Genomic DNA, 72,089 nt, shown 5'->3' on the forward strand with positions numbered 1-72,089 from the left:
CGAATGTGACATTGACCTACGAACAAGGTCAGTACATGAACAGTTGATCTTGCCTTTACATGTCAAATACATATGGCAAGTTATTTTAAATTGCCTCTGAACATAAAAAAATACCACCCATACTTGACAACCTACACTGTTATGTCCTTATATTCAGAATTCCCTTGTGAATAAACACTATGTGTATCTTTCACCTTAGAGGTAGGGACATGGGTCTTGCACAAGACACATCGTCTTTGTATGTGGAACACATGTAGCAAGTGATTTTAAAATCTGTCCATACAAGGGAAAGTAACAGCCCTGACACGACAACCTAAACTCTATGTCCTTATATGCAGCACTCCATTGTGAATGAACACTAAGTGTGACCTTGACCTTTGAGGTAGGGACACGGGTCTTGCACGCGACACGTCGTCATGGTATGTGGAAAACATGTGGCAAGTTATTTTAAAATCTGTCCATACAAGGGAAAGTTACAGCCTGAACACGACAACCTATACTCTATGTCCTTATATGCAGCACTCCATTGTAATAAACACTATGTGTGACCTTGACCTTTGAGGTAGGGACACGGGTCTTGCACGCGACACGTTGTCTTGGTATGTGGAACACATGTGGCAAGTTAATTTAAAATCTGTCCATACAAGGGAAAGTTACAGCCCGGACACAACAACCTATACTCTATGTCCTTATATGCAGCACTCCATTGTGAATAAACACTAAGTGTGACCTTGACCTTTGAGGTAGGGACACGGGTCTTGCACGCGACACGTTGTCTTGGTATGTGGAAAACATGTGGCAAGTTATTTTAAAATCTGTCCATACAAGGGAAAGTTACAGCCCTGACACGACAACCTAAACTCTATGTCCTTATATGCAGCACTCCATTGTAATAAACACTATGTGTGACCTTGACCTTTGAGGTAGGGACACGGGTCTTGCACGCGACACGTTGTCTTGGTATGTGGAACACATGTGGCAAGTTATTTTAAAATCTGTCCATACAAGAGAAAGTTACAGCCCGGACACGACAACCTATACTCTATGTCCTTATATGCAGCACTCCATTGTGAATAAACACTAAGTGTGACCTTGACCTTTGAGGTAGGGACACGGGTCTTGCACGCGACACGTTGTCTTGGTATGTTGAACACATGTGGCAAGTTATTTTAAAATCTGTCCATACAAGGGAAAGTTACAGCCCGGACACAACAACCTATACTCTATGTCCTTATATGCAGCACTCCATTGTGAATAAACACTAAGTGTGACCTTGACCTTTGAGGTAGGGACACGGGTCTTGCACGCGACACGTTGTCTTGGTATGTGGAACACATGTGGCAAGTTATTTTAAAATCTGTCCATACAAGAGAAAGTTACAGCCCGGACACGACAACCTATACTCTATATCCTTATATGCAGCACTCCATTGTGAATAAACACTAAGTGTGACCTTGACCTTTGAGGTAGGGACACAGGTCTTGCAAGCGACATGTTGTCTTGGTATGTGGAACACATGTGGCAAGTTATTTTAAAATCTGTCCATACAAGAGAAAGTTACAGCCCGGACACGACAACCTATACTCTATGTCCTTATATGCAGCACTCCATTGTGAATAAACACTAAGTGTGACCTTGACCTTTGAGGTAGGGACACGGGTCTTGCACGCGACACGTCCTCTTGGTATGTGGAACACATGTGGCAAGTTATTTTAAAATCTGTCCATACAAGGGAAAGTTACAGCCCGGACACGACAACCTTTACTCTATGTCCTTATATGCAGCACTCCATTGTAAATAAACACTAAGTGTGACCTTGACCTTTGAGGTAGGGACACGGGTCTTGCACGCGACACGTCGTCTTGGTATGTGGAACACATGTGGCAAGTTATTTTAAAATCTGTACATACAAGGGAAAGTTACAGCCCGGACACGACAACCTATACTCTATGTCCTTATATGCAGCACTCCATTGTGAATAAACACTAAGTGTGACCTTGACCTTTGTGGTAGGGACACGAGTCTTGCACGCCACACGTCGTCTTGGTATGTGGAACACATGTGGCAAGTTATTTTAAAATCTGTCCATACAAGGGAAAGTTATAGAGCCGGACGGATGGACGGACGGACGGACGGTGCGATTTTAATATGCCCACCTTCGGGGGCATAAAAAGGAGAAACGTCCGTCTCTGCTTGTCAGGGAAAGACCATTTTTACTAGAATATGGTGTAAAACATTAAGCTAAGTTTTAAGTTGCATAATGAAGTAATGTTTAAATACTGAACCATATTGATTTTTGTTCAAATGTGCCCTGTGTCATAATGGTCACCGTACAACTGTGTGGCAATTCTGAAGAGCCAGTCATAAAGGTCTGTTATTCTCTCAGTCTGTAAGTCAGTCATCTTCTCCAAGGTAATGTAGTTATCCCAGAGCTGCGGAGCAGAAATCGGTCAACCCTGCCATAATTGCCCTCTGAAATAGTACAACCATACCATTAAACATTTGTATATGCAGGGCCTTCCCAATTTAGGCACTTTAGCACCGGGGCGTCACATTTTCAAAATCTGTATCGCCAGAGCGCTTAAAATTCGTACTGCATTATGATCAGGAGGACAGGGCGCTTGTATTTTTGTTTAAGGTAGCGAGAAATAGGTCCACTTTGATCTGGATCTCGGGCCGATTGCATTTTCTTGATCAATTACCGCTTGCTAAACATGGGTTGATAACGTCATTGTCAATGACAGGGTGCTGTTTTAACAGCTTATTGATATCAGAGTCATGACTCTCTTTATGAAATATTCCAATCATTAATTGGATTAAGTCAGTGTTTTTGATGCAGGGTTATTATTTTGGATGATCAGTTGTTTTAGATAACTATTTTCAGCAATTCCACTTTGCAAAATTTGTAATTGAATTAGGGTTAATTTCTTTTTTAATTTTTACTTTGGTGATATGGGTATCTGAAATGAATATCGGAATTCCGGACAGTTGGGGTAGAAAAAAAATTGGCTTATTTCAGACCTGTCGGCAATTTTGGAAAACTAAAAATGGATCAGATCAACATGTACATTTCGACACGGACCTATAAACCATGGACTGGCAACTGCCCCATAGCGGTGAAACGATAAGAAATAATAATTTACCCACAATCCTTAGCGCGCGCTCGGCAAGTATAGGAAAATTCCGCCGAATCTCCGATAGGTGATTAACAGCGATCTTCAGTTAGTTCCGCCGACTCAGCTTATAATGCCTTGTTCTTTATAGATTTAATTATAATTAATAACTGTGATTTTAATCAGATTCAAATGGACTATTTTCAACTGAAATGAAAGTACCGCGCATTATTCGGCCGATGTTGGACGTCTCGAAAATGACCACACGGTAAGATCTCGGAATGAAATCCCGCTGCACGCGTGAGTTTGAGATTATCGCATTCACACAGATGAGAGTTGCCAACCCATGGTTTATAGTAGCTAAAGAACTTCAGCGAACACGTTATATATTACCTTTTTGGATGTGTTCGCTGAAGAGAACGCCGTATCCATACCCTACCAGAATTCGTGACATTTTTATGTCACGCTGTTATTTCACTTGTATGCATTGTACAGACAAAATAGCTGTATCCTTAGGTTAATGAAGTAAAATGTAGTTCACAAACTCATTTTCAAAACCAAAAAACGCTTAAAAGATAGTTGATTTAGCATTTTAATAAATCCTATTACAAGCATTCCTTATCTAGGTCATAGTTGTGTTCAAATTTAATCACGTGACACCAAGATTTTCAGAAAATACCCATGTGACCTACGTTTGACCTCACAAATGTAGTGTTTATTTTGCTGTTATTTTCTCTATTTCGAATAATTAGTAAATAACTAATAACAAGTTTGGAATAAATAAATTGTTTATACTTATCAAAAGGTATTTTCAGCCTTACTGCAATTGGATTCAACTAAATGAACAATGTGAATCCGATGCTATAAATAGAATCCATCGACGTCATCATGGTCATGTGATTGCATTGCATCATCACACTCAATTGATTCTGGTTGACTTTACTATGGGGGTTACGCCATAACTTTAATGTGTTGTAAACATCAAAAAAAAAAATATCAACATTAAAGTTATGGAAGCCAGAACTAGGTTTATAGGTCCATGAACAAACATTAGAAGAGAACATTCCAAATCAAAGCAATCAAACTCAATGTTGTATACATGCAGTTTTATTTTTCAAAACACCAATTCATATTTAAATACAGTTACTAAATACAAGTTTCTATTTTGAAACCTGGCTTTTTAAGTTTTACAAAATCTTCAAAAGTCGCGGAAATATGTGACACAAACTTATAAATTCAACCAAATATTAACATTCCCATCCAAGCACATTGCAAATACTAGATAAATACTAAAAACAACAAATGCAAACCAATTCTGACAACACTCACTGGCTAAACTGCTAAAAAGACTTAAAAAAAATCTAAAGTGGTGGGCACTCGTGTATTTACGGGGATTTTCGGTATTTACGGGGATTTTCGGATTTTCGGTAATTCCACCGACCGGGCACTCGTCATGTTACTGAAAAGAAGAGGCAGTCAACAGTTTTGAATATAATAGTGTGTCAAAAGTTGCTTCCCTTCTTATAAAATATCAAAAGGGAAATGTACTAAAATAAAATTGAACAAAAACATTGTCGGACAACAAATGTCCGTATAAGTACAGTTCCAGTAAAAATTAGGTTGGCATAATTCATGTAGCTAGCCTACGGCCAAAAGGATGGACTTTCATTCTTTCATGCCTTATATTCCACCCGTCTGTTAGCTTTATATGCACCCCAAAACAGTTTTTCCCACCTATTTGGGGAGTGGACCGACGGCCTTTCTTTCTTTTTTTAAAAAAAGCGTCATTTTATCAAAATTGGAAATATCAATATTCGCCTGGAAAAGAACAATAATGCTTCAAAAACTAGACAGAAAATATAAAAGAATGTTTCTATAACAATAACCCAATTCCTCCAAACCAAAACTGTTTTGGAATGAGAATGGGGCTGAATTTGGGTCCAAGTTGGTCAGAATAAAAGACTGTAATACTAAGGTACTTTGCTGTTCTTTAATGGTGTCATGTCAGCCGTATAGGGCACATTCTAGAGCATTGCTGTTGAGTTGGCTATTAAAGCAATGCGGCTGTGGTGTCGAATGCTGGTGGAACGATACGGGGTTCAAATTTGGTCATACATGTACAATTTTTATTTTACTTTAACAGTTGAAAACCTTATATCGTTATATATATATATTGGAAGTACATGTAAAGACTTTTAAAAGGCCCAAGTATACCCAAGTACGTAAACCTTATATGTGTTCTTAAACAGGAAAAATACATTTACAAGAACTTAAATCTAGTCTATATACAAGTAGTAAAAATATAGAGATATTTTGATATTGTTGATCATAAAATTACAAATCCGCGTTCCTCCTTTAAAGACGCATATCTATAACTAAAATACGTTGGTACGCTTATTTAGACTAAGTGTCTATACAGCGACATATTATTCAGTGGGGTAGTAAAAGGTTAACATAAGAGTTGCTAAAATAATTTCAAATCTATTTATACCTTTTTTATTGACATTTATTTTATTTTATTTAAATCGTTGCATTTTCATAAGGTCTTATTAGTGAACACTACGAACAAAGTGATTGATTAGCAACTTAATTTAGTTACTCGTGCGGATTAGACATATATTCAGGTTGTTTATATTTAAGAACTAAGATGTTCTGGCTTCTTGCTCCAATGACGGCTGGTAGTGGCTCAAGTACCGGTTTCTAGCTCTCAGGAAGGCTGCTAGGGGATAAAACACCGGCTTCTAGTCTAGTGTCAAGGACGCATGTAAGAGGCCCAAACACTGGCTTCACGTGCCATGGACGGTTGTTAGGGGCTAAAATACCGGCTTTTAGCCCTCAGGGGGGCTGCTTTGGGCAACACTAGCGGCTTCTAGCTTCAAGGACGTCTATTAGGGTAAAACACCGGCTTTTAGTGCCAAGGACGCTTGTAAGGGGTTCAAGCATTGGCTTCTGGTACCATGGACAGCTGTTAGGGGCTACAAGGCCATGTTAAATTTCACTGACCGTTCCAAGGCGGTATGCCTATAGTTTATTGGCAAAGCAGACTGTACTTACTGTGTTTAAACAAATAATAAGCACATTTCGTAAAAATATTGTATCGTGTTGTAATTCTTACCGGATATCACCTAAGTATGTATTCTACTTAGAAATAGATTAAAAAAGTTCGGATGTAACTGTTTTGTAAATAATGTTGGGAAATGGCATTGCTTTGTATATATATATATATGGTATTATGCTTATCACAAGAGCAGATGAAAAAGGAAGGTCGTTTTTGCTTTTTTTACTGGCAAAAGCATGTGATGAAAAGCATCTGTCGTCATCATATAACAGACAATCGCCAAAGGCTCGCGTATTTACATTTTCCCTGAACTCGTTCAACAAAACTATATAATATATGAAGACTCGTCACAGAAACTATATTTATTAGTATTCATTTGTTATTTGTGAAATTGAAGACATTATACGTAATGATAGGTGTAAGGTGAACTTACATTATTCTTGATACCATGTATCGGTTGCCATTAAAAACTCGCCATAATCATTTTGAAAAAATGCAGAACTATGATTTTCAACACGAACGGATTGAATAATTTATGCATACATTATTAAATGATACAGATGTATGCTTATATAGAATTAAGTGACAATGTCCTTTAAATGTTATAACCAGAACATATCATTTCTAAAAGATATATCTTAATCGCTTAATATATCAACTAGGATGGTTCTAATAAGTATGATACCGCGGTCATTGTTAAAAAGTCTTAAACATTTTTGTCGTCAACATTATTTGTACGCTAAGTCTTGATATATATACCATGATTTACCGGTACCAAGCATTCAATAGGCACATTATGTTAACAGGCAGATTGCCTCTTCTTATTTTCATTATATGAACAGAAATTCATTTTAATGAAATTACATTCACTAAAATTCTATACAATATTGTTTTTATTGGTTCTATATATCTTGAAATCTCTTACCAAAGAAGTGTTCCCTCGAAACATTTTACCTGAGACATAACGCATGACAACATGTCTTACGGTTATGTGTACACGTGTACTTTTGTGGAGAAACTTTGCCCTGAGATAATTCTTTGAATAATTCAGTTAATGTATATGCAACCAATTTAAAACAAAACAAAACAATAATGCATAAACTATTGAGTTTGGAGGAGTCTTTGAAAAAATGCATTATACTCTCTTTGTAAGCATTTATTCCCAAAATGTAAGTACTGAAAAATGATAAGTAAACAAAGCATCTGTGTTATAAATATTGCCAGCGTCATGTTTTATATCGCCAGTATTGTTGAGCTTGTTCTGCTTCTTCTGTAACAATTCTTCCGTATAACGAAAATAATAATACTGTGTATGGTTATTAAGTTATATTTGCGTTCCCTTATCGTTTAACATACATACTATATCGAAGACGTAGTATATTTCATTATGCCCAATTTATGTGATGTTTAGGTTCAACCTTTTGCCTAAAATGCACGACAAGGTAAAGTGAATTGTCTCAGTTATAGTGCCTCAATACCATCCCGTTATTGCAAAGTTAATCGATATGTATGTAAAACATCACCATTTTGTTAACAACATTTGGACCCCGAGATGTCTAATAAATCCTTACAAATTTGCACATTCGCAATTGTATACAGTTCTATTTATCCAAGGACTCTATATATGTGGACGTGAGAGTTCAATTTTGTAATGTCATTTGAGTAATGTGTCAATAATTTTAGCGTAACGTAGCAAGTACAATATCCATTTGATAGTTTAATGGAAACTACAGGGACAAACCCAGAAGCCAAATTTTTACGCAGGCCTAATATTCTTAACGAGAGACATACAACGTACACATGCATCAAAAGCCATATTTTCGAGATCATGTACATCCTAATCGAAGAAGCAGAGACAATTCCAGCAGCCTCAAACTGAACCATAAACCTGTTTAAGGTCACGAGGATGATTTGACCCCACACATTTCCTAATATGTACTTATAAATAATAAAGACAGAACAAACACTAGAATGCATTGAGTACCAAAGGAAACATAACTTACCCCAATTGTTCTCAATATTAAAATTGTAACTGGTATAATAGTTCATGTAGCCAAATCGGTTGCTTTAACTTGGTTTTATAGATAATAACATAGTAAATCATGATCATCTTTAAAATAGTTTCCTTTGAAAGTATAAAATTATTTGGCGAAATTTCTTTCTCCCGTTCTCTCTGTTATTACTAGGGATGTAAACGAATATTCGAATATTCGATTGAACGTTTTGTATTCGAATGTCAAAATCGGAATTCGAATATTCGATGTTTTTTTAAAACCTTTTGCCTACAACTGTGTTATTGAATATGTTCACTTGTCTTGTTTTTACAACGATTGATCCCTATTTTCAGAGGCGTGAACGTGATGACACAATACACGTCATGTTTATTGGGGTCATTTCGTCGGGACTATAAACCGTCGGGATCGTAATATAAGAAAATTGGCTATTAGACAAGTGACATCAAACAAGTTTCAATTATTTTCGGTAAATTTTAATGACCATGCCACTAAAGGATAAACTTAATCAGCCACCAAAGTGGTGTCGTTGTTGCCAATTACGGTGTGAAATATTGCTCAAAACGCCCTAATAATGTGCACTTAACTATTTTTCATGTTTAAATTAAACGTCCGTGCTTTGAAATGTAACTGGTTTGGAAAGCGTTTAAGGACATTGTTGTACAATAGAACGAAGCTGCGCGTCCTACAGAACAACCATCCGTTTGTACATCACGACATTCAACCGGGAGTTTACGATCATTTACTACATTTCTTAAATATTCATTAGGGTTATCGAATATTCGATTGAAATAACGTCCCGAATGTTCAAATATCAATTTTGCCATTCGTTTGCATCCCTAGTTTTTTACACTCGTAAAGGTTGCCTTGGTGTGGTAAGGAACTCGCCAATTACCCTCCACTTATAACGTTCCACCCTTAAAATATCGTACACTCGTTAATAGCATTCTCAAGGTAAGCGACTGGTTCTGTTGCTTTGTAGAGTGAAGGATCAGTTTTTCGCCTCATTAAAAGCATTAGCAAATTCGCCCCGTGCTCAAACCATTTCCGCCTGGTTTTCACTAGAATAATGCGGGTGGAGTACAATCCAGTAAGCGTGGTAAGAAAAACGAGCACCTTCCATCACATATTAATTACCACTCTCGTTTAAAGCATTCGCACAATTTGCCCTAAACTCGAACCAAACCCGATTTCCAGTTGGTTCACTACTGGTATTCACTGGTCTGAATTTGGCAGAGTACAGCTAATACGTGTGGACTGGAGCATGCACATATTTCACCCGTTTTCTGACGTTGGTGATCCATATATGGTGGCCGGAAGGTGTGTCCTCTAACGCATATAATGGAAAGAAGGCCACAAACTTCACTCAAGTCTGGTAATCGGGCTTAGTGTTAAAAAACGAGTTGAAAAGTTTATTGCGGGTAGTGACCGATATTCAGTGGGATGTGACAGGCTCATGATCATGATTTAGTGGGGTATGGCAGGATGATGACAAATATTAAGTTAATATTGCCGGGTGGTGAAGGCAGCAGCGTGATGACCAATATTTAGTGGGAGGTTGCAGCGTGTTGACCAATATTAATTGGGAGGTTGCAGAGTGGTGACCAAAATTAAGTGGGTGGTGGCAGGGTAATGACCAATATAAAGTGGAAGGTGGCAGGGGGTGACTAATATTAAGTGATAAGTGGCACGTCGGTGACCAAAATTAACAGGGAGAATGCAGGGTGGTGTCAAAAATACAGCGGGAGTTGGCAGGGTGGTGATCAATATTAAGTGATAAGTGGCAGGTCGGTGACCAATATAAAGTGGGAGAATGCAGGGCGATGACAAAAAAATAGCGGGAGGTGGCAGGGTGGTGATCAATATGTAGTAGAAAGTGGCAGCATGATGACCAATATTAAGTTGGAGGTTGCGGTGCAGGGTGGTGACAAATATTAAGTGGGAGGTGGCAGGGTGGTGGCCAATAATTAGTGGGTGGTTGCGTTGCAGGGTGGCGACCAATATTAAGTGGGAGAAGGCAGGGTGGTGACAAATATTAAGTAGGAGAAGGCAGGGTGGTGACAAATATGAAATGGGAGGTGGCAGGGTGGTGACCAATATTAAGTGGGAGGTGGCAGGGTGATGATCAATATTAAGTAGGAGTTGGCGGGGTGATGACAAATATGAAGTGGGAGGTTGCAGCGTGATGACCAATATTAAGTGGAAGGTGGCAGGGTGGTGACCAATATTAAGTGGGAGGTGGCAGAGTGGTGACCAATATTAAGTGTGGGGGGTGGCAGTGTGGTGACCAATATGAAGTGGGGATAGGTGGCAGAGTGGTGACCAATATTAAGTGGGAGGTGGAAGGGTGGTGACCAATATTAAGTGGTAGGTGGCAGGGTGGTGACCAATATGAAGTGGGAGGTGGCAGAGTGGTGACCAATATTAAGTGGGGGTGGCAGGGTGGTGACCAATATAAAGTGGTAGGTGGCAGGGTGGTGACCAATATTAAGTGGGAGGAGGCAGGGTGGTGACCAATATTAAATGGGAGGTGGCAGGGTGGTGACCAATATTAAGTGGGAGGTGGAAGGGTGGTGACCAATATTAAGTGGGGTGGCAGGGTGGTGACGAATATGAAGTGGGTGTTGGCAGGGTGGCGACCAATAGGAAGTGGGAGGTGACCAATATGAAGTTCGGGGTGGCAGGATGGTGACCAATATTGAGTGGGAGGTGGTAGGGTGGTGACCAATATGAAGTGGGAGGTGGCAGGGTGGTGACCAATATTAAGTGGTAGGTGTCAGGGTGGTGACCAATATTAAGTGGGAGGTGGCAGGGTGGTGACCAATATTAAGTAGTAGGTGGCAGGGTGATGACCAATATTAATTTTCAGGTGGTTGGGTGGTGACCAATATTAAGTAGTAGGTGGCAGTGTGATAACCAATATTCAGTGGGAGGTGGCAGGGTGGTGACCAATATTAAGAGGGAGGTGGCAGTGATGACAAATATTAAGTGGGAGGTGGCAGGATGGTGACAGATTTTATGTGGGAGGAGGCAGGGTGGTGAAAAATATTAATTGGGAGGTGGCAGAGTGGTGACAAATATTAAGTGGGAGGTGGCAGGGTGATGACAAATATTAAGTGGGAGGTGGCAGGGTGGTGAAAAATATTAAGCGGGAGGTGGCAGGAAGATGACCAATATGAAATGGGAGGAGGCAGGGTGGAGACCAATATTAAGTGGGAGGGAGGTAGCAGTGTGATGACCTATATTATGTGGGAAGAGGCAGGGTGATGACAAACATTAAGTGAGATGTGGCAGGGTGGTGACCAATATTAAATGGGAAATGGCAGTGTCATGACCATTATTAAGTGTAAGGTGGCCGGTTTGTCAACGTGGAAGGTGACAGCGTGATGACCAAAATCAATTAGAAGGTGGCAGGTTGATGCCCAATATTAAGTGGGAGATGGCAGGTTGTTGACCAATATTAAGTGGGAGATGGCAGGTTGTTTACCAGTATTAAGTGGGAGATGGCAGCGTGCTGACCAATATCAAGTGGAAGGTGACAGCTTTATATAGGACTGATATGAAGTGGGGGGTTGCTGGTTGTTGACCAATATTAGGTGAGAGGTGGCAGTGTGATGACTAAAATGAAGTGGGAGGTGGCAGGTTGATGACTAATATAAAGTAAGAGGTGAACGTGTATTGACCAATATTAAGTTGAAGGTGGCATGGTCGGTGACCAATAATTAGTGGGAGGTGGCAGTTTGGTGACTTGTATTGAATAGGAGGTGAAAGTGTGGTGACCAATATTAGGTGTGAGATGGCATGGTGGTGACCAATATTTAGTTGGAGATGCCGGTTTGGTGACCAATATTAACTCGGAGATGGCAGTGACCAATATTTAGTGAGAGGTGGCAGTGACCAATATTGTTGTGGGTTAGCTCTGGCCCTACGTATAATACAGTTCTGGGGCGGACTTTAGACTGGCATACGGGTGATAAGCCACAAACGATAATAACCGTTAAAACATTTATTCAGTTAACTAAGTAAACATCAACATGAACACAGGCATGGTAAAATCGTAGTTTTGAGCAATGTTAAAATGATGTAATTGGTTGTGAATAAAGCAGTTCTACTTCACCCGTTAACAAAATACTAAAACAGTAAGCCATCAACAGCCTTAAATAGATAAAATATTAATAAAACGGTAGCAAAATCTGACAAATTACTAAAACGTTGTAAAACAGTTCCGCCACGAAAGAAAACTGGAAAAACTCATGAGCAAAAATCTACGCTCCTAATATATATATGCCTGATGCAGGCTACTGCGTCGACTCGTAGATCGACACCAAATAAGCGCATCGACTACAGCTGATCGATCTAGGAAAATGCGATCGATCGCCTAAAATTGAGTCGACTAGTAAACTTTGATCGGTCTAAAGATAGAACCGCTGAAAATATGGCGATTAGAATAGTTATGCTAGAATATACATTTTCGCCTTAAGTTTTCAGGGCTAAATCAAAACAAAATTACGATTCAAGGTACAAATTAACAACCTCTAGAGTTTAAACTTCGCGGTTATATCAACTTTGGCAAAAAGGATGTGACGTAAATGTCAAAAATCAATGAAACGATATGGCTGACTGACTGTGATATTGCAATAAGTTGCTATGAAACAGACAAAATTACGTGAAATTCCTCATGTTCAAGTAAGAAGCTTATGAAACAAAGTTATATCAGTCTGTTACACAATATAGCTTAGTTGCTTGCATGCTCTAAATCGGAATATACGTTGGATTAGCTGGAAACAGTAAATGAAATGCCGGGTGGGGTAATTCTACGAAGTAAACACGTGTCTATAATTGGGTTTAGAATTTAGTTACCCCATCGCGGACAACAACAAATTTGACATGACAACTGTGAGTACTTTGATAATAACACTTTCACTTAATATGTATGTACAGTCAGAGTCACAACCCCGGGGCACATCAATATTTAGTTGGATATGGCAGTGACTAATTTTAAGTGAGAGGTTGCAGTGCCAAATATTTAGTGAGAAGTGACAGTGATCAATATTTAGTGAGAGGTAGCAGTGACCAACATTTAGAAAGAGGTGGCTGTGACCAATATTTAGTGAGAGGTGGCAGTGATAAATATTTAGTGGGAGGTGGAAATAACCAATATTTAGTGAGAGGTTGCAGTGTGGTGACCAATATTTAGTGACAGTGACCAATATTTATGGGAGGTGGCAATGACCAATATTTAGTGGGAGGTTGCAGTGTGGTGCCAATATTGAGTGTGAGGTGGCAGGGTGGTGACCAATATTGAGTGTAAGGTGGCAGGGTGGTGACCAATATTTAATGAGATGTTGCAGGGTGGTGACCAATATTAAGTGGGGTTAGGTGGCAGGATGATGACCAATATGAAGTGGGGATAGGTGGCAGGGTGGTGATCAATATTTAATTGGAGGTTTTAGGGTTGTGACCATTATTCAGTGGGTAATAGGTGGCTAAGTGGTAACCAATATTAAGTAGGGGTAGCTGGCAGGATTGTGACCAATATTAAGTGGGGGGGGGTAGGAGAAGGTGGCAGGGTGGTGACCAATATTAAGTAGGGGTATGTGGCAGGGTGGTGACCAATATTAAGTGGGAGGTGGCAGGGTGGTGACCAATATTAAGTAGGGGTAGGTGGCAGGATTGTGACCAATATTAAGTGGGGATCGGGTGGCAGGGTGGTGACCAATATCAAGTGGGTGATAGGTGGCAGGGTAGTGACCAATATTAAGCGGGGGTATGTGGCAGAATGATGACCAATATTAAATGAGAGGTGACCGTGTCCCTTTCCGGACCTACTCTTTGGACCAACGCATCATTCAATCTTGTGTGTATCCGAACCAGCCAGAAATCACGTTTGATATGGTTTCTGATCATATCTTTCGAGTGAGTTGGTGTTGACCTACAGGCGATAGTAGTGATGATAATTGGGCTTGTCCTCATTCGTCCTTCATTTGGTGTTTCTTCGCATAACTCTATTTAGTACCAGAATTAGCAACAATTCGGGTTAAGTAGCGTACGTTCCGAAACAGATAAAATAAAAAATGAGTCAAATGCCTGACCAAATAATATAAAGTGTGTTCTTCTGTCCGGCCATGCCAACTTCACGCACCTCTTGATCACCTTGCATTTTGTATTATGAACGCAACCGCCTTTATATCCCATATGTTCTTCCCAATAGAGTTTAAATAAAATATACTTTGCAGGGATCAATTTTAAGTGGGAGTTGGCAGTGTGATTACCAACATATAGTGGGAGGTGGCAGGGTGGTGACCAATATTCAGTAGGAGGTGGGAGCGTGGTGACCAATAATAAGTGGGAGATGGTGTGGTGGTGATCAATATTAAGTGGGAGGTGGCAGTGGGGTGACCAATATTTAGTAGGAGGTGGCTGCGTGGTGACCAATAATAATTGGAAGGTGGTGTGGTGGTGACCAATATTAAGTAGGAGGTGACAGGGTGGTGACCAATATTAAGTAGGAGTTGGCATGGTGGTGATCAATATTAAGTGGGAGGTGGCAGGGTAGTGGTCAATATTAAGTGGGATCTGACAGGGTGGTGATCAATTTAAATGTGTAGGGAGCAGGGTGGTGTTCAATATTAAGTTGTAGGTGGCAGAGTGGTGATCAATTTTAATTCGGAGGTGACAGGATGGTGATCAATTTCAAGTTGTAGGTGGAAGGGTGGTGATCAATATTAAGTTGTAGGTGACAGGGTGTTGCTCAATTTTAAGTTGGATGTGACAGGATGGTGATCAATATTAAGGGGGATCTGACAGGGTGGTGATCCATTTAAATTTTAAGGTGGAAGGGTGGTGATCAATATTAAGTAGGAGGTGGCAGAGTGGAGACCAATATTTAGTGGGGGTAGGTGGCAGGATGGTGATCAATATTTAGTGGGACGTGGCAGGGCGGTGACCAATATTTAATGGGAGGTGGCAGAGTGGAGATCAATATTAAGTGCGTGGTGGCAGGGTTGTGACCAATCTTTTGTGGAAGTTGGTTATGTGGTGACCGATATTTGATGGTAGGTGACCTTGTGCCTACCCACATTTACTTTGTGGGCCAACGCATGTTTCAATCTTGTGTGCATTAGAACCAGCAAGAAATCACCGTTTATATGGTTTTGGGGTCATACTTTTCGAGTGAGTTGGTGTTGATCTTCATGTGATGATAGTTTAGCATGTTCACAATTGTCCATTGGCCCGTTTCCCATTAGGTGTTTCTTCGTATAACTCATTCTACTTAGTACCAAAATTAGCCACAAATCGAGTTAAGTATTGTTCCGAAACAGATTAAATCGATAAATGTGTCAAATGCCTGACCAAAGTATATAAAATTGTGTTCTTCTGTCCGGCAAGGCCAATTTCACGTTCCTCTTGAACACCTTGTTTTTTGGTATAATGAACGCAACCACTTTTATATCCCATATGTTCTTCCCAATAGAGTTTATATAAAATATACTTTGATACAAGAACGGTGCATTCAATAGTTTTATATTCAAATTAAGCGCCTTTATTGCGCCATCTACACCTAGTGAGAATCCGCTTACGTATTTCCGCCCTGTCAACCTTCAGAAAAGCAATGACATTGTGAACGGGACTGGAGAACCAAAAGGAGGATTCAGGTTTGCATTATTTTTGTCATTATAATTATTATTATTATTATTACTATTATTATTACTATTATTATTTGTATTATTACTATTATTATTTGTATTATTATTTGTATTATAATCACTTTTAATATTTGTTTTATTTGTATTATGTTGTTTTCTTATTATTGTTTTTATTATTATATAAGTAACATTTGTATAATTAGTCAATGCCGACACGGAATAAATCAAAAGTGTTCATTGACAGTAGTCAAAAGTAGTTCAGATTTGCTTATTTCATTTCGATTATACTCTATTATAACATGTTTCGTTTCATTCATCTTACATATAGGCATTACAAACTGTAATGGTTCTTTTATATACCTATATATATAAAAGTCAGTACTTAATTTTGGGTGAGTTGAACTGATATATATTTTTAGGAATATTTGTTTCATTTTTTCTTTTTGTTATGACAACGTGAAAATATATACAGCCGTTGCAAACAAGCACGAAACATTATCTCTGCCTTCGCGGCTTCTTTGTCAGTGCATATGAAAACGAATAAAGCTCATGAAAGGCCGTTTATTCACAGATCTGAGATCATATTTCCATGCATTGATTTCTATTGGAATGATTATTTGAATTTGTCGGGCTGTGTTTAAATTTGAATCTCACTACAATTTATCCTAAACTATCACGCGATAGATATATGATTGAATGTTAAATTGGTAGCGACTTAACTTATTTATTGGATTGTGGGTGTATAAAATAAGTTCTGGTCATATTTAAGAAATCAATACCTAATTTGTTTAAATTTATCTGATGTATTTTAAGAAAACAAAAGTAAAAAAGCCTTCCAGTCTTTGTCTTATTTCTAGTATATATTATCATATGCATGTGTAAATGTACAAACTACGTTATATATATCAATTTGGTCAACTTTTAAAAGTAGGTGTCGACATATTTACTTATCATTACCTCTTTACGTTGATACCTCGATACTTCAGTAAGCATAAAGCTTAATGCTGTTCAGTAAGCTTCCCGGGTTATCTTCATCCTGTGTTATCAGTGCCCTTAAATCAAGTTCTAACGTCCTAGTAATAGTAGTAGTAGTAGTAGAGGCAGTAGAACTAGTAGTAGAGGAAGTAGTAGAAGCAGCAGAAGCAACAGTAGCAGCAGTAGCAAAGGCAGTAGAACTAGTGGCAGTAGTAGCAGTAGCAGCAGCAGCAGTAGTAGAAGTAGTATTATCAGTAGCAGCAAGACAAGCAGTAGTAGTAGTGGTGGTGCTGGTGGTGGTGGTGGTGATGGTGATGGTGGAAGTGGTAGTAGTAGTAGTAGTAGTAGTAGTAGTAGTAGTAGTAGTAGTAGTAGTAGTGGTAGTAGACAATCGAAAATCAGAGTCAATTTCTACACGGAAAATTCAAATGTTGATTATAGTCAAAACTAGTTTAATATTGCGTATTTCTTTAATTTTCTACTCTATTATAATGTATTGGTTTCATTTCACCTAACATATTTATATAAAATTATATCATACACATAGGAGCCAGCACTTATGATAAGTTGAATTTACTTCATAGGTTTTGAATAATTATTTGTTTTGTGCTTTCTTTTTATTATGACAACGTGACAAAATATATACAGCCTTTGCAAATAAGCACGAAACATGATATCTACGCCTCTGCGGCTTCTTTGTCACTGCATAGGAGAACGAAAAATGCTCATAAAAGGCCGTTTATTTACCGATCTGAGATCATATTGCATTAAATTCTATTGAAATGATAATTTGAAATCGTCGGGATTATGCTTTAATTTGAATATGAATTTATTTTAAAGTAGTTCACGCGTAAGGTATATTATGGTTAAATGTTTCATTGAAAGCTTCTTATATAAAAATGGACGGTGGATACATTTCACAATTTCTGGTCAAAATATAGAAATTAATACCCTTTTTATTTAAATTCATATGATTTATTTTAATAGAACAAAAGTAAAATAGCCATACACTCTTTCCTGTATCAATTATCATATGCTGGTATTTAGTTTACACACAACGTTATATAAAGGATAAGTCAGCATATTGGCTTCTTAAGACTTTATTATGTTGATACCTCGATACTAATTTAAGCATAAAGCTAAGGTTCTTGGGCTAATTTCCTTCTGTGTTATCATTGCCCCAAAAATAAGTTATAGCGTCCTACTTGTCATATCATGTCAGTTATTTGTTTATACTTAAAGTTACGTAGCAGGTTGAATATTCATTTGTACCAGATTAAGGGGAACTACAGGGACAGTCCCATTAGCCAAAACTTTAACAACGAACATATAAAAAACGAATGCTTTACAGACACTAACCGTGAGGCATACTAAAGTACACACACAAAACATGCAACAAAGACGGTTTTCAAAAATATTAATTTCATAATGAAAGTATCAGCGAAAGTTCACAAGGATCAAAGACTAACGAGAGACCGAACGAGAGACACATGGTGTAACATTAACAGACATCGAACGAGAAACACCTGGCGTTACATAAACAGACAACAAACAAGAGACACATGGCGTTACAATAACAAACAACAAACGAGAGACACGTGACGTAACAATAACAGACACAGAACTAGAAACACATGGCGTTACATTAAAAGACATCAAACGAGAGACACGTGACGCCACAATAACAGACACAGAACTAGAAACACATGGCGTAACATTAAAAGACACCGAACAAGAAAAACATGGTGTCACAATAACAGACACAGAACGAGAGACAACTGACGTCGAAATAACAGACACCGAACGAGAGACACATGACGTCACAATAACAGACACAGAACGAGAGACACATGACGTCACAATAACAGACTCCGAACGAGAAACACATGACGTCACAATAACAGACACTGAACGAGAAACACATGACGTCACAATAACAGACACCGAACGAGAAACACATGACTTCACAATAGCAGACACCGAACGAGAAACACATGGCGTCACAATAACAGACACCGAACGAAAGACACATGACGTCACAATAACAGACACCGAACGAGAAACACATGACGTCACAATAACAGACACCGAACGAGAAACACATGACGTCACAATAACAGACACCGAACGAGAAACACATGACGTCACAATAACAGACACCGAACGAGAAACACATGACGTCACAATAACAGACACCGAACGAGAAACACATGACGTCACAATAACAGACACCGAACGAGAAACACATGGCGTCACAATAACAGACACCGAACGAGAAACACATGGCGTCACAATAACAGACACCGAACGAGAAACACATGACGTCACAATAACAGACACCGAATGAGAGACACATGACGTCACAATAACAGACACCGAACAAGAACCACATGGCGTTACATTAACAGACACCGAACGAGAAACACATGACTTCAAATTAACATAAACCGAACGAGAGACACATGGCGTCACAATAACATACACCGAACGAGAGATATTTGACTTCACAATACAGCAGGCACAGATATATATGTACACGGTAGATGTATCAAAACGCGTATCAAAAAATAATAAAGTGATCACGTAGGATTCTTCTTCCTCTACTTAATTCTTCTTCTTTTACACATATAAGTGATAAACTATCAATATTTTTTATAAGGTAATACTAAAAATTTGGAGAATTGATCGATTAGAAATTATGAAGATTGATTTATTATAATGCTTTTTGTTATGGTGACAAGACAATTGACACAGTGGTATGCAAGCAGGGAACATGATATTGCCTATCTGTAGGGGTTCTTTGTAGAAGATTATAAAGAACTCAATATGCTCATTGAGATCGAGTACCATCAAAATAAAGATAATTCCACATTGATTTCTGCTCGAATGATTATTTGAAAAGGTCGAGAATAATAGATCTATGACCTGTTTAAAACAGGTTTTAGTCGTAAAGTGTAATTATCTTCGTATCATATTTTCATTATGTGGCAACATTTTAGTATGCAATTAATTGTTGCCAGTATTATAAGGTGAACACACGGAAGAAAGGAACAAAGACTTATAACTTATGGGCCCCTGGTGATTAAAACTATATTCCAAAACGATATACAATATTGCGCATGACGCATAAGTCTTTATCCAACAGCAAACTAAATACGAAAAATACATTTTTCATGCATTTTCTGTTCTGGCTATTTTTGCTTTTACAAAACGTAATATATTTTCAAAATTAACGTTCGTATATGTGCTCTTAAAACACTCTCAGGCCATTACATCAACGTACAGTCTTTTTTCTGAATTTATATTTATATATATTTATATTTATGAGCTATAAATCTCGGTACAGGCCTTTGCTGGTCAATTAAGGCAATGTTTATTTGATTTTGCAAGTAAAACTTTCAATTTAGTTTGTGATACTGTCTGTTATTTCGTTGTTAAGACTAACGTTTTGGGTCATGAACGTGTAGCTGATTGATGTGTGTCATGCTATTACACATTGTATTAATCATACCTAAGTTTTATTAATAAGATTAATTTAATAGAATTAAAAAATATTAAACAAGTAGATCAGATAAAAATAGGTTGAGATTTAAATCGTATGCGGCCATTTTATCGTAAGTAAAATATTGATAAAGGTAGAACAAATGTGTGGCTGTGAACCCAAACTAATTTTAACCGAACTTTCTCAGTCAATCAGGGGCTGTTATTTGTATGGGATTATACAGAGTTCACCAACCTTATTGTCTGACTATTTGAAGTATCAAGTCGAATGAATTAAAGGATTTTTGGGAAGGGGTGCACGTCCAAAGTGCGACTTCTCTATGTTGAAATTTTAGAACCGCCACTGCAGGCTGTCTAATTGACATACTTATTGCGATATAAATGCCCTTAGTCATATTGCTGCAGACGTTATGGATAAGATGAAAACGATCAGAAACCGGTATGGCGGGCCTTTGTCAATAAACAATTTCAATCAGTGTATACTTTAATTCTTTTCTTCGATTATCTTCGTCATGAGTTGCAATTTTTGAATACTAACAATGCGAATTCTAATTTGTAAAACGTTTGATTCCGTCTGTTATCATTATATTCAATGTACATTTTAAGCAATGTATTTGACATTTCCCTTATACTATAGTTTTCTTTGTATTATTCAATCTACTTTAACATCGATTATTTACGTTCAAGTAAATGATGTAAATGTGATGTGTGCATATTAACTATTTTTAAAACATCGAACGAAATGTTACACATTGTGAAGCCCCTTTTATCTGACAATACATTGCTGCAGTTGACCACATTTTACAAAGAGTTTACCAGTAAGAAGTGATAAGGCCCATCACATCGACAGCATACACATCCGTTCAGAAACTTCATCCAGGGAGATTTTTCCTGCGGTACTGAAAATCAGACCACCGTGTGTCGCGAATCCCCTCTGTTAACCTTGTTACACCAATGGTGGAATCAAGAAACATGATGGAACGCTTAAAACCCAAGACAAATTAATTATGTTTATCAATAGCGTTTTCATTTTGTAACATCGTAGGGCTTCACGTATTGCATTCAATATCGTCGATGATAATATCACCATTATCATCTAACCCTTGAAATATGTTACATTTTTCTGCTTCCTCGTAGTTACATCAATTATTGTAAGATATGATGTATTTTTGTTCTTGGACTTAATATCTTGCATCGCAAGACACTTTTATCTCATTGACCTTTTATCTTGGACGTGAAAATTATGTTAATCACATGAACGTCTCAGATGCCGTCGCAAAAACATCATTAGAAAATAATCAAATGCGTTGTAAGAATAAACGTTATGATATGAACCTATTGCTTTTAAAATAACATTAATTAAAAATCGTGCAACTTTATATACGCATTGTTCTGTGCCATAGATCATTTGCTCCATTTTTTAATAAATAATTTTTGAGCAGAACTAAAAATTTGAATAGTTATCCTGGCATTTTGATGATAAATATTGTTCATGTTATCTCTTTCATTTTTTCAATAACATCATTTTTAACGAGTAAATAACATAAACACCTAAAATGCTGAAACCAATTCACATAGTTTCAATGTCCGAGCATGTATTTACCTTACCAAATTTCTGTGACGTCAAAATATTTGTTTCAGATCAACAACATGCGCCTATCATCTATTACAAATTTAAAATCATGCTGGATTTAACTTATGAAATAATTATAATAAGAATGCTGAAGATTGAGCCAGTTATATGCTTTAACTTCCTTCATATTTAGTCACCCGATTTCAAATGTATCCTTTCAATCACAATGCCATTGACTTAGCCAACTTATGAAGGTGACCGATAAAGCATTTCCGCCCAGCCTTCCATCCAAGCTGAAATATATGATATTTATATAAAGTGCCGGTATTTATAAAAGACCGTCAAGTTTTGTTTAAAATTGTTACAGGTTATCGTTTATCTATTAACTATTAAAAATGTTGATGGATGCATGACAGAATAGAGATATATTGCAGAAATAACATTGAAATTTAAACATAAAATATACTTTTAAGATACACGTTATCTCTACAAGAATACATCAGTCCTAAGCCCATCGAAATGCAAGTTACAGAACAAGTGTCGGAACACACATACTAACGTAAAGCTAGTAAGTATCGAAACAATTATTATTTTTCAGATGCATTTCACCACATAAGATGGCGAGCTACAAAACGCTGTTTCAAGAAAAGAAAAACCAGAATTGGTTAAAGGCGTCAGTTGCTGTGGATATAACCAGAACAGGAATAATACCTTTTGTTACGACAATCGTTACAATTCTTTACAAAGATATATGTGCAAACGTTGAACGAATCAACGGTTTACCACCTGGGGTAACATGCAACGCCTGTACAACACCAAATGTCCTGAAATGTGGAACGAAAGGAGTTTGTGGACGTTTAAGATTTCTTCCATGCAAGTTTCATCAGACTGCAATGTTCAGAAAATGTCCTGCAAATATTTGTAATGAGTTTATGTTGGGTATCGAAGGGCATCACAGGTTTAATGGTCCGTCTTGGAAAAACACCAATGCAAGTGACTGGTGTTCAAACCCGTGGGAAGTTGCAAAGTGCTTTCTTCCACCAGATGGTTACTTGAACGTCAAAACAGCAGATGATACAGATATAAATGGCATCATTAATCTCATCATTAATTGCAAATTCTTTGACAGTTACTTCACAGACGATCTCTCTCTACTATACAATATCTGCACGAAGGTAAATGCGTAGTAACACAGAAGAAAAAAACAACATAATTGATCATTTAATAAAGCTTGTGATAAAAATATGTTTATATCCTACAGTACTAGTAAACTATCTCCTATTGTATCTATCACAATGACGTTCGTTTAAAGTATGCAGATCAGGGTAAGACAGTTTTATTTATTTAACAGGTGCGAGATGTCGGGAAAAAACTTCGCCATTCACCAAGTCTGATGGTAACTGATGTTGATTTATCAAACTGTATGGATGCGTTGAAAACACTTCTGCAAGACAGCATGTCTTTGGCGTCAAACCCATCAGCACAGGATGCACTAGCAAAACTGATACTGGTAATTTTGCTATACATTTTGGTGAATGCGCTTTAATATGCAACCTTTTTATGTATTCACGGCTGCTTACCATAAAATGCAAACAATGAACAATGTTTTGATTGTAAATAATTTGATTTTGTTTAAACATCGTTGTATTTAAGAATCAGATTAGGCGTATATCTTTTATTTTGCGCTTATTGATAACTGTTTGGGAAGTGTGCATTGATCGTCCGCAAACCGGTTAAAACCATAATGAGTTCATAATTAGTTTTTACTAAACCATACCACTACCCCGACATTTACAACTGATATATCTTTGTAATATTTGTAGTTCAGTAGCGTGATGATTCTTGGTTGGTCTTTGTAAGACCTTATTCAGTGTGCCTTAAAACAGAATGTTGGTAACATTTTAGGCTTCTGTGCTTGTTCCTGTAGTTTTCATTTTTTATTTAATGTACACCTTTTTTCAAACTGGGACATACTCGCAAAAGTGTCATGTATAAAATAATTGTATGATAGGCAGTTAGCACTCATAAGTATCTATTTCTAGTTCAGGGTTCTTGTATGTTTTCAACAATAAGTAATTAAAATAGCACACTCCAACTATAAGGTATTCGCGACAGGATCATTTTCTTGTTATCCTGTTTTCAGTTGGAAAATGACCAGTTGAGTGTGTCAACAGACGATCTGGCAAATGTTATAAACAATGCTATATCAACAACAAGTGAAATGCTCGAGACAGGAATGAATCTCCAAGATAAAATGAATGAGCTCAAAGGACTAGAGCAGCAGATCCAAGCTTTAGCCGATGAAGCAGTTAGGAGGATCGCAAGGGCTAGAAACGAGGACAACCATGAACGTTACAGTTCAAAATCTGCAGGTATTCGTATGCCTGTTCTTTAAATATGCAATAACTTTATTTCAAGCAATATTATTAGCCATAATGTAAAAAAATGATATAATGGTATGTATTACTCATCTTGATATATTCTGTTTTAGCTTTAAAACAAGACCTGCAAAAATATTATTTGGAAAGCTGTTCTGCTCTCGACCTTCGACCGTTGTTTGACATGCTTACACCAAACTTGGTTGAAATGTACAGGCCTCCTCACCTGAGCAAGTCGACAGTAACCAAAGGTCATTTTGATTCGGGTATTGGTGATAACAGTAAAATAGTTCGATCCGAGATAAAGGAGTTTGACGAAGTGTTTCTAAGTATGGGCGAGCAGGCAAAACACATTTACATCACCGCTAAAGCTGGGGTAGGGAAGTCAACCTTTTGTAAATTCATTGTGCGTCTATGGTGCGCTTTGCAAACAAATGATACAGCAGAAATAGAAAGCCTAAAGTCAAGAGGAGCGGGAATGTATTTGAATGCTTGCGAAGAACTTAAAAACGTGCAATATGTTTTCTATGCGCGTCTTATTCAATCGAAATCTAGACTGTGTGAAATGGACGACATTGTGTTACATCAGGTTATAAAAAGATTATCAAAGTCTGAGGATTATGATATGAAGTTTCTTCAAGAAATTCTTGATAAGGAACGATGTTTGATGATTTTTGACGGCCTGGATGAATGGAACCATCCGGATGTGAAAAATAATCGCTGCTTTGAGGAGGATAAAGAGTCACCACATGCCAGAAGTAGGGACAAATGCACCGTTATGATTACATCGAGACATTGGAGGCTCGGGCTGCAGAAAATGCATTCTAAGAAGTCAAATATATGTGTTGAAATAGACGAAATGAATACAAAAAACATACGATTACTTGTTAAACAAGCCTTTACTCTTCTAGTCGGTGATTCGGAGCATTCAAGAACAATTGATGACTTCTTTGAAATGATTGACCAAAAGGGTCTACATTATTTATTTGGCAGTACCCTTGTTGCATTACAGTTGCTCTCTTTGTGGTACGAAGGTCACTCCCTCGGCGATACAAAATGTCATATTTATTGTGATGTGCTGGAAATGATGTTAGCCAACGCCTTAAAAAGAAATCCTCATTTACAACAATATGTTGCTGAAGATCATCAACAACCTGATACAATAAAATGCTTACAAACTCGACGTCATTGTGTGATATATCAAGACTACATACGAAACCTCGGCAAAATGGCATTTGAATCGCTTTTTAATGTTAAAACATTGGAGGCCCAAATAGAAGAAAATCTGTCGCAAAGTACTCGCAAAACAGAGGAACTTGGACTACTTACAGGACTTCTTACGAAAACACCATTACACTCTTCAGTAAATCCACGATATGAGTACAGTTTTCTCCACAAAACGTACCAAGAAATGTTAGCTTGCGTCTACATTGCATCAATGCCCTATAACAGCGAGGAGCGTGAACGCTTAGTCGAGACCATAAAGTCATCAAGCCAAACATTATCGTTCGACATGATGCTGTTTCTGTGTGGTATGCATGGAACATTTGCACAAGATATGTTTGAAATATATTGCGACTTACAAACAGCAATACTTTGTCAACTATCAGAAATTGAACATTCATCTGTAATACTATTTCATGAAAATAGTTTGAGTGTCATTCGAGAAAAGAAAGCAAACAATATTTCATGTGAAACTGGTATAAAAATGCGCAGTTTAGTACTAGATAAAACTTACAATAATAGTAGCGCCATGTTCACTGAAGATTGTGGTGATATATCGTTTTTGGTTTTGGAAATGGACGAAATCGAAAATATAGATATGTTTGACCGTGTTCAAACAATCGCGGACTTTTGCGAAACCAAATTGAAATTCATTTATATTGAAAACATTTGTGACGAGGAGTACTTTATACCGTGTCCCATTACACCTGAAACCATAAACTCGTGTATAAATTTGCATACACTTGTCCTTAGCAACTTAACTTTCGATGGAGAGCTAGATCTATCTGGTTGCAGCAGTTTGTCATGTCTAGCGTTATCACTTCCAAGTAAAGGAGATCCAGTCAAATTGACTATATCACCAAATAGGTTAACAAAGTGTGTAATTAACGCAGAAAATCCGTATTGTTCGCCAATAGTCAGCATCAAGTGTAAGTGCCCGTTTAATTCAGGATTACTCCAACAGCTTGTTCTTTTCGATGTCAAACTTGAAGATAATTTACGTCTTTTAGACTGTGAACAGTTGCTTGGATTGGTGCTAGTCAACGTTGACACAAGAGATATAACTACAAGTATTGACTATAGTATAGTAGAAACATGTGTCCTTGGAGGTTTTACTGATCCAACAGGCATGAAGGATGCACTACATTCTCTACAGCATTCAAAATGTTTGAAAGAGTTTGCAATAGTAAGTCTTAACGATTCTATAAGATCATGTCTAAACGAAACGCTGTCATCGTTAGAGAACGTTGAAAAGATAGGATTCTTTATGTCTGAATCCCCTCTCATGGATCTACACATACCAATGAGTGTCAGGGAATTGGAATTCGACGGCATACTTATATCAGCAGACTGTTTGATGAGCTTAATAAACAACTGTAAGGCAAAACAAGGAGAAGTGCAATTCTTTTTAAGTGGCTGTTATGTTTCCCCTAGTGACGATGTTTCGATAGAAAGCATTGTTGGGGACATACAACAATGCAATCAGTGTATTTTAAATGAGGTGTCGATTTTGCATGAGGACGAGATGGAAGAGGGTCCCGTTATTGGTCAAATGAACGTGTCTGAACTAGATTTCAAAATCAACAGTGACAGACAAAACGAATGACATTGAATATTAACAAGTTGTCCTAACAAAGACTCCGCAGCTTTACAGAGAAAAGCAAAATGAAAAAATACCATAACAATAGTGTACATTTGATGTTGATGGTTAAATAACTGTGTGAGTATTTAACTTCGAAGTCACGAGAGACAGACGGAACATGGCATATTTACAATTTGTTTACACTAATACTTCATAGCTTTACACAAAAAGTAACAATGTATCACTACGTTAATGTACGAACAAATAATATAATCTGTGATGACGTGTAAGAATTTTAGTTTATTCAAACTTTTTCTATATTGTGTTTATAACGAAAGGCGAGTTATCAGTATATATGAAAGTTTATTGTGTATAAAATAATTATCGTGTAATAAAATTATTAACTTGTTTTGGTTTTGAACTTGATACCTACATGTAACTATATAAATTGTATATTTTTCTCTTTAAAGTTGCACTCACAGATTAACCGTTTTGGCAACATTTTTGACTTTTTGCGTAAGTATTTGAATTTGCAAACTAGTGATATAACGCTGCTGACAAAAGATCAGTTCGCAGATTTTCATGTTTCCGTTCGAAAGTTGATGTTTTATGGCTGAAAGCGTTACCAATGTTTTAAGAAAATGCATAAAATATCATTTTATAGATTAACCTATTAAACTCTGCGATCTGAATTTTTGTCAGTAGTCTTTTCTCACTGGTTTCAGTTCATTTTACATAAATTGACTTGTTCCAAGACAAAAAAGAGTTGTCAAAACGTTGAATCTATGAGAGTGAAGTTTTAACTAAGAAATCATTCATTATGCAGTATATTAACTTATCAAGAAGACCCAATGCAACCTATTAAGAGCATTTTCAGTTCTCAAAGAGAAGATAGATTTGGTTATTCAACGTGTTGATCCAAGTTTAAGCTGGAGACTTGAGCGCATCAAAGCATATAGCATGTAGTATTTTCTTGTAAAACGAGTACATTATTAATTCGCAACATGTAGCACAGCTCGCTCGAATATACGCCGCTTTGTCTTAGAAATTAATACAATGATGTAACATGTGCCTATCAAAAGCAATAAAAAAGTCAAATTTAAAACAAAGAAAGGCCGCAATGCGACGAAACCAGGATTTCATTGATTTAAAGAAGAACTACAGCCTTCGCTGTGAGAATCAGTTTTAACTAAAATATTTTTTTTAATTTTTAGTAATAGTGATCTTGACCTTGACCCTGGACCCAAAAAGCAAATCCATGGAAGTCCTCCAAAACTCTTCCTTCGTACCAAATTTGGTCCAAATATTTCAACCATAACTTACGTTATTAAGTATTAAACGGTTATATATTTTATATATATTTCACAGTGACCTTGACCCTATTGACCTCAATTGCAATTCCATAAAAGGTCTAAAGTTATTAAGTATTAACCATCTTTCTATTATAGTAACCCTGAACGTGAGCAAATAGACGGGTTTAAAAGTTAAACAAATGTATCCCGTGGCACTATCCAAAGGGACATCAAACTTCGGTTACAATGCATATTGAGGGGTAGAAGCGAAATGGTTGTAAGTTACATTAAATAAAGAACAAGATAAAACCCTTTCTACCTTTAACTAGAGATTGTTTTTTTGAAAAAACGCTTGTCTCCCCTAGTGTGTGGTCTTAGCTGAAAAAAATGATCGATATGAAATTTGTAATTTTACGACTGGAGACGAACCAACAGTGAAGTTTGGTTTATTCAACCGTATTAAATAGTGAACATCTAATGCATAAGATCCTGGGTGCAAGCGTTCTTTAGCGTCTGAGCGGTAACCGTGTGTTCACCTCAAGGTCACGGCGACCTGGACCTTTGACATACTGATCTTAAAATCACTAGGGGTCATCTACTAGTCATGACCAACTTGCATACCAAGTATGAAGTTCCTGGGTGCAAGCGTTCTTTATTTATTGAGCGGAAACAAAGTGTGAGTACAGACTGACGGGCTGACTGACTAACTGACGGACTGTTCACAACATCAATAGGGGTCATCTACTAGTCATGACCAACTTGCATACCAAGTATGAAGTTCCTGGGTGCAAGCGTTCTTAAGTTACTGAGCCGTTACCGTTTCATCACCTCAAGGTCACGGCGACCTGGACCTTTGACCTACTGATCTCAAAATCAATACTAGTCATGACCAACTAGCATACTAAGTATGAAGTTCCTGGGTATAAGTGTTCTTTAGTTATGGAGCAGAAACCATTTTTAAGCTGAAGGGTCACCGCCAACATATCGTTTTTTTACCTGAAGGTTACCGCGACCTTGACCTTTACCCTTTTGATCTCAAAATCAATAGGCGTCAATTATTAGTCATGACCAACTTGCATAGCATAGCAAGTATGAAGTTCCTGGACCCAAACGATCTTTAGTTTTTGAGCGGAAACCAAGTGTGGCTGAATGACTGACAGGGCAAAAACAATATGTCTCCCCATGATTTTGGGGAGATAAATATCCTTAAAAGATAGAAACTGCTTTATTCAATGGTGCTACTCAGCCTTAAAGTAGCCGCTGTGTTATAAATAATAAGAGCATGTTAAAATTTTCATTATCTATACATACCCTGTATTTCCATGCAGCCATGCAAATACAGACAACTTTCAAATATCAAGTTGCTTCTCAATCAAAGTATCAGTTGTATACCAGTTTCGTGCCTTAAGGTAAGGAGTTCAAACTACAATGATTTATTATTTTCGGAAATCATGTTTATCTTTACATTATGCAAATTACGAGACTTTCCTAGGATATTTAAAAAAAAATGCTACTGTTGTATGTCAACCCTTTTATCAAAATAAATGACTGTGAAAACCTCAAAACATAAAAATCTTTTCGGTAGAATGCAATAATACCATGAAAACTACAGGCATATTTTGTATTTTCATTTTGTTTATAGAGCATAATTTTTGTATAATAAATTGTTCTGTAATCCATCAAAAGTAAACATTTTATGTCATTTATTTCTAACATTCATTCATAACACTAATTCAAATATACCATACAAAGAAATTCTTAATTGATTATAGTACGTATTATAAATAGTTCTTACAAAAAACACACTAAATCCTGGTTATACTTATAAATCACCACCATAATTTGATTGAAACAATGATTTTGAATGAATATCAATTTACCAACATTGAGTAGCCATTTATACTTTTTAACCATCCAGTTTCCTGATTTCCAACACAACAGTTTACCAAATTTCTTCACATGCTATAATTATATGTATAATAAAACATCATAATTCTAAGACTCAGTGTCAATAGTCCACAAGCACAATAACCAGGCGACAGTTAGTCTCAGGAGTTGTAGTACTGGCCGTAACCTCCCCAGCCACCGTAGTTGTACATTCCCTGGTTCTGAAAACAATTGTGAATAACAAGTTATAGAAGAGCATTGTGTAGGATCGCTTAAAACTTTATTTGGCCTTCCTCTTCTTTACCTGACCAACATTGAACATCACGTAGGAAGATAATTATTGTTTTAAATGTCTAGTAACTCCTAAATAAAAAACAAAACAAAATAAGATATGAACATCTCAGAGGCTTATGTGTATATTTCTGAGATGTTCGATGTGGGGTCATTTATTACCTGATATTGCGCCAAATAGCCACTTGTTGTCCGTCTGTAACATTGGGGTCATTTAATACCTGATTATTCTCCCAGTAACCCCAGTTGACAGTCTGTAACATTGGGGTCAATGATTACCTAAAATTGTGCCCAGTAGCCACTGTAGTATGTCTGAAACATTGGGGTCATTCATTACCTGATATTGCGCCCACTATCCACTGTAGTCCGTCTGTAACATTGGGGTCATTCATTACCTGATATTGCGCCCAGTAGCCACTGTAGTCTGTCTGTAACATTGGGGTCATTCATTACCTGATATTGTGCCCAGTAGCCACTGTAGTCCGTCTGTAACATTGGGGTCATTCATTACCTGATATTGCGCCCAGTAGCCACTGAAACCCGTCTGTAACATTGGGGTCATTCATTACCTGATATTGCGCCCAGTAGCCACTGTAGTCCGTCTGTAACATTGGGGTCATTGATTACCTGATATTGCGCCCAGTAGCCACTGTAGTCTGTCTGTAACATTGGGGTCATTCATTACCTGATATTGCGTCCAGTAGCAACTTTAGTCTGTCTATAACATTGGGGTCATTCATTACCTGATATTGCGCCAAGTAGCCACTGTAGTCTGTCTGTAACATTGGGGTCATTTATTACCTGATATTGCGCTAAGGTACCCACTGTAGTCCGTCTGTAACATTGGGGTCAATTATTACCTGATATTGCGCTAAGGTACCCACTGTAGTCCGTCTGTAACATTGGGGCCAATTTTTTACCTGATATTGCGCCCAGTAGCCACTGTAGTCCGTCTGTAACATTGGGGCCAATTTTTACCTGATATTGCGCCAAGTAGCAACTGTAGTCTGTCTGTAACATTGGGGCCAATTTTTTACCTGATATTGTGCCCAGTAGCAACTGTAGTCTGTCTGTAACATTGGTGTCATTCATTACCTGATATTGCGCCCAGTAGCAACTGTAGTCAGTCTGTAACATTTTGTCAATTATTACCTGATATTGTGCCCAGTAGCAACTGTAGTCTGTCTGTAACATTGGGGTCATTCATTACCTGATATTGTGCCCAGTATCCACTGTAGTCCGTCTGTAACATTGGGGTCATTCATTACCTGATATTGTGCCCAGTATCCACTGTAGTCCGTCTGTAACATTGGGGCCAATGATTGCCTGATATTGCGCCCAGTATCCACTGTAGTCTGTCTGTAACATTGGGGTCATTCATTACCTGATATTGTGCCCAGTAGCCACTGTAGTCCGTCTGTAACATTGGGGTCATTCATTACCTGATATTGTGCCCAGTAGCCACTGTAGTCCGTCTGTAACATTTGGGTCATTCATTACCTGATATTGTGCCCAGTAGCCACTGTAGTCCGTCTGTAACATTGGGGTCATTCATTACCTGATATTGCGCCCAGTATCCACTGTAGTCTGTCTGTAACATTGGGGTCATTCATTACCTGATATTGCGCCCAGTAGCCACTGTAGTCCGTCTGTAACATTGGGGTCATTCATAACCAGATATTGTGCCCAGTAGCCACTGTAGTCAGTCTGTAACATTGGGGTCATTCATTACCTGATATTGTGCCCAGTAGCCACTGTAGTCCGTCTGTAACATTGGGGTCATTCATTACCTGATATTGTGCCCAGTAGCCACTGTAGTCCGTCTGTAACATTGGGGTCATTCATTACCTGATATTGTGCCCAGTAGCCACTGTAGTCCGTCTGTAACATTGGGGTCATTCATTACCTGATATTGTGCCCAGTAGCCACTGTAGTCTGTCTGTAACATTGGGGTCATTCATTACCTGATATTGTGCCCAGTAGCCACTGTAGTCCGTCTGTAACATTGGGGTCATTCATTACCTGATATTGTGCCCAGTAGCCACTGTAGTCCGTCTGTAACATTGGGGTCATTCATTACCTGATATTGTGCCCAGTAGCAACTGTAGTCCGTCTGTAACATTGGGGTCATTCATTACCTGATATTGCGCCCAGTAGCAACTGTAGTCCGTCTGTAACATTGGGGTCATTCATTACCTGATATTGTGCCCAGTAGCCACTGTAGTCTGTCTGTAACATTGGGGTCATTCATTACCTGATAGTGCGCCCAGTAGCCACTGTAGTCTGTCTGTAACATTGGGGTCATTCATTACCTGATATTGTGCCCAGTAGCAACTGTAGTCTGTCTGTAACATTGGGGTCATTCATTACCTGATATTGTGCCCAGTAGCAACTTTAGTCTGTCTGTAACATTGGTGTCATTCATTACCTGATATTGCGCCCAGTAGCAACTGTAGTCTGTCTGTAACATTGGGGTCATTCATTACCTGATATTGCGCCCAGTAGCAACTTTAGTCTGTCTGTAACATTGGGGTCATTCATTACCTGATATTGTGCCCAGTATCCACTGTAGTCTGTCTGTAACATTGGGGTCATTCATTACCTGATATTGTGCCCAGTAGCAACTGTAGTCTGTCTGTAACATTGGTGTCATTCATTACCTGATATTGTGCCCAGTAGCCACTGTAGTCCGTCTGTAACATTGGTGTCATTCATTACCTGATATTGTGCCCAGTAGCAACTGTAGTCCGTCTGTAACATTGGTGTCATTCATTACCTGATATTGTGCCCAGTAGCCACTGTAGTCTGTCTGTAACATTGGTGTCATTCATTACCTGATATTGTGCCCAGTAGCCACTGTAGTCCGTCTGTAACATTGGTGTCATTCATTACCTGATATTGTGCCCAGTAGCCACTGTAGTCCGTCTGTAACATTGGTGTCATTCATTACCTGATATTGTGCCCAGTAGCCACTGTAGTCCGTCTGTAACATTGGGGTCATTCATTACCTGATATTGTGCCCAGTAGCCACTGTAGTCCGTCTGTAACATTGGGGTCATTCATTACCTGATATTGTGCCCAGTAGCCACTGTAGTCCGTCTGTAACATTGGGGTCATTCATTACCTGATATTGTGCCCAGTAGCAACTGTAGTCCGTCTGTAACATTGGGGTCATTCATTACCTGATATTGTGCCCAGTAGCAACTGTAGTCCGTCTGTAACATTGGTGTCATTCATTACCTGATATTGTGCCCAGTAGCAACTGTAGTCCGTCTGTAACATTGGGGTCATTCATTACCTGATATTGCGCCCAGTAGCCACTGTAGTCCGTCTGTAACATTGGGGTCATTCATTACCAGATATTGCGCCCAGTAGCCACTGTAGTCCGTCTGTAACATTGGGGTCATTCATTACCTGATATTGTGCCCAGTAGCCACTGTAGTCCGTCTGTAACATTGGGGTCATTCATTACCTGATATTGTGCCCAGTAGCCACTGTAGTCCGTCTGTAACATTGGGGTCATTCATTACCTGATATTGTGCCCAGTAGCCACTGTAGTCCGTCTGTAACATTGGGGTCATTCATTACCTGATATTGTGCCCAGTAGCCACTGTAGTCCGTCTGTAACATTGGGGTCATTCATTACCTGATATTGTGCCCAGTAGCCACTGTAGTCCGTCTGTAACATTGGGGTCATTCATTACCTGATATTGTGCCCAGTAGCCACTGTAGTCCGTCTGTAACATTGGGGTCATTCATTACCTGATATTGTGCCCAGTAGCCACTGTAGTCCGTCTGTAACATTGGGGTCATTCATTACCTGATATTGTGCCCAGTAGCCACTGTAGTCCGTCTGTAACATTGGGGTCATTCATTACCTGATAGTGCGCCCAGTAGCCACTGTAGTCCGTCTGTAACATTGGGGTCATTCATTACCTGATAGTGCGCCCAGTAGCCACTGTAGTCTGTCTGTAACATTGGGGTCATTCATTACCTGATATTGTGCCCAGTAGCAACTGTAGTCTGTCTGTAACATTGGGGCCATTCATTACCTGATATTGTGCCCAGTAGCAACTTTAGTCTGTCTGTAACATTGGGGTCATTCATTACCTGATATTGCGCCCAGTAGCAACTGTAGTCTGTCTGTAACATTGGGGTCATTCATTACCTGATATTGCGCCCAGTAGCAACTGTAGTCTGTCTGTAACATTGGGGTCATTCATTACCTGATATTGTGCCCAGTAGCCACTGTAGTCCGTCTGTAACATTGGTGTCATTCATTACCTGATATTGTGCCCAGTAGCCACTGTAGTCCGTCTGTAACATTGGTGTCATTCATTACCTGATATTGTGCCCAGTAGCCACTGTAGTCCGTCTGTAACATTGGTGTCATTCATTACCTGATATTGTGCCCAGTAGCCACTGTAGTCCGTCTGTAACATTGGGGTCATTCATTACCTGATATTGTGCCCAGTAGCCACTGTAGTCCGTCTGTAACATTGGGGTCATTCATTACCTGATATTGTGCCCAGTAGCCACTGTAGTCCGTCTGTAACATTGGGGTCATTCATTACCTGATATTGTGCCCAGTAGCAACTGTAGTCCGTCTGTAACATTGGGGTCATTCATTACCTGATATTGTGCCCAGTAGCAACTGTAGTCCGTCTGTAACATTGGGGTCATTCATTACCTGATATTGTGCCCAGTAGCAACTGTAGTCTGTCTGTAACATTGGGGTCATTCATTACCTGATATTGTGCCCAGTAGCAACTGTAGTCCGTCTGTAACATTGGTGTCATTCATTACCTGATATTGTGCCCAGTAGCAACTGTAGTCCGTCTGTAACATTGGTGTCATTCATTACCTGATATTGTGCCCAGTAGCCACTTTAGTCCGTCTGTAACATTGGTGTCATTCATTACCTGATATTGTGCCCAGTAGCAACTGTAGTCCGTCTGTAACATTGGTGTCATTCATTACCTGATATTGTGCCCAGTAGCAACTGTAGTCTGTCTGTAACATTGGTGTCATTCATTACCTGATATTGTGCCCAGTAGCCACTGTAGTCTGTCTGTAACATTGGTGTCATTCATTACCTGATATTGTGCCCAGTAGCCACTGTAGTCTGTCTGTAACATTGGGGTCATTCATTACCTGATATTGTGCCCAGTAGCCACTGTAGTCCGTCTGTAACATTGGGGTCATTCATTACCTGATATTGTGCCCAGTAGCAACTGTAGTCCGTCTGTAACATTGGTGTCATTCATTACCTGATATTGTGCCCAGTAGCAACTGTAGTCTGTCTGTAACATTGGTGTCATTCATTACCTGATATTGTGCCCAGTAGCAACTGTAGTCCGTCTGTAACATTGGGGTCATTCATTACCTGATATTGTGCCCAGTAGCAACTGTAGTCTGTCTGTAACATTGGGGTCATTCATTACCTGATATTGTGCCCAGTAGCAACTGTAGTCTGTCTGTAACATTGGGGTCATTCATTACCTGATATTGTGCCCAGTAACAACTTTAGTCTGTCTGTAACATTGGGGCCAATTTTTTATATGCTGTACCCTATCTGTAACATTGGGGTCAATGATTACCTGATATTGCGCCCAATATCCGCTGTAGTCCACCTGTGGTTGCATGCCTTGGTGCATTGGAGGTGTGGGCTGCTGGATTGCTCCGTTTGTCTTCATCTTTTTCTCTGGAGGTGGTACTGCTACTTGTGCTGCCGTTGTTGCAGTTGATGATGACACAGCAGATGTGTTGGTTGTAGTGGTGGTGGTCGACGTATCGTCACTGCCAAACAATATCATTTTTTACCCATGTTTTAGAGAAAAGTTATGATTTAAAACGATTTGATTATAATATGAATGCAAAAAAATACAGAAACAAGCTCAGTAGCAATATAAACCTGGTTTAATGGCACTGGGTAAACGCCAAAGACATAGAACATAAAACAAAATATCACAAAGAAGAAACATGGAAGAACAGCACAAAACTCCACAAACATGGCTCTAAAATTCATGTTAATTAAGGGTTTATTGAAATGCTCATGTTCTCAACAAATATTTCAGCTAGAGTGATGACACTAGATTTTGACATTGTGAGACCAAATAATACATATTTCCATGTAAATACGTATAGAAGGTAGTTTTTTAGTTAATATTCAGTTGTTTATTTTTAACCAACTTTAAAGACTTTTGGTTGCCTCTGCAAACAACACCAATACATGCATTTTAAATTCCAATTCCATCAATGCTTACAGCACCAAGACAAGTCTTTTGACCGTCACAGCCACTAACTTTTGACTTCCAACACCACCAATGCTTACAACACCAAGACAAGTCTTTTGACCGTCACAGCCACTAACTTTTGACTTCCAACACCACCAATGCTTACAACACCAAGACAAGTCTTTTGATCGTCACAGCCACTAACTTTTGACTTCCAACACCACCAATGCTTACAACACCAAGACAAGCCTTTTGACTGTCACAGCCACTAACTTTTGACTTCCAACACCATCAATGCTTACAACACCAAGACAAGGCTTTTGACCGTCACAGCCACTAACTTTTGACCGTCACAGCCACTAACTTTTGACCGTCACAGCCACTAACTTTTGACTTTCAACACCACCAATGCTTACAACACCAAGACCACTCTTTTGACTGTCACTGCCACCAACTTTTGACCGTCACAGCCACTAACTTTTGACTTCCAACACCACCAATGCTTTCAACACCAAGTCTTTTGACAGCCACTGCCAACAACTTTTGATGGCCACTCAATCAACACTTACATTGCCACCAACACTAACAGCACCAAGACCTTTCTTTTAATTGCAATTGCACAAACACAGCAAGAAGACAATTCTTTTGACTGCCAATTTTACCAACACTTACAACACCCAAGACAAGACAGTTGACAACCACCACACTTACAACTCGAAGACAAGCCTTTTGATTGCCATAACCACCAACACTGTGACCGCCACCAATGCTTACAAAATCAAGACTGCCATTTCCAATTACCTCAATTTCTTATTAAAACACAGACCAGCTGAAAAAGAATGGCATGATATTTATTTACCCATTTGCGCCTGCTTCTGGAGCCTTTCTTTTCTTGTCAGCAGCCTGAAGATCCTTGATTAGCTTCTGATGGTCCTCGTAGCATTCCTTTAATCTAGGAAAAAAAGAACAGTCCAATGTTGCAGCTAATTGTCATCCTCATCTTAAGCAACAGGAATTAGTAGAAGAGGGTCTTTAAGGCAAACAAGAGAGTAATTATGATGACCATCAAGAAACTAGAATGTCATATTGTTTGCTTACATATCAAGAAACTATGTCATATTGTTTGCTAAAATCATCAAGGAACTGTGACGCCATATTGCTTGCTTACATCATCAAGGAACTATCATGTCATACTGTTTGCTTACATCATCGCGAAACTATGACACCATATTGCTTGCTTACTTCATCAAGAGGCAATGTCATATTGTTTGCTTACATCATCAAGGAACTATGTCATATTGTTTGCTTACATCATCAAGAAACAATGTCATATTGTTTGCTTACATCATTGAGGAACTATAAAGTCATATCGGTTGCTTACATCATCAAGAAACTATAATGTCATAATGTTTGCTTACATCATCAAGAAACTATTATGCCATATTGCTTGCTTACATCATCAAGAAACAATGTCATCTGCCGATGCTGCTTTGTGTTTGACATTAAGTAAAGTCTGTTACTGTTATATTCTGACGTGTATCATAAGATTACCTTGTGCCTGTAAACAGTAAATGTAAGTGACTGGGCTTTTTTCTGTTGTGTCAGTTGTAGTATTACTTACTGAACTATACTTGATTAACCCTGGTGCCTGTATACAGTGTCTTTGCTAATTGTTAGGCACGTGGTCTTGTACCTGTAGTTTCCATTATATTATTACTTACTGAACTATACTTGATCCAAAATCTTCGAGAAACTCGAGCCTTCTCTGTGACATCTTTATCTTCATGTGCGTGGTCAAGTCCGCACTCTCTATGGCCTACAAGGAATTAGAATCTCACTAGGTCATTGTATGTACAAGATTATTGCACAGATTCCAAGGGCTGTTTTCAATAAGTAACTCAGATTGAACTTCAACATAAGATAAGAAACTAAGTGTTTTGATTGGCATGTATATTTAGCTGACCAACAGGCTGAATGAAATCACTGAAGAATGTCTCAGGATAAGGATAAGATCAATATTGAAAGTCTAAAACATTTAGTTTTGAGTATAAGGAATTTAAGTCCAAAACAGGCTCAAAGGACTTAGACCCCTGTTGAAAAGTCCATTTCAAGGTACTTCTTTCTATTTGTAATGCAAAAGTCGAGCAAAAAAAACAATCTGAACATACAGCTAGTCTCGAAGTGACAGTTCTCAATCTTGAATTTGCTCTGAACATTGCCATTCATAAATGCAACCTATGCAAAAACATGTATGCTGTTGTTCTCATTGTATGATATTCTGTTTTAATGAAAAAGGGTCATGACTTATCAATTATTAAAGTCAGAGTTATGGGCCTTGCTAAAGATCTTCCCAATGTAACTTGCATCATGTCTACCACCATTCATGTGAATATCTTTACGTTTTTTTTTTACTTAACTGATTTTTTAACAAAGCAACTGTACAACCTACCTTTGAGAAGATTTCAAGAGCGCTGTCCAAATTGATTGGATGTTTCTGGTATTCCATATCCAGCAATGACACATACAGCTTTTCATTACGCTGAAAACAAAGCAAAGCTCATAAGATGAAGCCCAGAATTATTAACATTCTGGTTTTCCGCAGCTAATTCCAGTACAAACAACATGGTAATATTTTAACAGACACACTATTCATCAGGAACCAGAGGTATCACTAGATGTGATTAATATCCCCACTTCACCACCTTCTTGTAATAAGTAACACTTGGAGTGATGTATGTTCATGGAATACCCTGAGTCAGTGTGAAGGCATCAATTATGTTAATGGTACTAAAGAAACAAGAAATGCCAAAATGCCTCATAACATGTTTTCAATGATTGACAGAAGAACTTCAGCCTTCATTGTGAGATTAAGTTTCACCTGGGTTTTTTTGTAGTTTTAGTCACACTTACCTTGACCCTGACCTTAGGGGCCCCATATGCAACCCCAAGGTAGTCCTTTATAAACTCTTTCTACATACCAAGTTCGGTCAAGATGTCAACCATAACTAAAGTGAATCAGTTTTACCTGTTTTCAATTATAAGTAACATTGACCTTGACCTTGACCAAAGGGACCCAAATGCAATAAAATAATACATAAATACATAAACCCTTCCTAAATACCAAGGTTAGTCAAGATATGTCAACCCTGACTAAAGTTATACAGTACTAACCATTTTTTTTTTTCAGTAACAGTAACCTTGACCATAAGGGCCCCCACTGCAATCCATGAATGGTCCCCACAAACTCGTCCTATATATGAAGTTTGGTCAAGATATGTCAACCCTAACTAAAGTAATTCAGTTTCAACCATTTTTCTATTCCATGTTACAATGACCTTGACCTTGACTCCAGGAGCCCAAAATGCAAACCCATGAATGGTCTAAATAAACCCTTCCTAAATACCAAGTTAAGTCAAGCTATGCCAGCTCTTACAAAAGTTATTCAGTTCCACCTGTTTTTCTATTTATAGTAACAGTGATCTTGACCAAAGGGTCCCAATCAATCTAAAAACTCTTCCTAAATACCATGTTAAGTCAAGATATGTCAATCATAATTAAAGTTATTCAGCTTCAACTGTTTTTCTATTTTAAGTAACAGTGACCTTTACCTTGACCCCAATGGCCCAAAACGTCATCCCATGAAAGATCTCCAAAAACTCTTCCTAAATACCATGTTACCACAAGATACATCCACCCTAACAGAAGTTATTCAATACTAACCATTTTTTCTATTTTTAGTAACAGTGACCTAAGTCAAGATATGTCAACCCTTACAAAAATTATTCAGTTTCAACTGTTTTTCTATACTCAGTTACACTGGCCTTGACTTTGACCTAAGGGGCCCAAAATGCAATCCCATGAAAGACCTCCAAAAACTTTTCCTAAATACCAAGTTTAATTTAAGATATGACAACCTTTTTTAAGTTATTCAGCTTCAGCTTTTTTTCTCTTTTTAGAAACAGGGACATTGACCTTGACCCTTATGGGCCCCAAATGTTTGAAATGTTGAAAAATTCCACATGGAAGCCTTATGAATATGGCCTTGTTAAATGTTGAAAAATTTCACTTAGAACTTCACTTATGAGTATGGCCTTGTTAAATGTTTAAAATAAACAATCTTCTAATCAACTTACAGGATCTTTTTCCAGTGCGTCCATCAGAATTTTTCTGGCTCGGATTTCATCACCTAGTACCTATAGATCATAAAACAATAAGAACTTTCATGTGTATTAAAGTTTAGAAAACAAAGAAATTAGGATCGATGTACGACATTTCAATACTTTCAGAGAGCATTCTTACATCTACTTCTTATTTATGTTGCTGGACATAAAGTTTATAATCTACCTTTTTCAGTGACATATTCAATCCAAACACATTTTTTACTGAAGTAAAGCCAACATTACTGTGGAGATATTATGTAGACCAATAGCATACAACCGTACCTTAAACATATATCTTGCATATTTGATGACGTAAAAAGCTCGGACATTCAAATCGGAGGCCTTTTCGATATATTCCTGGAAGAGAATCTCCGTTTTTTCCCGATTTCCGATTCTACGCTCCAGGCTGATACGGCGCATTGCAACCATTACCATCCCAGGTAAGACTTCTTCCAAATTTGACAAAATTTTCCAAGCATCATTATGGCGACCTAAAAAGCATTTTATATTATTTTTAAATTCCAACTAATTTCCAGGCCAGTTCGAAGAATTTTCGAATGCGCATAAAGTTTGCTTTATTTACAATTTGATATATTATCTGTTACAATTAAGTCCCTGCTCGGTGACTTCTTTTGTTTCACAGCCAACAGTTTGTGGACAAATACCACAGACAACCAGAACAAGTCTGTAACAATTCTTCCTTAAGTAAGCTTTATGTGAGCAGGGTTCTTTCCCCCTCAATTTTAGGAATGAGGCTCAGGCCTTTCAGATTGGGAATTTCTATATTGCGTAGCAAGGAATATGAATACTTTCAACACAACGGTGACCTTTTACCTCCTGATCCCTATATCAATAAGGGTCATCTATTGGTCATGACAAGCTGCATACAAGGAATGAAGTTCCTGAGTCCTAGCATATATATCAAGTAATTGAGCGGAAACGAAAGTGGGACTGACTGAATGAATGACTGACTGACTGACATACATGGCAAAAACATCATGTCTCCCCCATTCATTAGGGGGACATAAAAATCTCCTAACTCTTACCCTGTCTCTCCTCAAACGCAGCCCAGGCCAGATGGACGTATGGTTTCTTGGGTAGATGGACGGTACACGCTCGCTTGTACACACTCCGTACAGCCTGGAGACATTGTTCATCCAATTGTACAGTCTTCTCTGTGTCCTCTGCAGCTTTCTTCAAGTCCATGAAGTGGTCCTCCAGGTAACGTGCATACTGGAATAGAGAAAATACCATTTGATCAAAAATTTCCTTATTATAAATTAATTTTGACCTTTTGCAGGCAAAATGAGTTGAACTATGACTTTACATCGATAAATACAACTTTTACTTTGAGACAGGTATTAATGCTTTAGAGAAATATTGATTGTGAAAAAGCGATCGTATGATAAGATTGTTGACAAAATTGGAACGATACATATGCATAATTTAATTTTGACGCGTGGTCTGGACCAAGTTACTGTTCAATATCATATTACAAGGTTTCGAAGATATGGCCTCAAATAACAATGACAACATAAAACGTCTAAAACCCATTTTTGTCCAAGAATGACAGCACTTTGAAATGTCCACTACCTTAAGCCAGAAGTCCTCATACAGTGCTGTAGCTATCATAGACCTCTCAAACAGCACGACAACCCTCTCATGCATCCCGTTCTGGATCTCGAAGTCCAGGTATTCCCGCCAGTTCTTCAGCTGAGATCGCTCCAATGGCTTTACATGGAAGTATGGCCTCTTTATCTAAAAGGATTATAACAAAAACTCTACAGCTGTCTTAAAATATATTTTCCAAAGATTTAAGTCCCTACAACTTTTGGGAATAGGGCCAGAGTCTTCCTGATTAGGAAATATTTGTCATTTTACTGTAATTGGGAATTCCAAGTTTGCCTAGAAATGAACAAGATTGCTTTATTAAATAGACTCAAAGGGTAACAAGTGTGCTTAATTATGGTTCTTTAACAGTCATCAAAATAAGACTTTTGTATGTACAAGTCCGAATTCTTATACTATAGCTTGGCATCAAATTTTTGAACAAGCCCTGCTATGTAAAATTCAGAATTTGAGCAAGGTCGGAAGATATTCTACTAATTTCGACCACTGCTTAAAGAAAACTTCAACTCTTCCATACAGAAATGTTTAAGGGATCCATTCTTTTAAAAAAAAAAATCCAAAAAAAATTAGGCAATTTTAAGCAGCTGTAGAAATAAGTATATGTTTTGGGATTGAGAGTAAGGCCGAATTTGCCCCTAAAGTGGTCAGTAAAGAAAATGGCTAGGAACCAGATGCCAGCACTGTTTTAGAGTAGGCAAAATTAACTTGCTTTCAGTATGTGTACTTAACAATCATTTTTACATTTATTTCTTCTTGAAATATGATTTTTACAAACAAAAATTCTCCAAGCCTCATGCAAGAACATACCCCCTCCTCGAAGGTCCATCGTTTGCTGACCTCCTCCTCATTCTGTTTAAATGCCACCTCTCGTTCCTTCAAAATCTTGTCACGAACTTTGTTAATCTCTTCTACATCACCAGGCAGGCTCTGCGGAACACATGAGGAAGTTGTTAAAAAAATTTACAGACTTAAAACTAGGCATAATTATTGTTCTCTTACTTTCAAAACTAAAACATGGTCTAAGGGTTTAGGTGTCCACCTCCGACCCAAGAGCCCAAGCAAGGGTTAGATATATTGGCTTCTAAAATGATCACCAGAACTGGATTCTGCACAGGAATCTGACTTCAGCGTGATATATAACTCTCTCTAAACAATCAAGCCAAAATAAGCTAGTTTAAACTAAACTAAAACCTGAATGCCTTTAACTTTGAATGGCTAATAAGATATTTGGTAAGAATACAATTATTGTAAAACTCATTTAATCTGAACAATAATACAGGCACAATTAATAGATCAATATTGTTATCAACATAATACCCATGATCGTAATAAACTACTTAGTATTACATATGTGGCCATCCTATATTGCCTGTTGAGGCTGTTTGAAATAAACTTATTATCATATTTATTGGTTTACTAACGTAATTGATAGCAAGGTTCTTGCTTACCCCTCCCTCCTTGTCATCTCCGGGTTCTATGCCTGGTGGAGCTTCCTCTCCGGGCGGAGCATCGTCAGAGGGGGGTAGGGAGCTGGGGTCTGTCTCACTCACTACCTCCAGACGAAGACGTATGAACTCGTCTAGGTCGAGAATCTGTTTTGGGTGGTGGTTCAAAACATGCTTCTTGAAACTGGAAGAAATCCATGGTGTTATTTGTGTGCAAAAACATGATTTAAATGCACAAGCATATACAGTGTGTGTATACCACGTGATAAATTGCGTCATAAATGCTATGTCGGAAGGCAATATTTTGCTTCGGATGAAGACTTTAAACAAGGATAACTTCCACTATTTCTTCACCATTTTAAATGAAATAAAGCGCAGTCTACGCTGCTCACAGAGCCCCGCCTTCGGTCTTTTAAAAGAGTTTGATTGAGATTTTATTTTTATAAAACACTTCGACAAACCTTTTCACAATACGGTGGTCTAACGGAGCACTGTCAAAACAGTGTTTTGAAAACAGGTTTATCGAAGTGCTTGATAAAACTAATCATCTTATCAAACTTCTGTAATAACACGAAGGCGGGGTTCTGTAAGCGGCATAGACTGCCATATGACGTAATCTATCACATGGTATACACACACTGATATATGTCAGCCGGATATATTTACCTTGCATTTTAAGCTAGAAAAATAGTTGTCAGTTCCAACTACAAGCAGTTTACAACGTTTACATTTTACTTTAAAAAAATAAATACGGTAATACACTTGTCTTGTATTATATTATTAACTATCTATAAAAAAATAATAATACCAGAAAAATAGTTTTAGCCAGCTTTTCAAAAGGACAGGGTGTTGCAGACAAAGGACAGGGAGATTATGGAGAAAAAGGCACATAATGTCTGGCATTAAAGAATTTGAACATTATAAATTTCACGAAAAATCATAGGAATTGTGCTTAACTGACGTAATAGTAGGTTTCAACTACCAAAAATGTCAAGATTGTATGAAATTTGTAACTTAATATTTCAAGCTTTGATCAAAACAAAATATTTTTTTAAGCTTTATTCTTTGAAGTTAAGAGGGTGGCATGAGGCTAGTGCTGGTTTCCATGAGGGCAGAAGGGTGCTATCGAAAAAAGGACAGGGTGCAGCACCCTTTCATTACTCTATAGATAAATTCCTACCAGAAATATACAGTCGAACACCATTGGCTCGAAATCAGAATTCCAAAAAACCCTGGGGAGCCTTTCAAAAATATGGCATGTATGGTAAATAGAAATCAGTCCTTTACATTCAGTTCGAGCCAACGAGGAGATCTAGCCAAGTGAGTTCAAGCCAACAGGGTTTGACTGTACATGTACATATATTTGTAATTATGAGGGTAAGTTTTAATTTCCTTAAAAACCAAATACATTTTCTTCAAACCAACATCTTACTTGTCATAATGGTGGCTGTACAACTGTGTGGGAATCCTGAAGAGCCGGTCATAAAGGCCTGTCACTCTCTGTAAGTCAGTCATCTTCTCCCAGTTGATGTAGTTATCCCAGAGTTTGTCGGAGCGAAAATCTGTCCCTGCAGCTGTGATTGCCCTTTCGTATAGTCTAAAAATACAGAAAGAAAAATCATAGAACGTGTATGTAAAAACTGAACATCTTAATGCAGATTTTGGCAGAGAATATGTATACCAATTCAAAGCAATCAAATTAAATCTTACATATACATGCAATGTGTTCTCTTTCTGACCACTTTAAGGCCGAGGTATCCTTATTTCCAAAAGCGAAAAATAAATTTCCCAATATGTTTGGAAAACAACTAATTGGATTCCTAAACAGAGTTTTTATGACAGAAGTGGTTACATTTCTTTCTTTTTTTCTCACTATTTTGGGAATGGTGCCTAAATGGGAAAAATGTCCAATTTTACTGAAATAGGAAATTCCAATTTTGCCTAGAAATGAACCAAAATGCAAAATGTTTGTTTTTTTGACCAACTCTTCAATACAAAAGAGGTTTTGGGTTTGATAGCAGAAAGATTTTCATAACATTAAATTGTAAACAAAGGATATTAAGCAATGGGAATTTGGCTGAATTTCAGCCCAATAAAATAATTGGCTCGTAATTTGTCAGAAAAACAACAACACTGTTATGAAGTGTTTTTTTCTTGAAAGTCTTACTTCCTAGTTCCCTCCACATTCTTCAATTCCTTTATATAGAACTGTATGTAGTGAAGCCAGAGTTCAGAGCTAAGAGGGATCGATTGTACTCCCCTTTCAAACACCTGTTAATAACAAAACACGCGCAAACATAAATCAAACATTATGACATTTGATCAAACTTCATGTAAAACATATCGGTTAACAGACAATAATCCAACAATTCATTGATTTTTCTCATAACACAACATGATAATAACAAAAAAGCATGGGATTTTTGTTTTTCTTCAGCGTGATTTACCATCAGCTACGTGTGAAACCGTGGCCCCCTGTATTATGTCACGGTCGAGGTGCGCGTCCAAACTGGATTACCATGCCCGGTTATAGCCGTTAGCAAGAATTAAGCTAACCAATGAAAACAGGGGATTTTTTTCACTGCTTAGTTATACATCATAACTTGATCAATTTAATGAATATTCTCTGGAATGAAAATTTATTATACGTTTTCATAACATCTACAATTAAAATTTCATCGCGTTTATAATGACAAATTCACAATGCAACGTAATTAGGCTAGCGACGAATGATACAAGAACACAAAGAACCATAGCCATTGCTACATGAAATTCATAGTTGAGTGGTTTCTCAATTTTATTAGGGAAATTCCAATAAACAGAGAGAAGGCTAGAACTGGCACAGCAATCTGCATTCCCTGAAAAAAATGCATGTTCTGTTATATCGAGAAAAACAAAATAGCAGATTTAACCAATCAAGCCAAGAAGTGTATGCTACAAATTGGACAGACGAAAACGTAGTCCAAGGTCATGATACTCACGTCAATAGCCTGATCAAGGTTGTTGTGACGTTTCTCAATGTCTGCGTACTTCTTCCAGTAGCCGTAGCAATAAGGATAATGAGCCAGGAATTCCTCATAACCTTCTCTTGCTGCATCTATTTCACCCTTAAAATAGAAAATATATAAAAAATAAAAAACTGAAATTCCAAACTAATGTTAAAAGCAAAGTTACAAAATTGAATCCATTGATCTTTTTTATAATATGATAGACCTACATAAATACAACATTTTCTACCTCGTAGTTTGGTTACCAATATAAGAAAGATGCTCTGTGTCTCAGACTTTGCGCTGAAATAAATGGTAACCACATGTGTTGACTATTGTTATTATAAAGCTTTTGAAAATATCATTTGACGGTTAGTCCAGACAAAATTCCTTCCCTTCACTTCTGTGTGTTAAACATAATTTAGTAAACAAAATCAATTTTAGCCTAACACTAGCCCGAATTATTTCACTAGTCCGTGGCATAAAAATGTTCAACTGAATGCTTCCTGATAATAAAATATGTTATAAATATAGCCAATAAACACATTTTAGTGCTTTATAGATACCAACTTCGGAATTTAAGCAAGCTTGGAAAGTAACCAATGCTGGGCGTTGCTAGCCTTATTACCACTGAAACAATAGAACAGACCACGGTAGAAGGGAAGACAAGGAAATTTAATTTCAATGCAATAAAACACACATAAAACAGAGATACAATAGGTCACGGTAATCTCCTAAATCTAAAATCCAAACTACCTCTTGCTCTACATATTGCAGAAGGTATGTCCATCCTGTGAAGTCCCCGGGGTTGGACCGCACTGGTTTCCAGTACTTCTCTAATTCTGTGTTGTCTTTTTTCTTTTCCTCTTTAGGTTCTTCTATTAGTTCTACAACCTCTGTGTTCACTTCTGTTGTTGGAGTGCTCACTTCTGCAGGCGTAGTCATCTCAGGTAACGGTATTGAATCTGTCGTATCCATAGTTGTGGCATCTGCAACGAAAATTGAAAATGGACTTGTAAAAAAATCAGGGATGTGATTGACCTGGCAGCCGAAGGGCTGAAACATTTTCGGCCATGTGTTTATGGGGCGCTCTTTGGATTAAAAGCGCACTGCTGTAGAAGAAAAAATGGCTTTTTAGAAGCTCTTTTGAGGGCTCTCCTGACTTTAAATTTGAAGCAAACTGAAATATATATTAACTTAAACAACTGAAGCAACCAAATAGTTTTTTTCAGGTAATTAATTTTTTTTTTGGGGGGGGGGGGTCTCTGGGACCATAAGATCCGCGGAATTCTGCGGAATTCCGCGAACAAATCACATCCCTGAAAATGATAAAGATGAACAATTATTTAAGTCAGAGTTAATGGCCATGCTTAACATGAACGCATCTTCTCTGGAAGCATACATGTGTACTGTACTATTTGTGTGACTTCCTAGTAAACTCAGGTTGTAATTTGGATGACTGATGCAATTATGCTTTAAGTCATCAAATTTCGTATCAATTATTTTATTAAAGGTAATTTTTTTAACCTTTCAAATGATGAATAATTTGTTTTAACAATATCTAAACAGGTGAAGTTATAGTTAATTAGTTTTAAAAAAAAACATCATTTTTAACCAATTTTGTGCCGATGTTAAGTATGTAGTGTGTTTGAAAAGACCAAATATTTCAACCCAGCAATAGAAGTCAGTTGCCTCCCCATTTAGAAAAATACTGGTTCTGTGAGCAATTCGACACTTTGAGGTTTTGCATCTGTATATTTATGAGCTCAATAAAAATTGGCATGCAATATCCTGAACTCACTTACATGTCTAATACTAAAAATACCTTTTTCATTTTCACTTTTTTGATGGTTTTGATACTAATTGACAACTGCCATGTAAAATCTCTACTTTTCTGTTAACAGATAAGAAAACTTTTTGGAATCAGACTATTTATTTCTTTGAAAAATGCAGTATTACATACCACAATGGTTTAAAATATTAAGGCCACACCAAATTGATATTTCGTTCCTTGGATTTACCGCTCCTATTTCTTTGAAAATGTAAAAAAAATATTTTTTTTTTTTTTGTGCGCCCGCACCTCCATTTTGATCGCCAAATAATTTTTTTTCAGGTAATAATTTATTTAAAGGCTAAAAATAATAAAGTATAATTTTTCTACGCTAGTTTTTGTGTTTTTTTTAAAGGGAAGTTACCGATGCGTAGTGTTTTTATACTGTATCTCGATCGGTTTAGCATTAGTTTCAATAAATTCAATCAAAATGGCGGCTTCCGGTATAAACAATGTGGCTCAAAATTTGGAAATTAAATCTTATTTTTGACAATAAATATGTTTTGAGCATGCTTGAAGTCATTGTTGATCGTCTCATGCACTAAAGGATCATTATTTAAAGCAATCATTATGCAATAAAGCATGTGTATCTGAGACTGGTAGCAATTATATTGCGTAATTAGTGACTCGTTTTGAATGAAAATCGGAATGATCAACTCAGTACTATTTTATTCAAGTCATAATACAAGGGACCAAAATTTTACCTCATTACGATGCTGAAGATGACAGGTCATCTTAACTGGAACATGAGTCATTGTTTGGTCCAAATTGATGTATCAAGCTCATTTTTAATCAAATTCTGACAAAACAACAGTTTTGAACAAATATCGTTTCACAAATAGCGATATAAACACTGGTCTGGATATACCTCAACATAAGTAAGCCTAAGTTTATCACCTTATGTTTTGTTTTTATTTGAAGCATAATCCGGGATTGTAATGCACTTGTCAATTGTAACCACTGTCCCGCTCACCCCTCGCCTTTGTTCCAGGGGTAAACCGGGGACAGCAGAGGCAATGGGCTGTGTTTTTACCTTTCAGGTGGCCCTGCAGTGCCTGGTGAATGTGGTTTTGTCTTCATATTGAAAATAGTCGGGAATGGGCCTCACATAGGTATTCAGGGTTGCGGGGCCATTAATTAGCAGGGATTTTACCAGCAGTGTGTCCCTGCAGGTCGGGTATTTTACCCGGGTTTTGAGAGACCGGAAGTCTAAAGTCCCTGCTATTCCGGACTTGGGTGGGGGGGGCATATACCATTGGCTGGTGCATAAAAACATCTAAATAACCAAAAAATGTACAAAAAGTACTCTGAAAAATACCCTTGTTCTTTTTGTTTTAACAAGCACATGTCATTGCATTTCCTGTGATAATAAAAACAAAATTTAGTCTATGTTATATGGAGTCTGATATTTGATGATGCCTGTGTAAGTGATCATTTTTTACAAATCCAAAATCCATCCTAAGTAATGTCTAAATACAGCTGCATATGATGTTAAACTGATTCAGGTAGATTTATATAAGTCATTTCAAACTTTTTACTAAAAGCAGGGTTATTTATTATTATGAATGATCGTCATATTAAAGTACGTTTTAATTATATAAGAAATTAGATTTATCCATATAATGTTTGTACTAAACATGGATGAATAAATAGTATGTTTTCCGACATTTTCCCAATGTCCATTAGAGGTTCAGTTCAAAATGGCATTAAAATGGGTTTAAGGGCAATTATTTTGAACAATCTTTCTTATTTATATTGAATTTAGGAAAAATATATTTTTCGCTCTTCGCTCGCTTAATGGTTTTTATGAAAACTGACAAAATTTTATTTATTTATTGTTTTCGCTCGCTCGCTCCAATTTTTTTTGGCAAAAATCCGAGGAACTAAACATTAATTTAGTGTGGCCTAAAGACATAAATAAACATGGCTCAAATCAAATATCATATCGTACCTTTTTATTTCATAAAAAAATATGTAAAGAAATTGCTAGATTTGAAATAAATGGGTAAATTTGCATCGCTTTACAAGATTATTTCAGAGCTATATTTGCTCTTCTCACTTCTGCGCACAATGACAAAAAATTCCAAGAGGATTCACATGCAAAGAAGCTCATTAGGTAGCTATTGGTCAATGGTTTAATTCCATTTGGCAATAAACGTATCAATTTCTGGCAGGTAACAACCGTACCATATGCAATAGGAGCTAATATGTCATTCATCAATCATTCAATGTTCATATCCCGGAACAACGGGTTTTCGACCGCCTAAGGATTATTTACAGTTTAATCATAAATAAGTGATAATAAAAAATAAATGTTTGTGTGTACCATTTAAAGCAATCATTCATCTTTCAAAAAACAAAAAAAATAAAATCTGTTTCAATCGTCTGTTGTTTACTTTTTGGATCCAAAATGGCGGCTGTCACATGTTGTATTTGACCTAGATACAACATGCTTTCGACCATGACCTTTAACTATACTTCGCAACAAAAGTTTGTGCACAATATTTTTTATTTTAATTTGTATAACATGTTTAGACTGTTTAATGTATTTTATTTTAAGAAATAGTAATTAAATATTTACATATTTGCCATACAGACACTTTTTAGTTACCTATCACCACAAGAGAGGCAAAGGAATGCATAATCCCTTCTAATGGCTTTCACATGGGTACAAAATGATAAATTCACCCATCATGAACCCTGTTATCACTGGTCCAACTCTGAATGAGCCTCATATGACCTGCCTAGGCTGCAATATGTATAAGTTTATGGTAACTGAGCGCCCAAATGCAATTCAATATAGTAACCTGTAGATAAATTTCATTAATTTTAGAATAAGCAACATACCATATTTTGATGCGCTTTTAATGTTGTGCACTATACTAAGAAAACGATAGGGCATAGGTTTTAGGCTTTGGTAGATATGTAAGATCTGGCAAACCAAAACAACACGATTTTAAAGAAGTATTTTACATGTGAAATCATTTTAAACGAAGGGTCTAATTTGGCATTAATTAAAAATGACAAATTGGTGTTGTTTCAAGTATAACTGAAGTTTTTTTAACACTTCCATTCCCATTCTTTTTCAAATGAAGTTTTCTGACAGTTCTACTGTTATGGTTAACAATTGGAGCTTATTTTTACCGGAAGTGATGCAAAATAGAAGTGTTTTACACATTTTCAGGAGGCGGTCGAAAATAGGTTGTGGTCGAAAATAGGTTGTTCCGGGATATTGCTACTAGATTTTGGTAAAATTTCTGAAACTATTCACTTTTAATTGTTGTTTTTTTCTGATAGTCTGAGTGAATCCTAAATCTATTTTTTTTTAAATCGGAGACAGTTGAGCAGACTGAACTACCTCGTGTCTTAGTAAAAAATTAACTTTCTTCCTTGTTGACAAAAATATATCAAAAAGTACAAATTTACTAATATTACAATTGGCATTAAGTACAGCCAACATAAACTCGATATGGAAGAGTGATTTTTAAAATAGCAAAGGTACATTTATCTTAACAATCTAAAACTAGCCTGCATCATGCGATATCTCAACTTGAGCTGTGTTTTGCAGATCGGCCATTTTTAACGGAAGTCAGCTTGATTAATGCGAACTTAGCAAAGATCAATGTTAAACCGGATTTTAGTCATTTTAAATTATTTATTAAAGCCGGGAGTAGGGTTTGTTATTTGGTCCCGATTAAAAGATGTTCGTGTTAGTTTAGCGCATTTGATAATGAAACGATTGTTATTTTATAAATCAAAATCATGTGTTATTGTTAACCTCTACTATTTTTATTGTATTTTATGTTGGTTGCAAACGGAAAGATCCAACAAAGTACGGAGCAATCTATCAGCAGTTACCTCCCTTTGATAAAAAATATTAAGGAGGCAGTGCAAAGCTAGCTTCAATTGTAAATAACCTACTCTTATTGGATGATGGACTGCATGTATGGTTTATGTTGTTTGAAGAACATTGTTTATAAATAGAATGTCACATGAAAGAAACAATGACTAGAAAATTCTTCAATTTCAAAGGATTCTCAACTACAATTAAATCATGATATCTTTTTGGGGGACCTTCCAAAAACAGCTCCTTCTTAAAAAGTTTAAAAAAAAGTCCATTAGCTATATTAAATCTGAAATTTTGGTTAAAAGCTAAACCACGCTGATGTTGCCAAAACGTGTATCTTGGTAATGGTTTAATTAATAGCGGCATGTTACAGTATTGATATTGAGCCACGTCCTTCTTACCGATAATTAACCTAGTTCCCAAACTCTATGTACTGATATTGATCTTAATTGCCTTGTGCTGTCTAATCAGAGTATCCTGCTGAGCAGTTTTGGAGGTTTTATTACAGAAATGGACAACACATTTTGTCTTTTAGTGCGTGTTTTTTCAACATATAATGGCAAATATCAGCGCCGTCATTTTTTATCTCTACATATGTATGTCATCGTGGCCGATATCATAGCCGCCATTGTTTATCTCCACATGTGTATGTCATCGAGGTTGACATCAGCGCTGTCATTGTTAATTTCTACATGTGTTTGTTGTCGTGGCCGATATCATCGCCGGCATTGTTTATCTCATCATATGTATGTCATCGTGGCCGATATCATAGCAGTCATTGTTTATCTCCACATGTGTATATCATCCTGGTTGACATCAGCGCTGTCATGGTTTATTTCTACATGTGTTTGTTGTCGTGGCCGATATCATCACCGTCATTGTTTATCTCTACATGTGTATGTCATCGTTGATGATATCAGTGCTGCCATTGTTTTTCTTTATATGTGTTAATTATTGTGGCCGATATCATAGCCGTCAATGATTATCTCTACATGTGTACTTAATCTCGGCCGATATCATCGCCGTCATTGTTTATCACTACATGTGTATGCCATCGTGGCCGATATCATCACCGGCATTGTTTATCTCTACATGTGTATGTCATCGTGGCCGATATAATCGGCGTCATTGTTTATCTCTACATTTGTATGTCATCGTGGCCGATATCATCGCTGTCATTGTTCTCTACATGTGTATGTCATCATGGCCGATATCAGTGCCGTCATTGTTTGTCTCTTTATGTGCATGTCATTTTGGCTGATATCATCGCCGTCATTGTTTATCTCTACATGTGTATATCATCGTGGCCGATATTATCGTCGTCATTGTTTATCTCTATATGTGTATATCATCGTGGCCGATATTAGCGGCGTCATTGTTTATCTCTACATGTGTATATCATCGTGGCCGATATCAGCATCGTCATTGTTTATCTCTACCATTGTATGTCATCATGGCCGATATCATCGCCGTCATTGTTTATCTCTACATACATATATGTATCGTGGCCGATGTCAGCGCCTTCATTGTTTTTCTCTATATGTGAATATTATCTTGGCCGATATCATCGCCGTCATTGTTCATCTCTACATACATATGTTTGTGATCGTGGCCGATATCAGCGCATTCATTGTGGATCTCTACATGTTAATGTCATCGTGGCCGATATCATCGTCACCATTGTTTATCTCTACATGATTATGTCATCGTGGCCGATATCAGCGTCGTCATTGTTTATCTCTACATGATTATGTCATCGTGGCCGATATCAGTGTCGTCATTGTTTATCTCTACATGTGCATGTCATCGTGGCCGATATCATCTCCGGCATTGTTTATCTCTACATGTGTATGTCATCGTGGCCGATATCATTGCCGGCATTGTTTATCTCTACATGTGTATATCATCGTGGCCGATATCAGCGGCGTCATTGTTTATCTCTACATGTGTATATCATCGTGGCCGATATCAGCATCGTCATTGTTTATCTCTACCATTGTATGTCATCATGGCCGATATCATCGCCGTCATTGTTTATCTCTACATACATATGTTTGTCATCGTGGCCGATATCAGCGCATTCATTGTTTTTCTCTGTATGTGAATATCATCTTGGCCGATATCATCGCCGCCATTGTTTATCTCTTCATACATATGTTTGTGATCGTGGCCGATATCAGCGCAATCATTGTGTATCTCTACATGTTAATGTCATCTTGGCCGATATCATCGCCGTCATTGTTTATCTCTACATACATATGTTTGTGATCGTGGCCGATATCAGCGCAATCATTGTGTATCTCTACATGTTAATGTCATCGTGGCCGATATCATCGTCATCATTGTTTATCTCTACATGATTATGTCATCGTGGCCGATATCAGCGTCGTCATTGTTTATCTCAACATGATTATGTCATCGTGGCCGATATCAGTGTCGTCATTGTTCATCTCTACATGTGTATGTCATCGTGGCCGATATCATCGCCGGCATTGTTTATCTCTACATGTGTATGTCATCGTGGCCGATATCATCGCCGGCATTGTTTATCTCTACATGTGTATGTCATCGTGGCCGATATCAGCGCCGTCATTGTTTATCTCTACATGTTTATGTCATCATGGCCGATATCAGCGCCGTCATTGTCTATCTCAAAATGTGTATGTCATTGAGACCGATATCATCGCCGTCATTGTTTATCTCTACATGTGTATGCCATCGTGGCCGATATCAGCGCCGTCATTGTTTATCTCTACATGTTTATGTCATCATGGCCGATATCAGCGCCGTCATTGTCTATTTCAAAATGTGTATGTCATTGAGGCCGATATCATCGCCGTCATTGTTTATCTCTACATACATGTGTGTGCAATGGTGGCCGATATCAGCGCTGTCTTAGTTTATCTTTACATACCATTTTTTGTCATCGTTGCTGATATCTTCGCCATCATTGTTTATCTCAACATGTGTATGTCATCGAGGCCGATATCAGCGCCGTCATTATTTATCTCTACATGTTTATGTCATCGTGGCCAATATCAACGCTGTCATTTTCATCTCTACATGTTAATGTCATCGTGGCCGATATCATCGTCACCATTGTTTATCTCTACATGATTATGTCATCGTGGCCGATATCAATTTCGTCATTGTTCATCTCTACATGTGTATGTCATTGTGGCCGATATCAGCGCCGTAATTGTTCATCTCTACATGTGTATGTCATCGTGGCCGATATCATCGTAATCATTGTTTATCTCTACATGTGTATGTCATCGAGGCCGATATCATCGCCGGCATTGTTTGTCTCTACATGTGTATGTCATCGTGGCCGATATCGGTGCTGTCATTGTTTATCTCTACATGTGTATGTCATCGTGGCCGATATCGGCGCCGTCATTGTTTATCTCAATATATGTATGTCATCGAGGCCGATATCATCGCCGGCATTGTTTGTCTCTACATGTGTATTTCATCATGGCCGTCATTGTTTATCTCAACTAGTGTATGTCATCGTGGCCGATATCATCGCCGTCATTGTTTATCTCTTCATGTGTATATCATCGTGGCCGATATTAGCACCGTCATTGTTTGTCTCTACATGTGTATATCATCGTGGCCGATATCATCGCCGTCATTGTTTATCGCTACATACATGTTTGTCATCGTGGCCGATATCAGCGCCGTAGATATTTCAGATATATTCGTCACTACTACCGATGTCTCGAATGTCCTCGCCGTTATCCTTGTTGGTGCTTACGTAGCAGTGATTGGTACGGCATTGCCATTTAATGAATGATCGCTCTTGTCAGTATCTCGCGTCTTTAGTTGTTTCTGACGTTATTTTCCCTCTACCCTGATCGGTAAGTGACCATACAAGCTACTACTTATGAATGTCCTTATCATAAAAATGCTTATTAGGGTCACAGGTAATACTAGTAATGCATTTATGAAAAATATTATTTACGGATAACAAGATCGTAACCGTGTATTAAGTAGCTAAAAATGAATGATTGGTGAGTGCTAAAAGATCCACTGTGATCTTCTAACGTCTCATAAGGTAGAAATACTTTTTTTTTTGCACCTTTCTACAAATTAATCTGGGAATCCTTCATAAAAACCATTGTTTGCAACACTTATTAATGCTTTTTGGTATATTAAAACAATAGTATTAGTTGTGGTAATCTTATTTGGGAGTAAGAGTGCATCTTTAACATACTGTACAGTGGGTGTTGATGATATGGCGGTCAAAAAGCAACACAAGAACTGGATAAAATGATTTTATTTTGTATTTAATTCATGTCATTCCTTCACTAAGATTATGAACAAAACATTACAGCAAAATATACCAACACATGTGGTTGTGCGCTACCATCATTCAACCAAAACAACGGGACACCACTAGTTGTACAATAAAAGCAATGAAATCTCACCACAGACAGACCTACAACTTTATTTTTGTATTTTTTTCACACATATACGACCAAGAAATTTAACTTTTGATCAGTTAAATGACTAGCTGTGTTCAACTTTCTTCTAAGGGAGGGAATTGTTCAAGAAAAATGAATCAGCTGGTACAGAAGGGTTACCATGGTTATCTTAATTTTCAACAATGATGCTATTTAGTCTTTGTATAAAATAATCAGTGAACACTACCGGTAAAGTCTGTTTGTAAATAACAAGAAAAAAATCAGCTTTGTAAAACATTGAAAAATTTCAGCAATCATTTACTGGTAATTTTGGTATTTTAGAAATATAGAGACCACTCTACCTGGTATTATTTTTTATTTAATGTCTTGAATTCTAAACTTTACAATTATAAGGGCTGCCTGTAAGGAAGGATATTTAAGGAGTTACTATGAATTTGCAGGAAATTTTAACCCTTTTAGCTCATAACCCATAATCATTGATGTGTCAAGTCCAAGTTTGAGAAAAATGAATTCTATGATTCAAAATAGCTTTAATATACATTTTTGCACAAAACATGTGTGCCTGATTATAGTACAGGTTATTTGCAACAAATACGGCAATTTTAATCGTTATCCCATTTTACGAGCCATTCTACAACAAAGCAAAATATGAGATTTTGAGTCTTGAATCTCTAACTCGGACTCAAGGTGTTAGTGAATAAGGGCACCCAGGGGCCAGGATTACAAATAGTCTCAACTCAAGTCTGAGTTCAGAGTCAAGTGGCAAAGTTGCAAATCTTTACTTCTTTGAATTTTTCCTTCTAGTTGAGTTTTAATGATGTAATTTGCTGAATGTTATTGCAATTTGAAATAAATCCAATTAAATGATTAATATTTATTTTTATAAATGTAATAATGATGATTTTTTGTAATTTAATTAAGGGCTTTTCTAAGTCTGGGTCTAGACTTGGACTTGAGACTGTTCGTAATCATGGCCCCTAGGAAATCTTGATAGCTAGGCTGTTGGAAGCTATAAGCCATTAAGCTCTTCGTCACACCAGCTGAGTAGATAAATGATCAAATTGAAAAAAAAATACAATAAGATAAAGAAATCATATAATCTCAATAACATCAAAGCCCGTTAACACACATTATGCCAACACCACGTTTCTATTGTTGAAAAACGAACAACATTCAAATGATAATCCAGATTTACTGTTTTGTATCTCAATGAAAACATGAATTATTTATGTATCATTTTCAATATAAAGTCAGACTCGAGCAAACAATACATGTATATTCGGTTAAATTTATCACATGTCGTGAAGACACAGCTATCCATTGCACTTAACAACAGTCACTCAAAATGATGCCATGTCTTGAAATTGGTTAAGAGAAATCTCAAATATATATTGCAGTGTTTATTATATATTGCAGTGTTTATTATTTATTGTCTCATTCACTATAAACCAAGGAATAGAGGTTATACAGTCATGACAAACTTCGGAGCAAAGGAATATTTTTACGCTTTGTTAGTCTAAGTCTTATTTTAAGAACCACAGATACCTCGGCGAATACACTACTGTGCCAATCTTCATGGTAAACCATGGGCATTTTGGCTTGGAAAATCTCGTAATCATGAATAATTAATGAGGCAGTTTCATTGGTTCGGTACAGATGCTCATACTTAAGTTTGTGGTGGAAAGATATTCTAGAGAAAAGCTCAAAATGAAATCTAACCTTCTGATCACTACAAATTTTAAACCAGCCACTTGGACCACTCGCCTGTGGAGACAACTGACAATATAGGGTTATTGAAGTATCTTATTTGTAACATGCAATTTCATTGGAAGAAGAGTTGTCTCCCCTGCCTCATGTATATTCATATAAACAAGATTCTGTCAGTCAATTCTCCCACAGTATGTATGAAGTGTAACAGAAGAAAGTACCGTGGTTGCATACGATGTATTTTGTGGGGAAATGTTTCTAATGACACGGGTAGAATCTTCCACTCCTCATTAATTATTGAATTGTTATAACATTTTGTCGACAACATAACAAAATATGGTAAAGGCTTGGCCCTTTAAAAAACAACAGATCATAATTCCATCCAAATTTACTTATTCCACTTAATTTATCAGCGAAGTGTATACATATTGCAGAGAGAAAAAAACACCATAACACAAAACCAAATAATAGATACAAGAAAAGGCTACAAGATTAAAAGGCATTTATTACATTATATTTCCAAGATACAAACTTAGAATGTTTCCACTATCCTAACACAATGAAATCTCTTGACCAGTTCCAGAACATTATGATGTTTAGGGCGATCCTTTAAAGAAATGTTTGTTGACAGTAGCCTGACCATAATTTACAGGTTGATGATATATATTTCGATACATTTGGGGAAGATGAAAAGTATTTTGTAAAACCAATGAACTATTTATCAATCTTCAAAAATCTCAAATTTCTGAAGTCTCCAAAATATGTTTCTCCTTTATTTACAGTATACCAACTGCTTTTTCTGTTAGAAATATAAATTTATACCTCGTCTTAGTACTTCAGTGAAAAATAAGTGGGCTGGGCAAGCGCAAACAAACACTTGTTCAAGAAAAGCGTATTAAACGAAAAATGTAAATCTTAGTATTAAACAACGAGCTAACTGAGAGTAATGCAGTCATACAACTGTTTTCCACATAATGTCTAATGATATATAGAAATGTGCATAAATATGTATGTACAAAATTCAATTATAACATATGTTATACAACAACGCATTTCAATTTATTACTACAAGTTCTTATATTGCATCCCAATTCAGGTCATGTACTCTGCTTAAGAATTTCAATCCACACATCACAACAAATAAATATTTCATTTCTTGTTTAATACGTACAGGTACATGCTGTTCGAATATTTCGAGGGCTTGACGCAAGATGGATGTAACTCCTTACTACTTTAACATGAAGTTAATTCCTTCTTGCGCTCCTCGCTATTGATATGATAATAAGTGGAGAACTTTTCTCTCGACAATAACTGTGGACATACAGAATCATTTCTTTAAAGGGACTAGACACCAGATGATACAATTGCAAGAATTTTTTTTTTTTTGGCAAACACTTACATTGATAAAAAATTGATATCGCTGTGTATAACACATTGAATCTTACTTACTGATGTATCACATTGCTTACAACACATGTATCTTTAGCAGTTTTTGAGTTAAATTTGTCTACCTTGTGAAGCCCAGTTAATTTAAAAATAGTGTCAGTATATGTATCTGTACTATTTAGTTGGTCTACAGGTAAATATTCACATTATAAACTAGGAAAACATTATGCACTCAGCTCAGACAGCGACAAATAATTCTTTTAGTCAAGTAAAATTATGCATCATCGACTTCATACTAGCTTGTATTAACAATTCTTGTCTTGTAAATATAATGTATTCGCCAATTTTGGAACCATCTGGTGTCTAGTCCCTTTAAAGGAAGAAGAAAAGACAAGTTGTGTGCTTAGTGCGATACAGTTGTAACTTAACATAGAAATAGAAGGCGTTACAACAGTCTGGAGCTAAGCCCTCGAAGTAATTTGGTACATAGCATCATAATTAGATTAATGGGCTGTTTTGCTACTAAATTTATTTCCATCCTGCTAATGAAATGAAAGTAATTTTAAGTACCCTGTTTATGAAGCAAAGTAATAACTTAATTAAATTCTGAACAACTAAGTCAACATCAGTTCTTCTTCATTCTGTACAGTATAACAAAAACAATGTAACGATTTAAAGAAAAAAGATAATAAGTGAATTTCACTTTGAAATTTTGTTAAAACTGAAAAGCTTAGAACTTAAAAATAAAAGTGTGTTAACATGGTGCCTCTTTTTAAACGTGAAAAAGGATTATTTCCAATACATGTGAACAATGGAAACCTTTTCCAGATGAGCGAACTTAGTTCAGAACATGCCGTGAACGTTAAGTAAAAGATAACCATTACAAAATTTACCTAATAAGTAACAATTTTTCTTCTTCCAACTTTCACCAAACTTTTAACACTTAACACCAAAACAAAACAATCAGCTCCCACATACCGTCTGAACACATTGAGAAAACAATTACCTCACAACTCAAACTCAACAGAATTCTAATTTTCATTTCATTTCGAGTAGATATTACCTCTATGCTTTTGTCAATCATTTTTGTTATCTTTTTAGATCGATGATCCGTGTCCAACATGAATGTAATCTTTTAAGTTCTATCAACCGCAACAAGCAGAAATGGGTATTTTAGCAATTTTTTTAAATATATGTTATCGGTCTCATAACAATATATATTTATCTTCAAAACGAAACATTATCTACCTTACAAGTGTAGTAGACCATAAAAACGTGTAATGCCATAGCGCCGCCATTCTAAATTTAGTGACAGGAAAGTATGCAAGGAGCTCGGTAAATGAACAATCGCAGGCATTTTGTCACTTTTTCATTTCCACAATACAGAGGTGCTCTGGGCAGTATTCACTGACAAGCTTAGATCAAACTTCCAGTTAAAAGAAGAATTTGAGCGCTTTGATTGGACTGTAAAAATAGCCGGCCAATAGACTGAATGGAATCACTGAGGTGTATCCAAGGATAAAAATTAAATTGCATACTGACGCTTGCTCCATCCAAAAAACTGTAGAAATAACACTGGACCTATTTTGGCTAGTCACGATTCAAATAGCAAAAACCATTAGCTGCTTTATGAGTAAACGATAACCATAAACTGAAACGCTCATAAACGTTTTTTATACAAAACTGCCGATGCTTTGTTGCAAATATATAACATGCAAGAACAAAACATGGACGGAAAAACCAAAACAGGTTCACTAACAAAGTACAAGTCAATTAATCATCTCGTAATTATCCTTCATCAGTCTTTAACAGCGGAAACTTTGACTAAAACAATACATGTACAAAGTATACACGTGTGAATATGCCCTAAACAGAAGTGTTGCAGACACAATCACCAACGCTTGTCTTTTGCTGCTTATTCAGCCGATAAAGGGGCATAACTCAAGTAAATTAGTAAAGTAAGAGTTATGGGCCTTGTTATAAATCAACGTATCATGTGTATAATCACTTTTGTCTCAGGTTATCATTTGTACCAAGTTTCATCTGAAATATATAAAAAAAAAATATTTACAGTGATGGTGAACGTTTTCACACAATAACCATGACACCACGGCTATGATATATACCTCGATAATTTCCTTTTACAAAAAAAAGAAAGGCTTGTGAGATGAACAATGCTAAAAACTGAACGATGAGGATTGATATGAAAATACAAAGCATGTGATAAAAGATAGATTTTTTTTATTGTACCATGTAACAGAGTGTTTTCTTTGTTTTCATTTGTACGTCGACTCCTATATCCGGACATAACAGGAAGGTTGAGTTTAATCATGCTGAAAGTATTGTGTGGATAAATAACAATGTTATTGACTTATACACATGCTATTTATTGAACGTTGTCCTTGACAACATGCTTCAAAACAGTTACTTCACCCAGAAACTGTTATAATTGATATTAAACACTTGTGCTGAAGCGCTCATGTACAATTACAATAACTTAGGCTGTAGCTGTAGTCACTTTAACTTAATCATGAACAAAAATTTGTTAATTCGAAAAAAAATAGAAAAAAATGTCTGAATATGAAAATGTGCCATATATGTGAATTGAAAACCCTGGTCCAATATGTTATACATTCGAGACTTAACATGATGGCAAATATTGCCAAATAATCTGTTTAAAGAGTTTTCATCTGATTTGGATACATTCTGGGTTGGATTGATATTTTTTAACATGATATTTTTTAACAAAGAAAATCCTTACAGATGAGACTTAAAAGGTAATGTTATTATTTTGCCAATTAAAAGTCTAACACTAATAAGTGAGACTAATTTGTATCTTTCTGTAATCTGTCAACATGACATTCGTATATTTTATAGCCAGGAAACATCTTAAATATATTGTGATGGCTAGAGTATATAATGTAATCTGCCCATGCAAAGCAAGGTTAACGGTATATTTGGTATCAAAGCTTAATAACTAATGCCGCAGTAAACTTGTTATAGCAGGTAAAATGGACTGGGTTTTAATGAATTAGAGCTAGTTAAAACATCATTATACAATAAGAGTAATCACACAACCACAAGAATTTCATCGAAAATTCCATCAAAACCAGCCTTCCCGCCATCCTCGTCTTCCTTTACGATTAGACAGAATCTAAAACATACGATTATATACTTCCATGCAGCTACTCTTATCTTAAGGCTTCCAGTCGTACGCATAAAAACAGGCTTAACTACTATCTATTTTATCATATTTACATATGAAGTTCTATCTCATATTTCTATACAAGGTATGTATAAATTATTCACATAATCACATTTAAATAGTACTTTTATGTTCTTCACACTGAAGAGTAGCCCCTCCAATTGAAGAGCTACAGGGTCGTGAGAGTTACATCCCTTGGAGTATAAAAGAGAGCAGGCTGTCAAATTTCTTCTACACGTCATAAGTCCGCCAATATTGAATCAGTAACGAAGGCGGAACACTCATATTTTTGTAGAAAAAGCATCACACGCTCTATATTACCCCATGGCATACACACAATGTTAGAGAGTTTTTTTTTCTTCTTTTTTACAGCCTGAAGTAGTATTATGAAGAGATATTATTCACAAGTTTGTTTTTGTTGCCTGATTTAACTTCAAGGCTCTCCAGTCTTTTCCAGAGGTCTCACGCCAATACACACGAACACGCACACACAAACGCACACACACACACACTATGATAAAATATATGTTCCAAATGGCTCAAATGATGATCTTAAAGTTCATGTTTTTTAGTGCAGTAAAATGTTTAATTTTGTTAATCAATGCATTGTTTGTTTTAATCCATAACGAGTTATTTTGTTTTCCTGACTTTACCACGCAATCAAAGCTTCTCGTCCTTACAAGCAACTTCATGAGATAACTTTCGGCGATGCATTCAATGCCCATGATACAGAAGCCAACATAGCTACCTTATCCCGCATTCAATGTGCCTGCCGTGCGTACAATGGCTGTGCACACGTGCGTGCGTGCGTCTGTGTGTGTGTGTGTGTGTGTGCGTGCGTGCGTGCGTGCGTGTATGTGTGTGTTGGTGTGTGTGCGCGCGAGCGTGCGTGCGTGCGTGCGTGTGCGAGAGCGCGCGCGTGCGCATATATGCATGCGTGTGCATGCGTGCTTGAGTGTGGGATGGTGTGTGGGGTGCGTTTTTACGCGTGCTTGCGTGTGTTTGTATGTAAGCTATAACAACCCTTAACAAAATGAGCTTAAAGTAACTATTTAAAGATTCACACTAAAGTCTTACTCTCCCATCTCAACTCAACTCAATATCTTAATTTTCCCCATGGCTGGACATATTCATAATATATCCAAACATTGATAGACGTAGAACATAAATAATATTATATACAATAATAGTACAGTTTAAAAATAAGGCATATTGGTGTCAAAATATTTATATAAGTAGGATAAAGCTATATATAAGTATAAATAAAAGCTTATATTCTACATGCAAATAAAATAAGTATATTTGACTTCAATGATAGTAAGGCCGTGTTTGATCTGACGCTTGGTTGCAGAAAACTGGTCGAAAACAAAGGTTCTTATGAGAAATTCCGAGTTGACTTGTAAACAATGAGCATAAAACATGGTATTTTTTCATTATGAGATTAGTGTAGACACAGTAAATACTTTAGCATTCACCAATAATTTAATGTTTTTGCGCATTCTGTTATTAAACACGCGGTTAAAATCTTGTAACCAGTAATAAATATTTTCCATAAATGCATAATTGAGTAAGAAGTTGAAGTTGCATGGATTTTGGATAAGCATGTCACTTTAACTATAGTTCATTTATAATCAGTGCTTTAATGATTTAATAATGTTATCTATTCGGAATTCAACAGAAGAAAACAATGTTGAATTATCAATTTAACTAAAACTAACAACAACTGTTATATGTTATTGATCAGTTGTTTATTCAAAACTAAGCTCTTATTAGCGTAAATAATAATTCGATTTACGTCATGCTAAACGTTTTATAACAATATGTAATGAACAAGAGCATGTATAGGGGTTAGATTATTTGATACTGCGCAAAAACGAACTCGGTGAGGTACCCTTTTTTGATATCAGGCGATTTGTTATAAAACATTGAATACATGTATTTAAAACAATCAAAAAAAACGAGTTTTTTTCAAGAATTAAAGAAAGGCGCACTTTTTTCAGCAAGACACGACGCCGTTTTCCCGCGAAAAATGACGTTAAAGACGAATTATAAATAAATAACGTAAAACAAAAGAACGAAAAATATATGTGCGTGAACGTTTTCACCAAACGCACTTGAGGTTTAAATTTCATAGCGGTAAACAAACAATTGGTGAAACTATCGGTTATTGAAGCTGGAACGCAAAAATATGCGGGACGTCTCAAAATTGACCTCAGTGGTATATTTGAAGGAGTCATAGTTTCAAAACTGTTCCGAATATTGAAAATGTAAAAACAGTCCCTAATTGGGCATATGCTCTTCTATTCGTATACCAATTTTCAGACAGAAACTCGAAAAAAATTCTTAGTCGCGTTCCACCTTAACGTAATTAAGTTCGATTAACGTCATGCTAAACGTTTTAATACAATACGTATTGAAAAATAAAGGTATAGGGGATAGATTATTTGATACTGCGCAAAACGAAGTCGGTAAAGTACCCTTTTATTGATATCAGGCAATTTGTAATAAAACATTAAATAAATGTATTTAAAAAAATTAAAAATTAAACGAGCAGTTTTTTCAAGAATTAAAGAAAGGCGCACATTTTTCAGCGAAACACGACGCCATTTTTCCAGCGAAAAATGACGTTATAGACGAATTTAAAATAAATAACGTAAAACAAGAGAAAGAAAAATATATGTGCGTGAACATTTTCACAAGACGCACTTGAGGTTAAAATTTCATAGCGGTCACGAAGAATTGATGCAAATATCGGTTATTTAAGCTGGAACGCAAAATTTTGACAAAAGTCTCAAAACTGACGTCAGTGGCATATTTTGAAGACTCGTAGATTCGAAACTGTTCAGAATATTGAAAATATAAAAAGAGTCCCTAATTGGGCATATGCTCTTCTATTCGTATACCAATTTTTAGACATTAACTCAAAAATTCGTTAATAGTCGCGTTCCACCTTAAGTATATTTTGTGATATTTGGGCCAGAACCAAGTGTCAGCTTTTACCTTTTTCATTGTCTTTATTGTGTGAACTGCTTAACATAAAACTACTATGATATTGTATGTTGTGTCTCTATTCCTGTTCTGTTTTTAGTTTTTTTTGAACATGCAAGATTTCAAGCATAGAAACATTCCCTATCGTATCATCATTGCGGGACATTAGTCACAGTAGTGACTATATTGCAGCATAAATTATACATACTCGTACATTAGCAAAGGAAAATATAATTATTGACATGTTACTTTATTTGGCAATATAGACTACCTTTAACAAAAAGGCATACTATATATCATTTAAGTCCGAGTTATTATATAAAACTCTTTAAATATGTGATATAGAATAATCCGACGGTATTGGACTGTATGTATTCTTTAATTAAATATGTTGTTTGACCCGTATTCTACTTATTATTATTATGGAAAAAGTGATGATAACATCTATTTGAAGTGCTTCAAAAACACATAAAATTCGCAACCAGAGGCCAATGCTGTCCTTAGGTCAAATCTAGAATATTGTTAAATTTGAAAGTTTGCTTATCTAAATAATTTCTAATTACAATTTTATTGGTTTACTAATTGATTTGGACTTTTCTTTAATAAATACAGGCAAACTTCATTGTGAGATTTAACTGCAAGGTGGCACTCATGGAACTTTTCGCGGCTGTCCTGTATCTTCTGTTTGGTGAGCTCTTTTTGCAAACTTTTCTAAAATTGAATGAAAAATACCGAACTAAGTGAATGTATGTCGTGTCTCGTTATTTTGGAGATCGATTTAATAATTATAATTTAATTTAATATCTGCATAGCTCAATAATTGACCATAACTGGTTGTATTATTTAAAATGTCTTTTCCAAAATATCGACGTGTTAAAAAATGTATATACACTATCAAAATTTTTGAATTAATTAGATAAGACATTTTGGCCGGGTTGAAAACTAACTCTAAGAAAAGTTTGTTTTAGCTTATAACTTTTAATCAGTTTAATGCTTGGAAGGGCTATACATTCTAGTAAGCAAAGTGTGTTTAACACAGTTTTTTTTTAAATACCGGGTAATACTAAACATGTTTAAAATAAAGAAATACATTGTGTTTGAATCAAAATATTAACGGTATTATAATTACAAATTATACGAATTTGTAAGACTTGTAAATCTTTTTATTGGCATGGTATCTCCCGTCAGATACCGGAAGTAGCCTTGTTTTTTTATTAAAGATCAATGGATTACACGCACTACCATCTGCGGGAATGTGAGTTATTAAATTGTTGATATGAGATTATCGATACGAAATGAATGGCTCACATTTATAGCGGCTGGCTGCGCGGCTGCAGACAAACCGGTTTGGGGCGGTATTCAATCTGTGGCAGACACAGGATCGAATGACATCTCGCGTAACATCATTGGTGGGGAACCTGCTAATAGGGAGTTTCCGCACCACGTGGCAGTCTTCTTGAACTCTGAGTACAAAAGCGGTGGAATCATACTTGATGAGCGACACGTACTCCTTACTGCATACACTTTCTTCTCCATAAGAAACAATACAAGGTAAGCTACATATACCGAACATTATTGAATAACTATTTATTATTAGCCCCTTAACACAGGCTTTGCCTCGTCCAATAATAAAAGGCCTCCTTAATAGCAATGCCAATATTTTTATCAGTTAGCGCATTTTAAATATATGATTTGCTAACTAAACAGGGCCAAAATAGTGATAAAGATTCGCAGCTGGAAACGGCAGCCAATTTATTTAAAAAGAACACATAAAAAATGGTTCAATAAGCCTATGTTTTAAGAGCTGTTCTGTGTTATATGTTAATATTTTTTTAATAAATTTTGTGATTAAACGTTAAATCCTTTAAGAGCATGTTATTTAAAAATAACGTCAATAATTAAGTTATTTAACATTGGCTCTATTATTTGTCCTCGAAACAGTCGTATTGACCTCGGCCAAACAACAGGGCCAATCAAATCACTTATTTATTATTGACATATATTATATGCTGAACATTTTATAGCGGCATCGCAATCTCTCTCGATATTGGGATAACATTGATAGCGAGGGGTTTTATCGAAGTGTCCTTGTTTCCATCCCAAATAGTACCACGTCGTTGTTTCGATCCCAAATAGTACCACGTAGCAACTGTAAAGTTGTTGCTTTTTATTTAAAACATAGATTAAATGACTCACATGCCATGATAACACTCGATGCCACAGCGAATTGATTTCTATCTCTGAATTCGAGGAGGGATTTCATAATTTACTACTGTAACCCCGTAACTCATATACACCGATACACTGTATCTCTTTTGGGCTAGCTGTGACATTGAAACAATCAACCGTTTCAAACAAGGCACAAACATGTCCAAATAAGACGACAGTTAGAAGATTCGTTAGAAATGCGGCATGTTTAATACAATCAAGGGTTTTCTGTTTTTCTCGGTGAGATCATGGTCACATGTACTTGCTTCTTAAATTATGTAACAGGGTGCTTGTATTGACCATTCAGTCACATGCATGCTTGCATTCATACAGATCGCACGTTTATCAATTGATTGTAAATGGTGAGTTGTAGGTGTTGATCATAGTATTAGAGAGTGCTCGAGAGAGTTTCTTAATCTGTTTATAGAAATCATGACATGGCGAGTCGTCCGAATTTTTACATTAACATAACCATTTCCTCACTGTTATATTTTCTGGTATTATCATATTACTCTGTCACTCGACCCATTTAACTAGATGGGCCTTCTTTTAATACGGAGTCAAAATTGTCTCAACACCGCTGGTACGTACCATTCATAGCTACATGGCAACAAATCCCTTCTAATAAAGCACCAAAACATCGTTAATATGTTTTTATTTGGATAAATTTAAATTAATACTTCATTCTTTAACGATGTTTGTTATTTATCAATTTCACATTATTTCCGTATAAAGTGTTATGGCTTTCCCATCGAAATCGCGTTCATTTGTTCGAAACTTCTGTCTTGTCATTGATATCGTAGTAAAATTATTGGTAACATGCAAACTAAAAACTGTAGGAATGTAGTTCAAACAAAATAAGCAACGATAATTTGAACAGTTGAAAAAATATTAAATGACAATGATGACGACTTATTTCATCCAAATAGAATGTCAAGTTCCTAAAATGAAAATGCACTTGCTGATTTGTCCAACACCGTATTCCAGCATGATTGATTCATACACCAATTGATTCTTAAAAACACCCAACAAGTAAATTGACTGGAAATTCTCTCCAATTTGAAAATTATTGACTAACAAACGCTAGAGAAATAATGAGAGGTTTGTAGGTGGCGATATTTTGGTGGTTTTCTTGTTATTGTTATTTTTCATAACTCAAGTTGTTTTGTTCTAGTGGTAATACAGTAATAATACGTATTAATAATATACGTGTCTTTGCAAGTATAGATAATAAACATAAAAATAAGGAACTAAAAGTTTCATAAAGATTGGATCTGATATTTGAATCGATCTACAAACTGAATCTTGACATTTGAGATACTTACATTGATGATGAACAAACAAGTTTGATCCCAACACTCCACTGTTTACAACTTGAACGGTTCCATATTCAATATCAAAATATAATTTTAAGATCAGAATCAAAGTGCATTGATTGGAAAGTTAATTAAATATGATGAATGCAGCATTTCTACGGATAAGGATTTGAGAGTTTTCAAATATGGACCTTTGTGAATTGAACATGTTTACAAATATGGACCTTTGTGAATTGAACATGTTTACAAATATGTTAAGCTAAGGCGCCTTCACCGGAATATATGTGTTTTCAGTAAAATTGTTCAACTCGAAATGAAAACTTGAATGATTTTTTAAGCAACATCCGATCCTGTTTCAGTTCAGATTTATCCGTCGTGGCCGGTATGTCGCGCATTGGAAAAGATGAATGGGGGTCACAAGTGCGGGGCGTGGTTGATTTCATCGCGGTAATATACTACTATCTTTATAAGGCAATACTGCCATTTTACTTTCCATCTGATTAATACGTCACAATTCGACGATTTTTTTAAATAGTAGAATGTTAAAAAGGTATTGTTGAAATAGAAGTTGGTATTGTCCTAGCTATAAACGATTACAATATATATATTTTGATTAATCATAAATATGCGAAACTAACTGTTGATCCCTTTAATGAATAATTGAACACGATTTGTATCAAGACACAAGGGCTTGACAAGAACGATTAGTTTGAATTTATATCATGTGTTATTTTTGTCTATAAAAATGTTTATGTCTGTAAAATATTTTAAGTCGAATGTTAAGACTTTATTTTAAAGATCTATATAACTAATAATAAATCATAAGACATGATAATAGAAGATAAGCAATTCTTCTTACTTTCTACTTCATTTTTTAAACTGTTTTTCAAATGATGATAAATTAAATGGGTTTTACGGATCTTCAAACTTTTCGTTCATCTGATATTCTCTAAATGTATCGGACTCACTGATCATGTATAAAGTTCGATGACGTGTCACTTCATGTTACTTTGGTTCAGCGATTAGTTTATTATCATTTGTTTTGTTATTACGTTTCCTCAAGCTGTTGATACTTTGACACGATATACTTTTAACGTTTTAACTTGATTGTAAATTTTAATGATGTAATGACATCAGCGACGCGCCGACGGTGACATCACAAAGGGAAACGAGAGACCTTAATTTCAAGACCATTATCGACTTCCTAGCATTTTTGGAAGTGTTAGGATGATAGCGAAATAGTACATCTACATTTACTGACCGTTCCAAGGCGGTACCCTACAATCCTTGATAAACACCCTTAGTTTTTATATCGTATGTATGTCCTGTGTTGTTCGTGAAGTTTTGTTCTGATGTTTCATGTTTCTAGCCTGTGATTGTTTGTTGTTCGTGTTCTTTGTCTTTATGTGCGTTTTTTCTGTGCAATAAGTTAGGGCTTATGATAAATATTTTGGATACTGAGCTTGTTCCTGCAGTTTTCCGTATAAATATTCAAATTTTTTGTTGTTTGCTGATAACTAAAAACAAGAATGTCATATACTAAGAAAGCTTACTATTTCGTAGTTATTCCATTTAAGGCTGCAGTCTCACGGATTTACCAGTTTTACAACTTTTATATATTACCAAGGAAAGAGCATTTTGTGTTAATATCTCCAAACCAATGATATAAGATTAATGTTTTACGGCTTAAACCGTTACTAACTGTTTAAAAAGGCACAAAATATCTATTTGTAAACTTACATATCAAAATCTGCGGTCTAATTTTTGTCAGCAGTCTTATATTTTTACTGGTTTACATGTTTTTTCGCAAAAATTGGCTCGTTCTCGTTCTTAGACAAAAAATTAAATGTTGTCAAAACGTTCAATCTGTGAGAGTGCAGTTTCAATGACATATTTTGACTTTATAATAAGTCAATTCAATGGGTATGTTACACTATTACGATACTATTTAACTCTGGGTTTCTCCTATTTTATTATAATTTGGTCACTTGCCATCCACAAGACATATATTTTACAAGTAAAATACACCTGAATAATGCCTTTTTTAAAGCACCCGAAGTGGGATATTCAGATTTATTACTCACCCAATATGGCCGTTTTGCGAGTGGATAAGGACTTCGCCTTCAACCGATACGTTCAGCCTGCGACGCTTGTAAGAAGTAAGTTTGAGCATGAAAATTCG

At 36.7% G+C, this 72,089-nt stretch overlaps 3 protein-coding genes across 14 annotated transcripts in view; 1 reads left to right on the top strand and 2 right to left on the bottom strand.

Moving 5' to 3' along the window:
- LOC128207350 (pre-mRNA-processing factor 39-like) overlaps positions 1-4,559 on the bottom strand; it is a 19,057-nt gene extending 14,498 nt beyond the window's left edge. For 2 of the 8 annotated variants that reach the window (XM_052910212.1, XM_052910219.1), the window contains exons 1-2: positions 3,507-3,742; positions 2,335-2,472 (exon numbers count right to left, since the gene is read on the bottom strand). The gene's annotated coding sequence lies outside the window, so the exon portion shown is untranslated. Of the gene's footprint in view, positions 1-2,285; positions 2,473-3,506; positions 3,744-4,442 lie in introns of those variants that run through there. The other 6 variants (XM_052910213.1, XM_052910214.1, XM_052910221.1 and 3 more) reach the window with 6 other exon arrangements.
- An 11,203-nt stretch (positions 4,560-15,762) lies between these two features.
- On the top strand, positions 15,763-27,471 carry LOC128207351 (uncharacterized). The gene is made up of 5 exons (XM_052910222.1): positions 15,763-15,838; positions 22,477-23,053; positions 23,230-23,388; positions 24,022-24,250; positions 24,370-27,471. Exons 2-5 carry the CDS (start codon positions 22,496-22,498, stop codon positions 27,084-27,086), a joined length of 3,663 nt encoding a protein of 1,220 aa, XP_052766182.1. The 5' UTR covers positions 15,763-15,838; positions 22,477-22,495; the 3' UTR covers positions 27,087-27,471.
- Positions 27,472-30,042: 2,571 nt separating this feature from the next.
- LOC128207352 (pre-mRNA-processing factor 39-like) lies at positions 30,043-52,409 on the bottom strand. 5 transcript variants are annotated; one of them, XM_052910227.1, is made up of 17 exons: positions 47,746-47,885; positions 47,256-47,292; positions 46,984-47,109; positions 46,450-46,860; positions 46,170-46,273; positions 45,435-45,599; positions 44,006-44,186; positions 43,365-43,484; positions 42,522-42,686; positions 41,975-42,161; positions 41,211-41,419; positions 40,902-40,961; positions 39,218-39,307; positions 38,490-38,584; positions 37,628-37,720; positions 36,133-36,331; positions 30,043-30,462 (listed from the first exon to the last, which is right to left on the bottom strand). In XM_052910227.1, the coding sequence occupies exons 4-17, from the start codon at positions 46,450-46,452 to the stop codon at positions 30,403-30,405; spliced, it is 1,731 nt and encodes a 576-aa protein (XP_052766187.1). In that variant the 5' UTR covers positions 46,453-46,860; positions 46,984-47,109; positions 47,256-47,292; positions 47,746-47,885; the 3' UTR covers positions 30,043-30,402. The 5 variants fall into 5 exon arrangements, with proteins under 5 accessions (XP_052766187.1, XP_052766184.1, XP_052766183.1 ...); XM_052910224.1 differs by having other exon boundaries at positions 47,240-47,292; XM_052910223.1 differs by lacking the exons at positions 46,450-46,860; positions 47,256-47,292 and adding an exon at positions 52,349-52,409 and having other exon boundaries at positions 47,746-47,978.
- Positions 52,410-72,089: the final 19,680 nt, after the last annotated feature.

Source organism: Mya arenaria, chromosome 11, assembly GCF_026914265.1.
Source record: "Mya arenaria isolate MELC-2E11 chromosome 11, ASM2691426v1".
In the NCBI taxonomy this organism is placed as follows: domain Eukaryota; kingdom Metazoa; phylum Mollusca; class Bivalvia; order Myida; family Myidae; genus Mya; species Mya arenaria.

Excerpts from the sequence above, each read along its gene's own strand:
- LOC128207351 (XM_052910222.1), top strand. The coding sequence starts at position 22,496 with ATGGCGAGCTACAAAACGCTGTTTCAAGAAAAGAAAAACCAGAATTGG. Across the intron at positions 23,054-23,229 it reads TATACAATATCTGCACGAAG|GTGCGAGATGTCGGGAAAAA; the intron begins GTAAATGCGTAG and ends TTTATTTAACAG. Across the intron at positions 24,251-24,369 it reads TTACAGTTCAAAATCTGCAG|CTTTAAAACAAGACCTGCAA; the intron begins GTATTCGTATGC and ends ATTCTGTTTTAG.
- LOC128207352 (XM_052910223.1), bottom strand. The coding sequence starts at position 52,397 with ATGGCCGATCTGCAAAACACAGCTCAAGTTGAGATATCGCATGATGCA. Across the intron at positions 43,485-44,005 it reads GAGATGACAAGGAGGGAGGG|AGCCTGCCTGGTGATGTAGA; the intron begins GTAAGCAAGAAC and ends TGTGTTCCGCAG. Across the intron at positions 42,162-42,521 it reads ATGAGGACTTCTGGCTTAAG|TATGCACGTTACCTGGAGGA; the intron begins GTAGTGGACATT and ends TCTCTATTCCAG.